The following is a 60,921-nucleotide window of genomic DNA, read 5'->3' as shown; positions in this document are numbered from 1 at the left end:
ATTGTTTTTGTTTAAGTGCAGATTTTACACTATCAGTATTTGGATTTGATGGGCTTAGTAATGATGCAGTAGTTGGCAACCTTGTCCTGCAACGATGACCTAACATTCGCTGAGCTGGACTGTATTCATGCCCTTCTTGAGGTGTGTTTCTATGGGCTAGTAGCGCTAAATAGGCATCAGTACCATTTTCGTTAGCTTTAGTTATTAGTCTTTTTGCTATCTTGACTGCTGATTCCGCCTTGCCATCCTGTTGATGATGTGGACTTGAGGTTTGATGACTAATGCCATACTTTTGAGTGAACTTTTCAAACATTTCTGATGTAAATTGAGGACCATTGTCAGTTATAAGATTTTCAGTAAGACCATATCGAGCCATGTGTCCTTTCAATTTCTTTACTATAGTTCTAGCGTCTTTTGACTCAACTCTATCTACTTCAATAAAGTTGCTATAGTGGTCGACGGTGACCATATACTCTTTTTCACCACATGTAAAGAGATCACTAGATACAATCTGCCATGGACGATCTGGTAGGTCTGTCCTCATCATTGGTTCGTTCTGCTGTCTTGCACTATATCTTTGACAAATGTCACATTGGGCTATAAAGTCTTCAATTTCAGCCGTCATTCCAGACTAGTAGAGGCACTTTCTAGCCCTTCTCAGCGTGGCCTTGACCCCTTGATGGGATGAGTGTAGTTCTTGTTTTACTTCAGCTCTCAGTGAGCTGGGAATCACAATTCTCTCCCCTCTGTAGGCAAGTCCATCATGCACAGCCATCTCATCTCTCATGCTATGAAATGGTTTTGCTAGCATGTTTATTCTCTCTTTCTCTTCTGGCCACCCCGTCGCTATAACTTTAATAACAGCTTGTAGAGTCGGACAGTTTGCAGTTTCCATTTTTAGATCTTTTTCCGTGGACCAGCTATTGTTTCAGTTAAGCTTGAACAGTTTCTGTGAGACAGTTTATTGTTTGATTCTCCCTTGTACTGTCTGCTGGATCATTCAGGTGACATCCGTGTCTACTAAGCATGTCTGCAATATGTTGCTGCGCTCCTGAATGGTATGTTACAGTAACATCATACTGCTGAAGCCGCATACGTAGATCTTGCAGTCTTTTAGGGACATCTCTGAGAGGTTTGAGCATGATTCTTTGTAGACATCTGTTGTCTGAAAGTACAGTTGTGTGCCTGCCATATGTGTATTGATGATACCTTTCAATGGCCCACACAATGGCTAGAAGTTCTTTCTCGATGATAGCGTACCGGGTCTCTGCATCTCGAAGAGCTCAACTGCTAAACTCAAGAGGTTGATCATCCTCTTGTAAGGTTGCTCCTATAGCCTTGTCACTAGCATCACACTGCACAGTCAACTCTTTCTTTGGATCATAGTATTTTAGCATCACTGGCTCAGCCGCTACTAGTGCTTTGGCTTCCAAAGAGGCCTCACTTTGAGCTTTGGTCTAGTTCCAAATTCCCTTATTGTTTGCCTCTTGCAGACGAACTGCAATCTCTGCTAGGTTGGTGAGGAACTTTGATAGATATTGAAGGAAACCAAGGAAACTCTTCAGTTCCTTTTCATTTTGAGGTTCTTTCATTTCCGCCACACTCTTGATTTTCATGGGATCAGGCTGTAACCCTTTGTCTGTTACTATGTGGCCTAGAAACTTAATCGATTTCTGACATAACTGTACCTTGTCTGGGTTTAGCTTAATTCCTAGACCCCCACAGCGCTCAAGAAGCAATCGCATTCTTGCATCATGATTTATGCGTGCTTCTACATCGTCTGAGCCGCAGCCTATCACTACAATGTCATCAGCTATACAGACTACACCATCTACACCTTGCAGTGCACGATGAAGTTGTTTCTGAAATATCTCAGAAGAAACTTTCAGGCCAAACGGCAGCCGTAGCCATTTATAATGACCAAAAGGTGTGTTCATGCATGTCAGTAGAGATGATTCTTCGTCAAGATTCACATGCCAGTATCCAGCCTTCAAGTCTACTACAGAGAACAGTCGAGCATTTTTGAACTGTGGAAGTACATCCTCCAATGTGGGCATTAGGTAAGATTCTCGCTGCAACGCTTCATTTAATCTCTGTGGGTCTATGCATATCCTCAGCTTGCCATTAGGTTTTTTGCCACTATCATGCTGCCTTCCCAAGGAGTGGGTGTATCTACAGCCTCAATTACTCTTTTCTTCACCATAGCATCTAGCTCAGCTTTAACCTCTGTGTGTATAGCATGTGGCACGCGGCGCACTGGTGAGGCATGTGGTCTGACTTCTGCCACTTTTAAGTGCTGAACACCAGGTAGAGAACCTAACTTGTCGTCGAAAGCACCTGGAAATTCTTTCAAGATGTCAATCTGACCACCCGTATTCAAAGCATTGATATTTCCTTGGTTAATGGTTATCATGCCCATTGCCACAGAAGCTCTTAAGCCTGAAATGAGTGATCGTTCTTCGTCTACAATATGAAACGTCACTTTGTACATTTTGCTGTTTTTGGGATTACGAACCATTATCTTAGCGGTACCCAAGACTGTCTGCACATTGTTACTCCATGAAATTAGTATTGTTTTGTCTGCTGTGATTGGTACCCCCTGTCATAACACCCCGTCTCAAGATATTGACAGTCGAGCCACCGTCTACCTGAAACTTGGCCTCTGCGCCTGAGTCCATCAAAACCAAGCGTGTAAAAACCTTTTGAGAGCTGCTTTTTGTTGTGATCTGGTCTATTGATTCATGATCACTAGTCTCCCCTGCTATTGCATGTGTCGATGCATGCGCACCAGCTTTCTTTTTAAGACAGACAGCTTCAAAATGATTTTCTGCCTTGCAAAATTTGCAAATCTTGCCAAAAGCTTTGCAAGATTCCTTCCTGGCAGCATGCCGTATGCCACAGTATTTGCAATCCACCGACTTAGTTGCCGATTTTGTGTCCTTAAAGGAACGATGACTTCTTGAGATTTCATTCACGTTAACTGCTTCCTCTGCTTGTATCTTTCGAAGAGTAGTATTAGCACGTTCCTCACTCTTACATAGCTTAATTACAGACTCAAGTGTTTGCTCAGTATAAGCCAGCAGTTTTCTTCTTGTGTCATTGTTTTGAATGCCTAACACAAGCCTGTTGCGCAGCATTCTATCCTTCAACTCTTCAAAGTTGCACACTTTTTCCAGACTGCGCTGTCTTGCTAAGAAAGTGTTGAAATCCTCTCCCTCCTTCTGGTCAGCAGTACCAAACACTAAGTCATGGTACAGTTCATTCTTTGTTCCAACACAATGGGACTCAAGAATATCTACATGTAGTTTTTGTGTAACGGTTGTGTGTTCTTCTCCACTAGATTCTACTAGCTTTACTGCGGGCTCACCAACTGTGTATAGTAACAGTGCAGAACGGTATTCCTCGTCTTCTTTGCTTAATTTACTTACTATAGCATATCTCTCCCATTGTTTCTTGAACACCCGAAACTCTTCTTCACGATGTTCATCTAACAACAGTGCATTAGGAGGGTCAAACCTGCGAGCCATAGCTTAGTATAGTCTTGTAGATCTTCTGTGACTAGATTTTTTATTTATTTATTTTCATTAGCTTAAATTAGCATTGTACTCGTTTGCATCAGGATGGTGGTAGTATATTCAGTGGGCTATTACCAGTTCACTTCAGACACCATGTTGCGTTTTACCTGTTTGTGTTAGGTAGAATGTGTATGCAGTATTAATGATAAACCTGGCCAGGCTAAATCCCTAAATAAATACTCTAATTGTCAAGTTGCCATTTTATCGAGCATGGACTTTTTTACGCATGTGCAAAGCATAGTCTATATTGGCGTCGGTAATAGTTTGGCACAACACAATTAGATATCAGATCAGCTAAATTTTTCCGCAAAAAAACTCTAGTGAAGGTATAAAAAAATAGCGGAACTCCGGGTTTAGTAAAACCCGTGACGCGTGACGAGGCGTGATGATTAAAACCACTTCTAAATAGCGTAGAATCACTCCAAAACTTTCATAGATGATATTTCGATGGGTTTCAGTTGGGTCCAAAAATTTGCGTGACAGCTCGTGATGGCTATAACATCGTCGTAATTATATAAGTGTCAGATGTATTCACACAATAATCAGATTATAAATACACAACTGTACAGCTCAGCACCGGCAATTCAAAACAAAGCTCAAATAATAAGACAGCCTAATGTGCTGACTTTCAATTCAAAACGAGGCTTGTATCCTGTCACATCTATGATGATTAATTTGTTTACAAAACCCGGCACTAGAGAAGACAGTTCCAATGTCTAGAATATTACACCTCATGTTTACGTATAAGATTTAGCTACAATCAGTAATAAGAAATATTATCAAACCCACAAATACATATATATATATATAGTTATTATGACATTATTACATTTTAGCCCTTTACATTAGTCTAAACGCCTGTTGCGGTCACCGTAAATTGAACCCTGGCAGCATAATAAACCCAGCCGCAGCTGGGAAATCTCTGTTCCAGGCATGCCCCATAATTGTGCGGGTGTGCTTTCTCTTACAAGCACTCGGGATGTCTGTACCGTTATCTCGAGTGACTCAGGCTAGGGTTTGCTCCCTTTATAGCTAATGCATGCGTTGACGGCTTAGTTCTTGTTATGTATTCGTTTAGATATGCCGGTGGTCTTCTGTCTCTTATCGGCCTTGTTGAGGATTCACTCTCAAGCGCACTGTCTCGTCCACTCATCGGGGTGATTAGACTAGCGGGTAGTTCTCTTGCGGGCGTATCTGGTCGAACTGGTGTGTCTGGCTCCTCTCGTACTGACTCCAAACAAGCAGTGTCGGTCTGTGGTTTTGTTGGTCGGCGGTCATAGTCGTAATTTCGGGCTGGTGGTAGGGTGGTTCCTCCACTATTTCCAGCTTCATCTACAACAGATAGATTAGTTTCCGGGGAGTGAAAACGTCTAACATGCATTACATTTGGTTTCACTATTCTGCGATCTACCGACTCTAACGTCAACATAGACCGCATACTTCTCGCACTTTTTATGGATCATGATGGAATGCTGTCTGGCATTTTGACTGAGTATCCCTTTTCAACAGCACTAAATCTATAGCGGATTGTAGTCCACTAGCAGACATGCAGCACAAGCTTGGAATTGTTTCCACTGATGTAGTTTAGTTTATTGATAACACCGTGAAGACTGAAAAGTATATAATATAAGCAATGTTTTAGAAGCCATTAGGAAGTTGAGTGCAATAATTGTAACAGTGTAGAGTGTTATAAAATATTATATAGTGCACATGAACAGTTCAATAAAATACACATGAATACACCAGTAAATATGACTAGGAATAAAATATAAGAAAAGAATTTACCTTTAGTTCCTCCAAAGGCTTGCAATGCATGTATAAATGTATGTATGTAAGTAAGTATAATGTATAAATTTTGATAAGTATATGCTGTGTGCAATATGTATGGCAGCCCTACTACTATCAAGTATGGCTGCCAGTTAGAAAATGAACCTGGTCAGAAGGGTAGGGTTGGCTGTAACAGGTGTCAACTAAAGATAAGAAAATAAACATGCAGAATAGCCTGCTGCCATTGGTCAGCCGAGTCATGCCGCCAGCGCCAGACCACCGCAACGCACTCAATCAACCACCACAGGTGTCTCAATGCTGCTGTCAAAACAGACCACAACGTCCTGTTGACAAGAAACATTACATCATAACTTTATTGAATAGCAGCGCCTTACATGAAAAACATTACATAATTGGCAGCCCTTTACAAAATCGCCCACCTCAAAGTCGTGCCCTGACTTGTTCTGATTATGCTGACAACCATCTGATTTTTTACTTCCGCATCACGATCTCGTTCTTTCGACTCCCCAAAGATATCTTGCACCTGAGGGACCTTTACCCGTAATTTTTGCCCAAAAAGCATTTCTGACGGAGATTTACCTGTGATCGAATGTAGAGTGTTTCTGTAAACCAACAGGTATTTCCTTAACTCCCCTGCTACACTCCTACCTTCAGCTATGGCAATCCTAACTCTTTTCATCAAAGAACGATTCTGACGCTCTACCTCCCCATTAGACTCGGGCCATCGCGGTGTCACTAAATCATGCCTAATGCCCATACTTTCCATGTATCCAGCAAACTCCCGAAAAATAAACTGAGGTCCATTATCTGATTTTAAGCTCAAAGGCAGTCCATGCTTGTCAAAAATCTCAACCAAAGCTTCTATGATTTTGCCGCTAACAATGGACTGCATGAATACACACTCATAAAACCTGCTATAGTAGTCTACCACGACAAATATATATCTACCATTCTCTAGTGGACCCAATAAGTCGCATGCCAACTCTTCCCAGGGCCCATTTGGCAACACAGTGACTCTAACTGGGTTTCTTTCCTGCGCCCATAGACCTATTAACTATACTAAACTGGGCAATGCCAAGCTACGGTGTCCTACATAAATAGCCACATTCTTCGCGACGTAACGTCAACGCTTTGTTTACTTGCAGCTGGTCAGGCAAGTGAGTCGTCATTGTTTACATTGAAAGAATGGCAGAGACAGCTTTGTTGCTACATGTAATTTGACATAACTACTAAAGTACACAAGATATTGGTTTAAAATTTTAGATGCAAAGCTTATACACTATGCATTTCCTACCCTGCAAATTTGTAAACATAAAATTGAATATTTCATATGTAAAGTGCCAGTAAAAATGTATATTGATCTATTCAAAAAATATTGCAAAATTATCAATGTTGCCCTATGCTATGAGCTAACATGTCCGATAGCTAGGTGTACAAATTGATTTCAAAGGCATACACACTGGTACATCGTACACTGATCGCAGTTGCCATGAACATAAATGTTGGGTCTTAGGTGTTATGCAAACAGCATCAAAAAAATCATAGAAAACAAACGACAAATGGTACACTTTCCTAGACATATTGTGACAGGCTACACATGACTAAAGACGACCAGTCGGCTGAGCTTTGATCTAAGATTACTCTTGTTAGCTGCTACCTTTGTAGCCTCATAGTGAATTCTAATTCAGACATATCTGGATGTGATAGTTTTAATTAACACTGCCTGCGCTGTGACTTGAGCATGGAAATTCCTGATGCAAATTGCTTTGTAAAACCAATGAAAGAGTCTTCGTGACTACCAGCTTGTGTATGTCTGCAGTGATTCCTTGTAAGTTGACACACTGCCATATGATCTGTTCTGAGCCTAGACATATCTTTGTGATGACAGGATGAGGTGTAAACAGACCACCTCCATATTTTACACTGATTAGTATCGCATCATCCCTGGTGCGTAAATCTGAACAGAAGGCTATAAAGCTGGTGCAATCATTGCAGTTGAGTTTTAAGCTCCGTACCACATAACCTGCTAAATAAATATCATATGTTAATATTATTATAAAAAGTGTATGTATCAACCGTAAAATAAATTTACCTACATCTCACTGATTTGCTGCAGTATTATTTCAAGCCACTCTGCTACCTGTATATCTGTTCTATACACTAACAATAAGTGAAAGTAGCTAATACCAAAATACATGTACATACCTAAATCATGTACCACAATATGGGCAGTCATGCAGTTTAGCACATGCAGCAAGGCAGCAATGTGTGCCAGATCTCTTGTTTTGTAAAAAATTTGGAGGAATTGGTTGTATTTACCTACCGATGTACTCCACTATGTCCGAGACAGATTTTGACAGATCAATTTCCAGCCGTTCGCTTGATTCCAAATAATCATGGAAGTTATCGTCACTTTCTACATGAATTTTTCTTTGTTTAGATGAGAGAAGTAGGGAGCAGGAGCCATCTGAGCTATCACAATCAAGACAGTTAGCACTCTGCTAGGTGTGATGTCTGTTTTCACTAGTCGAGCTTTCAGTGCAGATTTGAAGCTACAGACATCTGGATTATTGTTGAAACCTCCCTTGGCCCGAATCTTTGGGGGCAGTGTTTCTATATGCTCCTGTCCAAGCTTGTGCAAAAGTAGATACTTGGCCTTGCTAAATGTTTGAAAAATTTAATTCCTTATTCCAAGGTACGAGGTACGCTTATGTAGAGGGTCGGGAATGATCTCTTCAGATTGCTTGGCGGCTGTTGGCTCTTCATAGCAAAGTGAAGGTTCCAGGACTGGCTCATCTCGGTCTGGTGGAGATGATTTAGATAGTGTTGGTCGGCATAACAGTCAGCTATGCTTTAGTTGAGTCGGTTGTAAATATTTTGGCAAAGAATCAAATACCCTTGGTACAGCAGTAGGCTTTAGTATGGCAGCCATCGTCAGACCAAGAGGTCTACAGGAGATCACTGCCGAGCGCAGAGTATTTGGAAGGCATCCAGTCCTTACATTTCACGGCGTCTATCCACTTGTTACATATGTCGCGGTGTTTTTCTTCCGATGAAAAGGTGTGGAAACTGAGTTAACTGTCTTTTGCTGGAGTATTAGAACAACCAAATGCACAGCAAAAATTTTTACTGTTGTCCTGCAAAATAATCAGTAAATAATTGCATTCTTATACTCATAATCATATTATGAGTATATTATCATATACTCATAACTCATATATTCATAATCATATTATGAGTATATTATCATATACTCATAACTCATATATTCATAATCATATTATGAGACCATCATAAAGTAAAAATCTTTTCGTTGGGTTTAACTACACTTCTAAATATAGCACAGCCATCACCATACTCATTTACTAGCCTATGTCCACCTGCCATGGTGATGAAAAACTTCATGAAATGGGCAACACTTCGTCTACTTCGCGGTTGGCACCTCTTTGTGCGAAGCAACTTTTCAAATATTAGTGCCAGCAATGAACTATAGGAAAACATTTTGGAAAAAACTATTATTTGTATGCATATCTCGGAACAATCCGCAAGATTTCTTGCTCTTCATATCTAGGTACCTCTCACAACCACACTTGATAACAATTGGAGTAAAATTTACCTTCGAATCATTTCCAGTGCTGGTAGTTGCTCCACTCTCCATGACTTCCTGCTTGAAACTATAGCCTGGACTAGGCAAAGTGAACAAAGCAACAAAGTGAACATAAACCTATTTTCTGATGCTGTTTGCATAACACCTAAGACCCAACATTTATATTCATGGCAGACTGCAATCAGTGTACGATGTACCAGTGTGTATGCCTTTGAAATCAATTTGTACACCTAGCTATCTGACATGTTAGCCCATAGCATAGGGCAACATTGATAATTTTGCAATATTTTTTGAATAGGTCAATATATATTTTTACTGGCACTTTACAAATGAAATATTCCACTTTATGTTTACAAATTTGCAGGGTAGGAAATGCATAGTGTATAAGCTTTGCATCTAAAATTTTAAACCAATATCTTGTGTACTTTAGTAGTTATGTCAAATTACATGTAGCAACAAAGCTGTCTCTGTCATTTTTTCAATGTAAACAACGATGACTCGCTTGCCTGACCAGCTGCAAGAGAACAAAGCGTTGACGTTACGTCGTGAAGAATGTGGCTATTTTAAGTAGGACACAATGCTGAGCCGTGATGCATTGGATTGCCCAGTCTAGTATAGTTAATAGGTCTATGCCTGCGCCTGACCTACTAATTGACAACCCTTGCACTGCTTCACATAGCATTCTATTTCTGCATCCATACCCGGCCACCAGACCCTCGTTCTCAAGTTACGCTTAGTACCTACAATACCAAGATGTCCTTCGTGTCCCAGCTCAATCATTTTATGTCTCAACTCCACCGGTACAACTATCCTGTTTCCCCTCAACACTATCTGGCCAATAACACACAGCTCATCAATAATGGGTCTAAATTGTTTTGCTATGTCTTTTGGTGCATTGTCAAATGAACCTTCAGCTATTCTCTGTCAGATATTCTCTCAACCTGTTGAGCCATTATTGCCTCAAAACCTAACAAATCGTCCACAACTACCTGCCTAACAAAAAGCTCAGTGTTTTCTACAGACTCCACTGGAGATCCATATTGACCCATTACCATTCTAGATAAGTAGTCTGCAATGTTCAATGACCCTTTTATGTATTTTGCGCGAAAATCATAACTCTGGAGACGCAAGACCCACCTCTCAATTCGAGCAGAGGGAGATTTCTTTTTGTGATTGGCATTGATCACCTCCAATGGCTGGTGATCTGTCATGAGAGTGAATTTAACCCCAAACAAAAATGGTGGAGCCTTTTGCATGCCCAGACTATGGCCAAAGCTTCTTTTTCTGTCTGACAGTATCGTTTCTCAACTTGAGTCAACGCCCTCGAAGCTTAGCATATGACCCTATCAACCCCTCCCTGTACTTGAACAAGCGCACACCCTAAGCCCACGGGACTTGCATCTGTGTATAGCAAAGTACCAGAATCCAAGTAAAAAAATGCCAGTGTCCTTGTATGAGCTAACGCACATTTCAAATCCTGAAAAGCCTTTAATTTCTGCCCCTCAAACTCCAGTTGCATTGCAGACTGCTTGCCGATGGTCATGCTTTGCAAGAACTCCGTTCTAGATGAGAAATCAAGAATAAACCTTGAACAGTAGCTCACTAACCCTAGCAAACTTTTCAATTCCCCTACAGCTTTTGGTACTGATTCTCCTGATATTGCCTCAACCTTGTCTGAGCCTGGATCAACCCCCGGCTGGAGATTCTATGTCCTACAAAAGTGATCTGCTCGGCCCCAAAAACACACTTGCCTTCATTTACAGTTAGCCCTAGTCGCTCAAGTGTCAGTTCTAAGCCTTCATTATGCTCTGCCATGTTACCTGCATGTACTACTATATCGTCAGCTAAGTTCACTACCCCTGGAATCCCTGCAATTATGTCGGCAACTTTTCTTTGGTATATTTCGGGGGCAGCGCAAATACCAAAGCTAAGCCGTTTGTAACGGTATTGACCAGCATGGGTGGTAAATGTTGTAATATTCCTAGACTTTTTGTTTAAAACGAATTGATAAAACCCCATTTTCATATCAATTTTCGAGAAAACCTTGGACCCGTTCATGTCTAGCAATAGCTCATCCACCGTGGGCACAGGGTAGTGATGTCTGATTATGGCTCTGTTGGCTTGTCTCATATCTACACACAACCTAATGCTGCCATCAGCCTTTGGCACAGTGACCACCCCGCTACTCCATGTTGTAGGCCCCTCTACTGGTTCAATGATGCCTAAAGAGCATAACTCATCCAAGTGCTTTTTTAATTTTTCGCGAACAGAAAACGGCACCCTATGATATGGTTAAGCCACAGGCACAACTGTATGATCAAATGAAAGTGTTATCTCACCACCGACTTTTCCTATACCTCCTGAGAACAATTTTGGAAACTTACTTTTCCAGGCCGCCCCCTCCTCAACGACAAGATTTGTAGAAATACTGATCAGCCCCAACTCCGTACATGTTTCTATCTCCAATAGAGCCTCAGCCTCGCTGTCAATCACTAAAAACTTGGTCTTTTTGGCCATCTTACCATTACCAGAACAATGTACCTCTGCCCAAAACTGCCCTATCACTGACAGTGGTTTCTGTGATGTATATGAATAAATTTTCGGACTAGAGCGCTCTGACTTTTTAACTACAATACCACCCTTTTTAAGCATTTCCCACGTAGGTTTATCTATGACATTGCAATCCGCCCCTGAATCCAAAATAAATTTCACATCTACACCTCCCACTTGCACCACAGCTAGGTGAAGTCCTACTTCGTTGACAGAATTTAATGTGAAAGCAAATCTATCAGGGTTCTCACTAACATTACCAGCGTCAGGCCTATCGCTAGAATCCTCATCGTTCTGTTCTAATTAATTTACATGCTTACCCCTACACACAGATTTAAAATGATTGTATTCTTTGCACTTGAAACATTGTCTGCCCTTGGCCAGGCACACAGCATGTGAATTTTCCCTACCACATCCATTGCATCGGGCTTTACCTCGAAATTCGTTAGCAACCCTACTATCCCTATTTAGGCCTGTCCTACTGCCATGAAAACCATTACTACTCCTATTGGTGCCTGGCCTATTATCACTAACCCTGTTCAACAGCGATCTGCTACTCACCTCCTGGAATCTACTTTCTACTGACTCGTGTGTACTAGCCAAAACCAGTGTGCGTTCGAGAGTTAAAGCGTTTCCTTCTTCCATCAAGCGCTTAGCACATCCGATATACAATATTCCACGATTTGATCCCTAATTTGATCATTCCCTTTGTGGTAATTGCATCCATTACCACCCGCCTTCCTTAATCGCGCACAGTATTGGCCAACTGTCTCATTTTCCATTTGCACCATCTTACGAAACACATGACGCTGAAAAGTCTCGTTAGGAGCCACCGTAAAATATTCGTCTAAATGCCACCTAAACCTGTTGTAATCGTCTCTATCAGTAGCTGCCAACGTGCCATGAATTTCCCTAACCCTGGCCCTAGCATGATACAACAAGAGCGCCTTTCTCTGAGCCCTCATGTTGACGTTCCCTTCCCCTTCCAAATTAAAAATTCCCTTCGAGTCAGAAAAGGCCTCAAATTCTTCAACCCACGATCTCCAATTCGTGGAAACTATTGAAGCATCGCCGTCTGGAGAGAAATTGCTTGGCCCCTTGCTATCCATTCTGAACCCAAATTTAATCAGCTATGGAGGAAGAAAAGAAAATACCCTAAAGATAAAGACCAATCTACTTAGCTTTCAGAGTGAGATGGTTGCCACAAACAGTCTGGATCCCATCCTCGTCGCCATTATAACATCGTCGTAATTATATAAGTGTCAGATGTATCAGATTATAAATACACAACTGTACAGCTCAGCAGCGGCAATTCAAAAGAAAGCTCAAATAATAAGACAGCCTAATGTGCTGACTTTCAATTCAAAATGAGGCTTGTATCCTGCCATATCTATGACGATTAATTTGTTTACAAAACCCAGCAATAGGGAAGGCAATTCCAATGTCTAGGATATTACAATGGCCAAAATCTTGCCAAATCATCATAAAATTGCTCCCAATGGCTTACTGGATGCATTTTACGTAATATCTCGACGAACCCAAAATATGTTTGAGGATAAAAACTGATCAAAATGTATTAAAACTACTTAACAACATTTACAAATCTATTATAGGTCATCAGGAGTCATATTTACAATGCTTGAAAAAAAACTACGACCTGTATTAGCTTGAAAATTATTTATTTTTTCATTAGTATTGCACGTGATTCATCTGTTTCAGTTTCTGCTACCATCACAATTAACACTATGACACAATGACACTAATATCATATTGTGGTCAGCCGTACAGCTCAGAGGAGTTCAGAAAGTTCATGCGAGCGTGGATTATCAAACACGTAAGATCTAGCCCCTACCACGCATCCAGCAATGGACTTGCAGAGAAATCTGTTCAGACAGCCAAACGTCTGCTTGAAAAGACGTTCAAGGAGGGTGGAGACGTTTACATAACCAACGCGATACGCCGAGAAAGGATATGGGCTTGCCAGCTCAGAGAAACATATCCCGTCAAACTCGCACACCAATACCGACCGCCGAGACGCTCCTATGACCCACAGTCATAGACTTTGAAGCAGTGCAATATAAGCTGTCACAAGAGCGTGCTCGTCAGAAATCTTAAGCGGATCACCCTGCTGTTACACTCCCGACACTCACACCAGGTGATACCGTGCGTATGCATACCGACAAAGCCTTCTCAGGACACCACCGCCACTGTTGTCGAACAGCCAACCTCCGATCATATGTCGTGCAGCAGAACAACAAAACCTATAGACCTAACCGTCGCCACCTGCTACACGTACCGACTCTTGCTGATAACCATATCGCTGACACTGGAGTTCCGCCGCCATCTGCTATGTCTACCACCTCAGATGACAAGCCAGGTTACCCGCCAGCTCGCTCAACACCCGCCGATTCCGCTGCCATAACTGACACCCCTGTAACAGTAACTAGATCAGGGCGTGCAGTTGTTAAACCAATTCGATATCGCGACTAGGGGAAGGATGTAACATTCGATGTATATTATGCGCATCCGCGCCGTCTAACTCTATTAATCACGTCTCTTATTAATATACTGTGTGTTATCTTCTTTGGATTGTTCGAAACTACATGTCTTGTAACTGTAACCTCCTTCTGGTCTTTACCTTGTGAACAATAAACTGTGTTTCAATTCTCCAAATACTCTTACAGCAATATATAAGCAACATATTACAGTTAAGTAAAAAAATTGTGTGACACTGCGCGAAGGCTAAAATCATGCCAGATCGTCATAAAATTGCTCCCAATGGCTTACCGGATGCATTTTAGGTAACATCTCAACAAACCAAAACTAATTTGCCAGATTGTTTTTTCAATACAGTGCCTAAATGATATAATTGTAAATCCAGAACCGTATAGCTTCACAGAGTCCCACGGCCAACAGAAGCATATATGGGAGCTCGCTCGGTTGCAAACAAACAGGCCACGCCCATTATTTTCATATAATTTACATGTATAATGGTGGGGTAAAGGAGAGACAGCAACATCAACCAACAAAAACTACTCCCATTGGCAGTCGCTCTGAAATTGATTATTATACTATACACCATTTCCTACAAGAAGCTACTAATAATTTTTTCTATTAAAATAATATAACCCTTATAAGGCACATCTATATATATATAATTTCTCAAAGTATGTCGTCTGTTTTCTGTCGTCATTCCGGCTATAGATCTTAAAATCTTGGATTAAAGAATCCGTACCAAAGAAGATTTCATCTCGGACCCCACCGTTCGCCCGTCCAATTGCTGTGCCCATTAGGCCAACGAGATTGAGCTTGCCGATATAAGTTATTATATGAGAGCAAATACCCAATGGTTTTGCGTACTAACCAGGGTCAATAGCATAACGTCACGAGAAGCTGTTGGCTCACATTATTAAGCATATTCAAATTTTTCATTGGCAATGTGCTAGGCTAATAGCAAGCAACTCTCATTATTTCTGATTGTTTATAAGTCAAAACAATTTTCTCATGATATGTAGCTTGAAGGTTAGAATAGCAAATGTTGTCATATGTTAAATACAAATCAATTTTCTTTCCAAAAACTTTTCTATTACCCGGGCAACATCAGGTAGCACAGCTAGTCATACCTAAATTGGCATATAGCTCAAGTTCTGATAGGTTTTGTATTTGCGACCAGTTTCTGGTTTGGGTTTCTAGAATAATTATATGTTGTGATGTCTGTGTAAAAGCCTTAGGTGCTATTGCTAAACTGGTATAACAACATAGTGGCTGGTGGCCATATTCGTTTAATTACTGTATGTAGATACCTTTCCCTTAACTCTTCATCTCACAAGGCGCCAAGGTAATATTAGCTGAAGGTGTATTAAGCAAAACATATAGGCAAAATATATTGTATACAGTATCGCAATACATATGCAAAACCAGGCTCAGGTAAGCAGTTACAGATATTAAGACCATCTGCATGTGATTAGATAAAATATAATTTATGTAGCAGTAACAAACAACCAAAAAAAACATAGTGCAGTAAAATTTGGGATTCTGTTAAAAAGGTTAACGCTGCTTTCCCAACATTGGATTCAGGTGAGCAGTTGGATGCTACTAATATTTGATAACATATTACGATGAAAAATATTAAGCAAAAGAAAATATAAACATAGGGAGTAATAAAAAGAAAATTCTGCTTGGAAGGCGTTCTTCGGCTCTGCTCCTCAGCATACGTTTTAAGCTAAGAGTTAACTGATGACTCCAACTCTTTGCACAACATCTTGCATCGTCATTGAAGCACTCCTACAGCTAACAGACGAATCATTCTTCAGTACTCCAGTGGCTTTTCTACGCATAAAGTGCAGGTGTACCGTGACAAGTTTTTTGCCAGACGATGCCCAAGCTGATGTTGACAGCTTGACGATGTCAGTGCAAGGCGCACTGCGCTCATGGCAAAATGTGCACAATTATCTCGTGCTGTCTAAGTTTGGCTTCGTCCATCCTTTTCTCTTTTTTGTGTGCCTAAAACCAAAAAATTATGAGCACAATCCAAGCAAACAGAACTATTTTAAAATACATATTACAGAAATTCATGCATGATTTAATGTGCAAAAACACCACCCACTGTAACAATTGGACCAAAATGGGTAAACATGTTATTCTTTACAGGAAAATGGCAGTAGGTATATCTTTATATATCCCTACACACTTCAACTCTACTCTAGATTTTCCCTACAATGTCTACTCAAACTGATCAACTGATTCACCTGCTGACTCAACAGATGGCTCTTCAACGAGAACAAATGGAGCAGCAGAAAGAGCAGTTGGAGTAGCAAAGAGAGCAGCTGGAGCAGTAGAAAGAAGAAAATAGACGGCTGATCGAACTTTCAAAGCAGAAAACCGAAATAAAAGCAGGAGGAACTACTCATAATTTTACTGCTTTTGACTCAAATACAGAGCTGTGGACAGACTATTTGCTGCGCTTCAGGACATTCATAGGAGCCAATTCTATTACTGAAGACAAAGTACCACAGATATTTCTAACCAATCAATCAAAAGTTATTCACAAACAATTAACTGATTGGTCAGATCAACAAACTCCCAAGAAAGAAGTCAACAAACTGACAATGGAAGATATAGAGAACTATATGATGACTCAATATAACCCTAGAACTTTCATCGTTAGCAAAAGATATCGTTACTGGAGCAATATGAAAAGAAATCCAGGAGAGACAATTCAAGAGTTAGCAGCAAGAATAAGACATGATGCTACAACTTGTGACTTTGCAAGTATTACCGATTTACAAGATGAAGCTTTACATACAACATTCATCTGCTCAGTCAGGAATGAAGCAATACTTAAAGCACTATTCAAATTGAAAGATGAAGACCTTACTTTTGCCAGAGCTATCGAAATTGCTGTGGAGATGGAGGAAGCAGCAAAAGTGGCAAAGGAAAAGGTCTATGGTGCAGCAAATCCTGTCAAGGCGGTAAACAAGAAGACGACAAATTCAAAACCGTCAACATCTGCAGATCAACAGAAATGCTACCGGTGTGGAAAATCTAACCACAAATCTACCGAATGCAGGTATAAGAAATCTACCTGCAATTACTGTAAGCTTACAGGACATCTAGAAGTCATCTGCCGTAAAAAGTAGAAAGGTGCCAAGCCTCTGAGCTTAGTGAAGGCCGTCAAAACCGTCAACACTAATCCACAGCTACATGTCAACGTTGATTTACAAGGTCAAGCAATAACCTTGGAAGTAGAAACTAGAGCGGGAGACAACTTCATATCTCTGAACAACTGGAGGAAAATGGGGAGCCCTACACTCAGAACTTCAGAAGTTCATTATGAGTCCGCAACTAAAGACAAGATCGACATACTAGGAGTCTGCCTCGTCAAAATAAAGCTAGATTCACATCAACATGAGAAGCAATTACATTTTGTCGTAAGCAAAATACCAAGTCTCAACCTTCTAGGAAGAAATGGTATTTGACAACTTGGAATCTCAGTTGATGGATTAATCAACCAATGTCAATTGCAGGAGATTAAGCACTTAGCTCAAAACAAACAGATGCAGGATAACCGATCAACTAAAACAGTTCATCATTACGCAGTTGGAACACCATGCTATGCTTTATACTGTGGACTCACAAGAGATAAACAGCCTAAATGGGTGGAAACTGTTGTTATCAAAGTATTTAGCAGCAGAACAGTCAATGTTAGAGTACTACCCAGAGGACCAACCTGGAAGAGACATCTGGAACAGCTTTTTTCTAGACATGCTTCACCAGAAGATGCCAAACCACCTGCCGAAATACCAACCACTCCAAGCAGTCTTCCACAATCACAACCATTGCCTGCAGCTACAGTACCAAAACTGAAATTCAAGATTACCTGATGGCAATGAATACAACAGGGACAATCCTAAACGCTCAAAGAGACAATCTAATCGTGCAAGTCACCCATACAATTTTAAGCTAGCAGGGAGGTGTTGGGACATTACAATGGACCACTAGTGCATTACATTGCAAATGAAATTGTCTTATAGTCATTATAGTATTATACATAGCTGGTTATTTATGGAATAATTACAGTTTACTTTTACATGTTTAATGTATAATTCCAGGATAATACTTTTGCTATAACAGCTCTCTATACATATATATATATATATACTTGGGATGTCTCTTACCAATTCATTGTAAACTCAGTACTGGAATAAAGAACATTACAGTGAGAACACAACAATATATTTCTCAAAGTATATCTGTTTTCGGTATGTCCAGCTATAGCTATTATTAGAATAGCTGTAGCTGGACAACACTGACTCAACGTCAGTGCGTACTGTCATTAGAAACCTAGCGCTTATTAGCAAGCGTACTGAAATTTTCCATTGGCAATGGCCTGCCACTTGCTGGAGAGTTGCCGGCCAGCAAATGGCAGACAACTCTTATTACTTCTCATTGTTTATAAGTTGATTTTTAATACCATTTTCTATTGGCAATGTGCCAGGCTAATAAAAATAGTAGGCAACTCTCATCACTTCTCATTGTTTATAAGCTTATTTTTAATACCCGGGCAACGTCGGAAGGCACAGCTAGTATAGTATATATAATTACCTGATTGAGTCTTTTTTGAAGGTAAATAACCTTTCGTCAACCTCCGAATCACTGGTATCATGGACTAGAAATAAAGAGGAGAATGAACATTAAGAAATCAACATTAAGCTTCTTTAGAACAACCTAAAATATTCAATTACTCAGTTTTCACATTGTCCTGTGCTTCTTTTCCTTGTGTTTAAACAAATGATCTCAGACAGAGAAACTATTGAGAGACCCACATACTTGACCATGTGTTCAGCTGCAAGAAGAAAAGGTAATTGATGGTTAAAGTGGATGAAAGGTTAAATGACATAAATGTCACAGCTGTTAGTAATTTGTTAACATCATTCTGTTAGTATTTCTTCAACCAGACATGCAGAAGAGAAAATGTTAGCTGTTTGGTGATATGTTAGCCATACTATGCATTTCAGAGTGCAGTAAGGTACAACACATACTGGTGTTAATTGTGATGGTAGCAGAAATCTCTTACTAAAACAGATTAATCACGTGCAATACTAGTAAATACAGTCAAACATGGATAACTCGCCCACGGATAGCTCGAACACATGGTTAATTCGAACGGTTTCTTTGGTCCGTTCCCACGTAATGATAAATTGCTATAGATAACTCGAACTCAACACTGTTAACTCGAACTTTTTTTGGCCCAACGGCTACCGAAACGGTTGTTATCGCTTTAGAAAATCACTTTATTCCAAGCCATAGAGGTAAACCTCAACTTTTCGTAATTCATAAGCGTCGTTATTACCACCATCGGCAAAATATTTTTGTCAACGACTTTTCTAAAGGTTTGGTGAAATTTTATTTATACCAAACATCCGCTTAGCAAATGCCCTTCGGAAGCAAGGTAAAGTGAGGTAATCTTTGCATAAACTTCAAGAAAAATCGGCAAAATTGATCGTGGGTAAAACGCTCAAAAGAAAAAGATGTCTTTTCTTTTGAGCATTTCAACAACGATCAAGTTTTGCCAATGTCAATCTAAAAAGCGTCCTGGCAATAACATCATCTCAAACAACAAACCAATCACAAGTGATAGAAAAATCTCTATACTTTTTGATAAAAACGTTTTAAACTTTACATTAGAAGCATTTAATTTGAAACAAGCCATTTGTGCTTTTGGTTTATATTATAGATTGTATATGTACATGTATCTACTAATAAATAAGTAAATACATAGACTTGTGACAGTGCTCTGATAACTTGAACGCTCTGATAACTTGAACGCTCTGATAATTCGAACACTTTCGCTCGGTCCCGTGAAGTTCGAGTTATCCATGTTTGACTGTATATAATTTTCAAGCTAATACAGGTCGAAGTTTTTGTCAAGCATGTGGGAATATGATTCCTGACACTTTTTAATAGATTTTTAAGTGTTTCTAAGTAGTTTTAATACATTTTTGACCGAAATATCATCTATGAGTGTTTTAGAATGATTTTATGTTGTTTAGAAGATTTTAAATCATCACGCCTCATCACGCGTTTTACTAAAACGGCAACCCGTTTAGTAAAACATGTGAAAACGGTTGCCGTTTTATTAAAACGGCAACCGTTTAGTAAAACGCATGACGATTTTCAAACTAATACAGGTCGAAGTTTTTGTCAAGCATGTGTGAATATGACTCCTGACACTTTTTAATAGATTATTAAGGGTTTCTAAGTAAATACATTTTGACCATCACGCGTTTTTCTAAGTTTGTCGAGATAATACGTAAAATGCATCCAGTAAGCCATTGGGAGCAATTTTATGACGATTTGGCAAGATTTCGGCCATCACGCGCTGTCACGCAAATTTTTGGACCCAACTGAAACCCATCGAAATATCATCTATGAGTGTTTTAGAATGATTCTACGCTATTTAGAAGTGGTTTTAGTCATCACGCCCCATCACGCGTTTTACTAAACCTGGCGGAACTCTACTTATAAGAACATAGGCTATGGGCCGAGCAAGCAAAAGAGCTCTAGAAATCATGTTCCGTTGGCACCCTCTTTCAGTGGCAATTTCTGCAGGGATTTAGACAAATTTGGGTATGGAGAATTCAAAACTAAAGAGTTGCTGCAGCTACCATTCCCACTTCTGTAATAAATTTGATAAAAGTCATTTTTTTAAGATTTATCTCCCCTGTCACTAAGAGTCCTTCCGTAGAAGCATCAGATTTGCAACTTTTTCTTATATTTTGCAGTGAATTAGAATGTTAGTCTTGAAGTCAGAATTCATATTCTATTTATTTTTTAACATTCCATATCAAACGATTGTTACACGTACATGTAAACTATATATATATATATGTACATGTATATACTTGTGTATATACATGGTTTACTAGCTTTATTTTACAAAAAAATACAAAACAATTATATTTTATAACTTTACACTGATGAATCGTAGAAAATAACAAGAAAACTGCAAGCACAGTGAACATGGTGATTAATAGTAGTAATGCTAATATCAAATCTTACAAAACGAGCTAGGTTACTTCGAAATATCTCATATTCCAACTATTTATTCAATATGTTGAGTTATTAGTCATTGTTCTCACCATCGGCACACTCTGCTACTGCTGCTTCAGTTTTGTTTCAGTGCACACATGTGCAAAGCTCTATGTAAGGCAGCTTTGCTATGATACCGGCACATCTGTTCCCTCGGCAGCTGGATTTTTGACACTCACATAGAACTGCTTGTAGAATATCAGGTGGCCGATAATTCAGATATGACACTTCACTGCATACTTATCGTTTTCCTTACCCAGTATCCAACCATGTAAAGAAGGAAATGGTGCATTGGCAAGTTGTTGTGTTGTTGTCTTTTTCCATATACATGTAGGTACTGTAGCTGCTACATAATTGGCACAATGCGGATGTTATTTCAGCCATTGAAGGCAGGGACAGACTTGCCCCAGACCTGGACACAAATAGCCTGCTCCTTAGTCAGTTGATGAAGTCTTTGCCATTTTCTTGGATGCTATTTTCTTAGTCATAGAGTCTGCATGTGTAAGTCTCACAGGGAGAATAAAGTTGCCCCGAAACTTGAATGATTCTCTCAGTCCTTTCATTGCCTACTGACAGTTGACATCTGTTTGGATGAGTTTCCTATGACTCTTTTCTCCTTTGCCTGCAAAGGATGAAACTGCATCACAGCCAGAAAACCCGTGCTAGCCTGTGAGACCTTCAAATTGGTAGATTATCTCCGAGCTTAATAGCCATCGCACTGACATCTAATAACCACTTCTCGTCGTCTGTCCAACAAGAAAAACCGAGTCGGCAATTAATATTCTTACCATGGACAAGTGCCTTGATAGCAACGTCTACGTCGAAAGATTGGATCATCGCCTGCAATAGTCATCAGCAGCATGACATGCGTGCTGCATGAGACGCGTGTCTGCCTCTTTGTAATTGCAAGCCAAAGTAGGCGCCTCTATTAGTGGTGGGTTGAGCATAAGAGCTAATACCAAACCAGTAGTATGATCTTATTGTAGTGTTAAGTATCAGGGTATCACGCTTGACTGCAGTCTTCCAGTGTGAAACAATGAATGCCAACATCACTTGTTGCTTCTAGACTTTAGAGAGACTTTTCAGTTTGATATCTTCACAGCTTTATTTCTAACATGAAGATTGCTTTGTAGTTTCTTATTATCTTTTGCTTCACTCACTCCCCTTGATTCTCTTCTTGTAATAGTTGTCGATCACAAAATCTACACAAGCAGCCTTGTACTTCTTAGCATGAGCAATAAGCACATCAAAAAGGGTATCAACAAGTTGATGGAATGTTGAAAGAATAGCACTGGCAGGCAGAACTTGAATAAGCGCCATGGCATCCACAATGATGGCCCCACATCCTCAATAGCTTGGAGTCATTGCATTTATGGTAGTTTGATCATGTCTACCATAGATATGAACTGGTCCTCTGAAAAGGTTTGTCACTCAGCTGTCCTCAGGAGACCTAGGCTAAAATATCTAAAAACTAGAGTCAGAGGCACAGCTGTCTGCTTGTCTCTTCACATAAAAAGTTCCAAGGTACTATAGGTACGTAAGTGTTGAACAATCTTCATAATTGCTTCTGTCAGAATCGATCAACATTTTCACCACTTACGCAGTCATGTATCGAGTGTGATGCAGATATACTCGTCATAACGCTTGTTATGATCGATCATCTCTAAAGCAACCGCACCTTGATCAGAGTTCTATAAAGTATGCGTTCTTCCCGTTTGATGGTAGCAGCATTTTTCAATTGACCTGCATATGTGGGCAGGTGCACCGCTTGCAAAATTGGCAAAACAGGAGTAGAAGTTCGAATCGGTTGTGGGGGCCATAGCCGCTTGAAGGGTGATGTGATGCTAATCATTAATACCGTACCGGTACAAGTTGGACTGCAAAACAATACAGGGTACTGCTTATAAATTACTTATCATGGTCAAAGCTACTGAAGAAATCGTGTCTCAAGTCAATTTACAGGATTGATGGACATACCAGCAGACACCGTTTTGGCTACACGAAGGACATCTTTGCGAGTAGTTGATTTGTGTGAGTAGTACCGTACTTTCTTTTTGCATACCATGCATATATGTTCAAGTATAGGTCTTGATGCGTAGCAGGAGGCAGCAGAATTGGATCTTGTGATTTTCTTTGGTAGCTCATCTTCATCTTGACAGTGTGTATCTTGAGTAGCAGGTTTCTGACTCTTCATGTGGCTAAATGAATGCAAGGACAACATTGACTCGGGAAATCACTATCACTTAGTCAGCTTAGACCAATAAACTAGAGTGAATACACACATGCTTTGTCCGTTTGATAAACAAGGGCAAGACTAATTGTTATGCCTGGCTGGATGAAAATTTAGTTATTTTGCAAACTGAATACAAGCATCTTGATCTGTAGCCACTACTACTGGTTTGTACAGATTACCATGTCAGCATTCCTTTCATATTTTAATAATTACTAATTCTGTAATTAAATTACATAATTATTTTATAGAATAATTATAAGTCCTATTATCTCACCTTAAATGTTTGAGTGGTAAACTATCACAAGTCTAAAAAAGTACTCACTCACCTCACTGTGTTTTTTCCTAGCAAGCTCAATCTTGCTGCTGCTAGTCAGCCTCTAATAGCATGCTCTGCTAATCTGAGAGCCCTTGCAGAAGTTGAAAGCATACACCATTGGAAAAAGACCTTTCAGGCTCTTTAAAAAGTATTTTTCAGCTTTCTTAACAGTGACTAAGTGTTTGACTTGTGAGCTCAGTATTATCAAATTAATTTCTTGAAAACTATTTATGTGGGCTACACAAGCCATGTCACAGCTCAAACCATGCATGCATAAGAACAAAAAAAGTTACAGTTATGATGCTTTGACTTTGACCTTTGTAATAAATGAACAAACTGTGACTCACTCCGTAAAGAGCCAATTACATTTCGGTGTAAAAGGAGACAACTCCTTGAAATTTATCAAATTCAAAGTGGGGAAATTCTCCCACTAGTGGGAGTGGTACGCATGACAACTCATTGGATATGAATTCTACAACACCAAATCTATCTTGTAAGTGCAAAAAACTGCCACTGAAAAGAGGTGCCAACGGAAATGCAAGATAAACTGCCTTGGCCCATGGCCTAACGAACTAGCTAGTCAATCTCGACACAGACTTTCCTCACCGTCCGAGGCAAAAAAGAATATCTTAGCTGGTCGATATTAATGTGGGGGCAGGTAATACTTTCCAAATTGATTAGAGAATGCAGGAGGCCTGTCTTCTTCATCTACACCACTTTCCCTAACATTCACTCTTACATTTATATTAATATCGCCTCCAACAATTGTACTAAAAATATTTCTACGCAATCTGGATCGTCTCTCCTCTAACAATTTGAAAGAATTACTCTCTCTTAAATTATTAAATTCCTTAGATTCAATTTTGTAAATGTGTTTATTCTACTTTAGGTCGCTCTGCAGCTCTACTCCGAGATACGGATTAGATAATACGCTTTCTAGTTTTTGCGCACATACAAAAAAGTCTCTTTATTCGACATGAGATGAGATTTCCCCACTGAAAGGTGGTAACATGTTTTAGGGTTAAAACTCATCTGCCAGAGAATCGCCCAAGACTCAAGTGAATGCAGATCTTGTTGCAAGGTATTGGCTTGATCTCTTGTGGCATACACCAGAGCATCATCTGCAAAAAGTCTACACTGAGATTTTATTTTATTTGGAAGGTCATTAATGAAAAGCAAAGATAATTATGGGCCGAGCATCAAACCTTGCGGCACACTAGAGGTTGCAGACACAATATTCGACAGTTCATTTCCTACCTCAACTACTTGGGTTCTATTCTCTAAAAATGATGTTATCCAGTTTAAGATTTGATCGTGTATTCCATAATTTCTGATTTTATAAACTAGTTTTTGATGATTCACACAATCAAATGCCTTTGAAAAGTCTAGAATTATTATATCTGTAACCAAGTTTCTATCGAAGTTCTTAGCTAGACCGTCTAGTGTGCAAATGAGTTCTGTTTCACAGGATCGTTTAGCACGAAATCCGTGCTGTAAAAATGTATAAGTGGCCGAGCAAGAGAGCGTGAAAAGGTCTCTAGTGTAATTCCTTTTGTTGTCAGAACCCCCAGCCTTGCCAACTTTTATACCATTTAAAAGTTTAAGTACACCAATCTCTGTTATTTCTATATAATTAGTGTCTTTAAAACGAGATGCAATTGTTGCAGGTAGGCAATCATTTTTATCCAAAGTAAAAACAGATTGAAATTGTTGGTTTAGCATATTTGCTTTTTCAATAGGTGTTTTAGCTACCATGTCACCTCCTCTCAGTTCAGGAATGATTCCACTATCATTTGAGCGATTTTCTCGCAAATATCTAAAAAAAGGTTGGTTTCACCCTCCTGCAAGGGAACAAATAACTTATCAAATAGATAACGGGCCTTTCTTTTATAATTTTTTCATTTTGTTTTGTAAGTTTTTCATATTCGCTGATGTATGTTTGTAACCTAGTTTGTTTCATTTTGTTGTATGTTTTACACTGTTTTTTTAATAATCGTTCAGTTTGCCTGTCCATCCATGGTGGTTGAGAAGATTGTTTTTGTATCTTAGAAGGTACACATTAATTGTTATATTTTCCACAGCATGTTCAAAGAGTGACCATGCTGTGGAAAATATGGTAGATAGGTGGTCGTAACGTTCCGTGACAGTTTCAACACACCTGAAAGTAGTCTACATGTATTGACCACTACCGTTAGGCAATTAGGAGACAAAGATCGTGTAAGACTTCTCTTTTTTGTGACTGAACTAGTTTATTACATTCCATGAATGTTCTTTAGGCCTACATATTGTCAGTTTTATGTTTCGACAGTGGAAGTCAATGTTTTGGGCTGTAAATGTATTGAAACGAAAGGACGAAGCTACATGTAATTTGAAATTTGTTTAAAAGAATAGCGAATCAACCAAATCCGTTGCAGTGTTATGGGTAGATATGGAGAAATTATATTATGCATAAATATTCTGAATCCATACACAACATCAGTGTTGAATTTGCTTTGTCATCTTAATCTATTTTGACTATGTTTAGTTTGCGCATTTTTGCTTAGCTTGTGGGGAACTAATTTGATCATTACGGATTTGGGTACTAGGCCTGATGAAACAGTTAAGCTATTGTAAGCAATACTGATATTTACTATTAAAACTTACTTTTTATTCCATAAGTCCAACAATCAAATTACACAACTAACAAAATTCTAAACAATATTAATGACAAAAAGTTAAAATTGCTAATGAATGTCACACCCTTACTCGAATGGTCGTTCATACTTGTTTGCTCAGCCCCGTACAGCTTTGAGTCTTGACAGTCAAACGAGAGATATTGCAGACCATAGGTAGAGAATTTCAGCAGGTGGTGGGAGAAAAGAGACTCCACAGGCAGGTGAGGAATGCTCTTCAACAGGCAGAGGGGCGAGCGCCTAAGCAGGCCCTTGGAAAAGAGAGGCTGAGTCATTGGAGCTGTTTTTTTAGATGTCTAACATATGGGGAAGCTAGCCTGTGGGAGTAGGCTTAGTGTTAAAGTTCAATGTTTTGTACCAGGTGTGCAAAAATATCCTGTTTGCGTTAAGTCTCCAGCTTGTGTATGTGATGTGACCATGTAGGGTGGAGTTCGTGTCTTACTTCTGGTATCTAGGTCATGTCTGACAGAGGACCTTATACATGTAATCATCTGATTTGTTTCCATTGTCTATTTGTGGTTTTCTGGCTGGGCAATTGATTCATTTTCTGTGATGGATTCCTTCTACCCTGGAGTTTCTAATATGCTTGTGGTTGCTTTTCCAACTATTAGATGTGTATGGAGTGTGTATCTTGTAGTCTGGCTTCACTCCTTGTTTGTATCTCGTTTTGGTGATATTTCCATATAACAGCAGCTTTAGATTGTGTTTTTTGCACCAGTGAACCATGAATAGCTTGCTAACAAACATGTCATGAAGAAGTAACACAAAAATTCAAACGTAAGGTGTATGAAAGGCCTCAACAAGCAAAAAGGTAAGCTAGGGAGTGAGATTTGAACTAAATGTTACCAAGTTTACATTCTGAACTTAGCCATTCACACAAACCCCTAGTAATAACTGCGAGCCTTTATTTTTTGATGGATCCTCAGAGCCGAGAAGTTAATGCAACTTCAGTTAACGTTTTTTAATTGATTTGAAAAACATTAATAGTTTGTGGAGGAAGTGAGGAGATCACATCTCAACTTACTTATTAAGTAATGCAGAACGCATTCAGCTTTGAAGTGCATTTTTAGCTGATACTGAAAAATGCCTGGTCAAACCTGTGCGAACCAAATCACTTGTAAAAGTGTGAAATTCACAAATCACGATAAGCAAGCGTAACTTGTTATCTTTATAGAAAAGATGGCAATGCTGTGTTGAAGGTCCCGAAGTAAGAGAACATTCAAGAAGAAAAGTTGAATAAATGAATAAAACTTGAGTGGGATAAAATTTATGAAGTAAAAGAAGAGAGTATTATCAAGAATCATTTATCATAAACCTCCCACATATTCTTCTACTTCACTGTTTAAACTTAGTAACATTTTACCTATTCATCAACTTTATACTTTACGCATTTGTATTCTAGCACATAATAAATTCTACAACCGTCCTTCATCACATCTAGCTTACCCTACTAGACATTCATTACTATCTCTTCCACTCCCTTCTTCTACTACGTGTGGACATAGACAGGTCTCTTATCAGATGTCACGGGCTTGGAACCTATTGCCTGGCAGTCTACGCTTGATTGCCAATGCTCACAAATTTAAAGTGACTTTGAAACAACATCTGCTTGGATTACTGGGATAGCTTAGGTCTATTGACTTCTAGCTGCTTTGTCTGCTGACTTGGATTCGGCGCCATGATTAGCTCTGCTATTGCGCATATGGACCCTCATTTTCTACAAATTTCTTATCTTTTATATGTTGTATATTAAAATAATGAAAATAAATACATACATACAAGAAGATTTGTAAATAAATATGGTGAAACTCCCGATTGGAAGAGAAAATGAATGCGATGTTGAACTTGTGGAACTTCAAGTGCAAATCAATGACTTACACTTGTTAATGAACATTGCATAAAATATAGTCTATAGTGTAGTATTGGTAGTTGTTGCTTTATTTTATGTTGATGAGCGTATCAGCTCATTGCTTTGCTTTTTTACTCAGCCTCCAAGAAAGCCTATCATTCGTGTTAAATTACATATTCTTTAGACGCTTCGCACGTTTACGTATTAGATCATTCTGTATACCCAACTAGATTGTTTCAATGACAGAAAGGTGACTAGATGTAACTATAGATATATGATCACTTATAGGTCACGTTGATCCCGGAGAAGATGTTTTTACTACAGCTCGACGTGAAACAGAAGAAGAGGCGGGATTGAAGCCATATCATTACAAAGTCTATGACGGTTTTGAGGAGAAGCTACAGTACACGGTCAGAAGAGGACCAAAGATAGTACACTACTGGCTAGCTGAGTTGCTAGATGTCAACACTCCAATCATCCTCTCAGATGAACATGTCAGCTTCAACTGGGGAAACTTGGAGGAAACTAAACGCCTCTCTGGCCGCGCTGATATGGCTTCATGCTTAGATAAAGCTGAAAGTTTCCTTCAAAATACATTGTAAAGTTTTCATTGCAGAATGTCCATTTTATTTATATTTTGCTCATTAGCAATTTATATGATATTTTTGTAATCAATGTGCACAAACTAATTTTTTCACTATAATTATTGTACTATACTGTACCAATTTAGCTTTGTAATAGAATACTAAACTTGATGTTGCTTGTCTGAGTTGTTGTCATATGCCACAGCATACATATTGATGTTGAGACGAATTTCTTGCCATACTTCTTTCATACAGATACGTACCATTGTTGCAAGGCATAAAATCGTACTGCTCAGCCATATCCTTAGCACAATAGCTTTTATTCACATTGGTGTTGCTACAGAATTTACTGTTTTTAATTAATTACCATTCAGTCACAATTTGAAACTATAACAGTGAAATTTATAATGAATCGGTTATTATCAATTTCACTGTTCTAGCTTCAGATTCTGACTGAATTTTGATTAATTAGGTCTACATTTTGGAGCATTCCCAACCTAAACTTTCATTCTGGTTAAAGATTTAGTTGAGAAACTTCTGATGCTAATTGTTGAGATACCTTCTCATGACATTTGCATGTCAGTTTTTGATGATCTGCCAGCCCACGTGCAATAAGAGACTTCATCGTATAAATGGTGTGTATCGTAAGCTTTTTTACTGACATTACCAATTTATTATTCAATTTTAAACTGGACTTAAAAAGGCTGCACAATTATACAACAGATGCGCTGTTGAGCTACAGCTTCAATGCTAAATCCATGAAGAGATTCTATCATATCAATGCAAAGTTCTATCATTTGGTCTTCATAGAAATACATTTCGCAGTTCTAATTGCTAACTCACAACTACAAGCAGTACATTGCGCAGCCACTAATATGGTAATACAACACATTTACTCAGTGTGATGTTCATTACATTAATCCATATAAATCTCAGTGTTTGTCTATTATTGGTGTGTTCAGTTTCAGTAAAGTTTCATTTACAAAAAATGCCCTTCTCACTGGATTTGAACTGCAAACAGGCATGCTAAACCACTAGGCCAAGCAGCTACATCATCATGTGACTGGGATAATTGCGCGCATCATACTTATTACGCCTGTCAATCTTTAATGCCAATTGATTAAAACACTCACACTTCGGGAGTATGCTTTAAGATCATGATTGCGTGAGAGATCATGGTACAATCTTTTTAGCAACACTGGCTTAAGTTATTATAGTAAAGATTTAGACTAGTTTACATTAAGCTAATTCATTAGATAGAGAAAGTTAGCCATTTAAAAATAATTTTCTATACAAAAACTTTTTTATTACCTATGCAACCCAGACCCGTCAGCTAGTCTTTACTATAATAAGAGCAGTGCTTGTCTGTCTGAAGTCGCGTTAGGAAAAAATTTGCCTCACACAAGTGAATTTTTAATTTTTTTTTGCTGATTTTTAATACCCATGCAACGCCGGGCATTCCATAGGTATGTGATATGATAAGTGATGTGATATGATATATGATACGCTACATGTATATAAATGGCTAATCGCCCATAGTGGACAATAACTTACAGTAACCAAGGATACAATGCAACTTGGTTAGGCACCGCGGTGCAATTTGAAGACAGAATAAGCCGAATACCAAATATGAAAATTGTAATCAGATATGCCTACCGTGGTGATGCCATATTAAAACATTAATGACTTGCTGGATTTGCTTATTTCAAACACCAAGCTGGAGGAGATCTCAAAGAACAGGCAACACTAGTAAAAGTTTAAGCGTTCATTCTCCTAAACCATGTGCATTAGAAATATCTAAAGTTGGCTTTTAGCGGACCCTTTCCATGAAGAACTAGCATTGATAGTTTTACTACTTCCTTCACATACATAATTTTAGTCACACTTGCTTATGAATTATAGAGAAATTTTTCACCTGCTTTCAAATAAAATGCTTGATAAAACTGTTGCGTGGTGAATTGTGACCCCATTGTGACAAATGCATCACAAACAACGATGTACTACTGGTCAAAAATTGTGAAACTAGCAGTTGTCTTCTCTTTCATTTTAACCAATTAGTTATGACGATTCATCAAAAGTATGTTACTGCATATCTGTGTAAGCAATGATATACAGACCCCCCCCCCCCCCCCGTATATCATTGGTGTAAGCACTTTAATATTTTGTAATTGTTAAATATAGAAGTTGTGGACCCTTGTAATGATTCTATATCATCGATTCTTCAGTCATCACTTCAGCCTCACTCATCCATACACACTAGTCTTCAATTTATTGATCAAACTTTCACCTGTCATATGTGTCAACTAACCTGTGATAAGTGTCAACTAACCATGCTGGTATTGCGAACATCACAGTAGTTAGTTTAACCATTAATGGCCTTTTAGAGGCTACCATTTCCGTTCTAGTATATGTTCAAATTAATCTATCTCACATATGTATATGTATGATACAACCTTAGAGAACCAAGCCACACTAATTCATACACAAACATGATGGAACTATGAATAAGTAGAGGTGTGTATAACAGAATGAACTTCAAATAAAGCTGAGAATATGCTTCAATATGTACACTCGTGTACACTGTTTATTTGATGAACAAATGATGCTATCAATGTCTTTCTCAGGTCTGGTAAAGGCTTCTGCAAATAGGCGATTAAACATGACTATTGCATTTTCGAAAAGTAATGGATAGTATATGAGCATATCGTATGGCTATTATATTGTCTAGGAGTTACGTGTGGACTATGAACATATCATATGACTAGAAATTCCCCTGTCATACAGCCCACGACCAAATTAATAATGGAAAAAGAAAGGGTACTGCCGGTTGAGAAATGCAATATTAGCAGTCAAATGGCACTGCAGTGCAATAGGAGTACTGCAATGGTAGCTGCAATGGTAGCTGTAATGTACTGGATGTTATTATGTACAACAAACAGCAATAATGAAATAAAATGATTATATGTTTATATCTCTCCCCTGCAATAGGAGATATGCAATATTAGAAGTAAAATGGCAAGCTGCTGTGTAATATACACAGGCTGGGGGGCTGTATATCATTGGTCATAGCAACCAATATCAAGAAGTTGTGATATTTATCTAGATTTCTGTATTTATATCTAAAAATTATGCCGAATTTAAAAATCTAAACAGATCTCAGCTGGTTGTCATAGAAATAGATGTATATCTATAAGAAAATGTAGGCCTATTACTTAATTTTGCAGATATTAAAAACGGCCTGGCAGTACCGCGATATTGGGCACAGCCGCAGTATCATCAGCAAAATCTTTAAAAAAATAATAACAGTAACATATTGCATGTTGACATACAATCATTACCATGTAGCATGCACAATCTGATATATATATATATAACAATACTCATATCAATCCTCCCGTTATACTTGCTAGTCTATGCGTTTTACTGAATATTGTGTACACCGAACTGAGAGTTGTGTGCACCATGGGATGACAACTCATATTTAGTTATACTACATACATCGCTGTTATATTACATTACATCATATCCTTTTTTTATTTTCTGTTCCACGCAGCGTCAAGCATTCTATATAATAAAAATTGCTGCTGTAAAAGCAAATGTTTATATTGTCCTATTGCGGCATCCAGTCATAAATGCCTGCCAGTGCGCATCATAAACAACTCTCAACAGGTTATGGGCCCAAAAACAGACTGCACTTCGACGGTAATGTAGAAACATACAGCATATGGGAAACGTGTTTTATTAACTATCTATATGCTTTGGACATTTCGATACACAAAGCTATACTCCTACTACCAACTGGCGTAGAAGATGATGAGGACTTTAATGTCAAAAACAGAAGAGCCTTCGCTGAACTTGTCCAAGTTTTGGACGACAGATCACTGCAATTAATCGTAATTGATGCTTCTAACAATGGACGTGAGGCTTTAGCAGCATTACGGAAACCTTACGTCAGTACAGAGAAGCTCAGAGTAATAACTCTATATGAAGAACTAACGACATTATTAATGAAAAAAACCGAAGATGTCACCGACTACCTAATAAGAGCAGAGAAAGCCGCAGCTGGTCTTCGCTCTGCAGGTGAGACAATATCAGAAAATTTAATTATAGCTATGCTCTTAAAGGGTTTACCTGCTTCGTTTAATTCGTTCGTAGTAGCACATACTCAAACCAACTCCGTCAAAACACGCACTGAGTTTAAGGCCGCTTTAACAAACCATGCAAATACAGAAGCTATCTGCACTCCTACACACGACCACCATGAGCTCTAAGACGTATAAGCTGCCTGCTAACCGCAGTAATACTAACAATTACAACAGTCACTACAACAAAAAAGCAAAACCTAGCAGCAGCAAAGAATGCCTCTCATGTGGAAAACCTGGGCACAACACAAAAACGTGCCATCAATGTTCGAAATTGCGCTGTAGCTTCTGCCAAAAATCTGGACATGTTGAGAGTATATGCTTTTCTAAGAGAAAAAGCAGTAGCAGTGAAACGCCAACATCCGCCAACAATGTTGCTTCCGATTTTTGAAGTGACATACTCATTCGCAATAGACACCACAATTGCTCAAAGTAACGCCAATCAAAAACAATCCGACGACAGCCGTTCTCTTCTAGTGAACTGTGGTGCCACTACGCACATTGTAAACAAGGCTGAACGCTTTATTTCATCTGACCCGGACTTTAAAGCCGACAACCATTATATTCAACTTGCCGACGGTACTCGAAGTAATCAAATGGCAACCACACGAGGAACAGCTGAATTCCATGTATACAACACCAATGGTAATCCTAAACGAATACTGCTCACTAAAGCACTAGTTGCCCCGTCATTTCCAATGAGCCTATTCTCCGTGCGCGCTGCTACCGACACAGGTGCCAGCCTGACATTCTGTAAAGAAAAGACACAGCTTATATCAAGAAATACAACATTCACTGTTACACGGAAAGGACAATTGTACTTTTTACCGACATGCAATGTACACACATCACTCAATGTTTGTACACTGGAGCAATGGCACCGAGCACTTGGACACATGAATCACAATGATCTCATAAAACTACCGACAGTGACTAAAAACATGACTGTCCGCAACACAAAGGCAGGAAAGATGTGCAACACATGCAAGGAAAACAAACTGAGTCGAAGCCCAAAATCATGTGACGACACACTGCCTCGTGCGACAAAATTGCTAGAACTCGTGAACTCTGATGTATGTTGGCCGATAGAACCCAGTTCGTGTGATAGACACAGGTACATAGTAAACTTTTGTGATGACTACTCGGGCATGATTTTTGTATACCCAATTCGATCTAAAGATGAAGTGCCAATCACACTCAAGAGATTCATTGCTGACACAGCTCCTATAGGAAAGATTCTAGAAATACACACAGAAAATGGTGGCGAATAGACTAGTAATGAATTTGCTAATATCCTACAAAACAATGGTATAAAACACTCGACAACCACTCCACATTCGCCGTTCCAAAATAACAATCCAAAAGAGCTTGACGTAGCCTGTTAGATATGGCTAGATGTCTCATAAACGAATCTAAGCTCCCCAAACCATACTGGACATTTGCTATATGTTATGCCCAACACCTACGTAACTGATCGTTCCAGCAAAAGTCAAAATGGACCGCCTACGAACTATTCACAGGTAGAAAACCAGATACATTGTATGAGGAACCTACACGAATTTGGTTCAAACTGCACGTTCTACACCGATACCCACAAACAGAAACTGGATGCTCAAGGACAGCGTAGAAAGTACCTAGGTATCAACCCGATTAATAATGGCTATTTAGTTCTCAACAACACCACTAACAATGTGATCACTACCCGTAACATGTACATACACAACGAACCAGAAGTTGACTCCTTTTCAGATGATGAGAGCACAACTTCCATACCACCACCAGTACAAGGTGCAGTTGATACCATCACTAATGCTGAGCCAACATCAACATCATCACGATCACAGAGAGCTCGACGCCCTCCGTCGTATCTTGACGACTATCAATTACTGACTAACGTCGACTACACATGTGCTGCATTGCCCACACTACCTACAACATATGATGAAGCAATAAAGGCCAACGACGCCGCCAAATGGAAGGCAGCAATGGATTCTGAAATTCGTTCGTTACGTGACAATCATACCTGAGAAGTAACAGAACTACCACCTCACAAGCACGAGATTAAAGGGAAGTGGGTGTATACTTACAAACAAGGAAGTGCTGATGGACAAATTCAGTACAAGGCTAGGTATGTAGCCAAAGGATATTCACAAATACCTGGCCAAGACTTCGACAAAACATACTCGCCGACCACTCGATTCACATCTATTCGTACGATTCTCTAGCTGGCCGCAAACTCCAACTTACATCTACACCAACTTGATGTTAAGGGGGCATATTTGAACGCGCCGATAGATAGGGAAATATATGTCGAACAACCACCAGGGTACGTAACGCACCAAAACAACGGACGTCTGACATGCAAACTAAACAAGTCATTGTATGGATTTGAACAAAGTGGTAAGAATTGGCACCAACTATTGACAGAATTTCTAAAATCAAACGAATTCACATCAAATGATAGTGACCTCTGTGTATACAAGAAACCCACTGACACAAATGACATATACCTGCTATTTTGGGTTGGCAGCATCATAGTTGCTAGCACTGACATGAAACAAGTCAACACTGTAAAAGAAATGCTAAGCACTGCATTCAAGATGGATGACAGAGGCCAACTAAAATGGTTTCTGGGTATTGACTTCCAACGTCAACCTGATGGCAGCTACTGTATAAGCCAAAAACGTTATGTCAATGCCATACTATCAAAATTCAATATGACCGATTGTAACCCAGCTGCAACGCCTGCCGACACGAACACACGCCTTCTGACATCTAGCGCTGACAAACAAGAGAACAATCAGGACACTCAATTTCCGTATCGTCAAGCTGTTGGATGTTTCATCTGTCTTATGACTGGTACACGACCCGATATTAGCTGGACTGTGTCAAAACTCTCTCAGTTTCTCGAAAAACCCAACGCCACTCACGTACAAGCCGCCAAACGCCTTTTTTGCTACTTGAAGGGAACCAAACACTATACCTTGAAATTGTCAGCTAAACCAAAAGACGAGCTGACCATGTTTACTGACTCTGATTGGGTCGGTGATACTGAAGATCGCAGCTCGACAAGTGGTTACCTTGCAACGTTAGGCACAGCACCAATTAGCTGGAATACACATAAGCAAACGACAGTAGCTCTCTCGTCATGTGAGGCCGAGTATCTCGCACTGACAGACATTGTCAAGGAAACACTTTACTTAAGAAACTTTCTTGGAGCACTTGGTCGAACGCTCAATGATAAAACTCCTATCTACTGTGGCAATCAAGGGGCTATCACACTGGCCAGCAAGACAGGCAGCCAGCATAACCGCACGAAACATATTGACATACGACATCATTTTATCAAAGATCAGCCGGCAGTCGAATACAAATATGTAGCAACAGCTAACAATGTAGCCGACGTACTTACAAAACCACTTGACAAGATACGCCACCGCCAGGCTGTACACATGCTAATGCTTGAGGGGGCATGTTGACATACAATCATCACCATGTAGCACAATCTGATATACATGTATATATATACTAGCTGTGCAACCCGGCATTGCCTGTGTAATAGAAGAGTATTTGGACAGAAAATTGATTTGTATTTAACATATAACAACATTTGCCATTATAACTTTCAAAGTACATATCATGAGAGAAGTGTGTCGTGTAGTTGAAATAAATTAAGAAAAAATAAAAACAACTGTAAAGGTTTTAAAACTTTGTCAAACAACTGTACCTTTCAAGCTAGTAGCCTGGCATATTGCCAATGGAAAACTCCACTAAGCTAGTTAATAAGGTTAGGCTTCCAATGACGGTAAGCCATGACTTTGAGTCTGTATTGTTGTCCAGCTCAGCTGTTCTATAATAGCTATAGCCAGATTTCCAACAGAAGGATATAACAATTTAACAGATATAACAGATTTCCAACAGATATAATGTGTATATATATATATATATATATATATGTATCAATACTCATATCAATACTCCTGTTATACTTGGAGTCTATGCGTTTTACTGAATATTGTGTACACCGAACTGAGAGTTATGTGCACCACGGGATGACAACTCATATTTAGTTATACTACATACATTGCTGTTATATTACATCATATCCTTTTTTTCTCTTCTGTTCCACGCAGCGTCAAGCGTTCTATATAATAAAAATTGCTGCTGTAAAAGCAAATGTTTATATTGTCCTATTGCGGCATAAATGGCTGCCGGTGCGCATCATAAACAACTCTCAACATTGCACACCATCGGTCATTATATACTTTGATCTTGTAAATTCGAATGAATATTCTTATAATTAAATCTTATAATAATCCTATAAAACCGAATAATTATTCTTATAATTAAATATTGTTAGAATCGTTAAAAAAATATCATGGTCATTTCCTTTACTTTCACTGCTTTAGACATCAGTTGGAATATCAAAGTAGGCTACTCATTTTAAGTGTCCAAAATGTCAGAGTCCGGTAGAACCGGAAAAAGAAACTATTACTTTTCAGTACTTCTACGTTAATTACAGAAACCTTCGGCAATTGGACAATGCCATAGACTGGTGAAATGTGCACGTTTTTCTCGTGAATAATCGCACGACTTAATGGTTCTACCTTTTTTTGCACAGACTAATCGGCGTTTTGTTGGCATGTCTTAATTTTGATTAAAAGAAGCTTGTCAAGTTTTTATCGCGATTTTAGGCCAAGTTAATCTGTGTATTTATGTATAATCCGATCAGATGGGTTAGTTTTAGGATATTGCAGAAACTGTTCAAATACTTGGTAACATGTTTAAATATGTTTATATGTGTTTTGCATCATTATTATACCTAAACGACTCTACACAAAAATGGTTAAATTGTTGATGGGATTATTGTACAAGGGTTTGGTAACGGCCGTTGACGGATAATTTTTCGGGAGTTGTGGGCGCATATGCATTTATCATAAAGCTCCCAAACACTCGCTTCGCTCGTGTTTGGTCGTGGGACTATTGCATTGTCTAGGAGTTGCATGTGGTCTATGAGCGCCATAAGTTGCTAGAATCAGTGCAGTTCTAAAAGTTTTGTTAATTTTAAGCCAACAAAGAAACAGCAGCTGCCGGTGCTCTACAGACTAAGCAACATTTGTTTGGCAGCACATGTTTGGCAGCACTGTTTATAGGCGTTACTGAGATTGGAGCAGCTGCCCCATTACTAATAATAGTAGCTGTAAACTTTATGCAGCTATCAGGAATGTGCAGCCACTACATTCATGCATGCAGTAGGGAAAGGAAGAAGGCCACGGGACTTGTTTCACGAGGCGAAGTGGTGTATCTTTGCAGAGGTGTAAGTAAAATCAAGTATTTGTATCTTAGTATGTGGTGAAAAGGTAGAGTTAGCATAGCTTGTTTGAGGTCAGTTATATCGTGTAAGATCTATGGATAATAAAGATTTGATAAGGACGGACCTGTAAACAACCAGCAGTTGCCTCTAACTAGAACACAGTTTTTATATGAAACAATTACAAACTATCAATTGATAGTAGTTCTTTTGGCAATTAACTTAGCAAACCTGTTTGCAAGTTTGCTCTTTCTCGAAAGTTAGTTTCATTTCTAATATGGCAGCCCTTGGTAATATGGAAAGTCTGTAGGGCTTCCCTGACTTCTGGCCACCAGGCTAGGCAATTGGATTGAGTGATTCATGAACAGGTCTTTTGAACTCAGTCAGCTTCCGAGACTACCCATAATTATGCTGCCAGATCTAACATATCTTCACAATGTACAGTACTATACAGTGAACATTTTATGAACTTTGGATTTATATGAAGCGAGTTTTATATGCAAAATGTTAGGTTGAATTTATAACAATTGAACAAAATTGATGACACATGAATACAAACTCTATTTAAGTATTTGTAAAAAATGCTTGAAAAAACAAACTTTTGGTTACAAACTATTTTAGATTAGCTGTGAATGTTATAGTAATACTCGCTTCGTCAAATTTTTGTTCAGTCACTTTTTATGCGGGTACATCAATTTTTTCCGTAGCCAAACTACACATGCAAACCTGAAAAACTAAAAATTTTTAAATGATAATAGTTGTACACAAAGTTCTATACAATAATATTTTTATGACAATACTTTTTGTGAGGTTTATTTGTAGGGTGGTACTGAAGGTAAGAATTAAGTGGACAATCTTCTTCCATGGGCTGCTCATCTGTGTGGGTGTGTTTCGAGTAGTTCTATTAGACATCCTACCAAACAATCTAGACACCTCTTTCAGTCTCCTCATTGGCTACAAAACTGAAACACAGACCTGGGAGTACGTATGGCTTTTATCCACTGCCACAGCTATTTTATCTGGCTGGGCTATTGGCTGCAATCATAGAAAGATGTTATATTTCGCAATATTTGGTAAGAAAAATAAATCTTCTATAGGCTGTGTTAATGAGGGCTTGCTGAGGCCTTTGCTACACATCACTTTTAAAGCACCATGGACTTCTTTATTCGCATTTTGAAATATACATCCTACATTTTTATACTCATCTGTCTATGAACGCTACCATGTTCTGGATTATATTTATATACTCGTAGCAGACATGTATTTACATGTACTTGCATCCATCAGGTAGATTAAACTAGCACTACTCTTGGCAGTTCCAGCTAGTCAGCCCCAATGGTAAGTTGTGTGTAGTGTCTGTTGACGCAATGCTTGCTGCTCTTTGCAGGGAGCTTTCTACTTGGAGTTATGCCTCTTTGCTATGGAGTATGGAATGATAGTCATAGACTTGTGCCACGTGCTTTGCAAAAAGATAAAAAGTGCATGCAGTTTATGGAAGTTCACTTGCCTACGATTGACCCTGCAGTAATGTCAGAAGAAAGGTTTAGATTCATCGTTCTGCAGTATTATTGGATGAGTTTGGCGATACAAGTCCACCTGTTTCACATCCTGTTTGCGTACCGGTTGCAACAGACTCTCGCAACCATCGGCACAAGCAAAATTATGTGACTCATCCATACTTGGAATATTCTTACACACAATTAATTGGAGTTCACGACATGCAATACGCAATACGTTGAAATCTTTTGCTGACATAATAAATGAATGATATGTGGCCATTGTTCACAATTTAACAAATGTGGTCTTTGAAGCTCCTGGTAGTTTGTACAGAGACAGCATTCACTAAATAGTCTTTGCTCTGTCCCATAAAGGGTTAGGTAAAGCCCACAGTGAGTATAAAATGAGGGTGTAAAGTACACAAAGAGTTGTGGGATAATGTAAACACACAAGTATGTATGATATCATTTGCTGCCTTAGTACTACAATCCAATGTGATGTGCGGCCAATACAAAGTATATATTTGTCAGTAATGGGCGACTGAATTGATATTCAGGAGTTCGGCGAGTGGCAATTAGGAACTCAAAACTTTATGTCTTCCAAACACCAAACCTGATCTAATGAATAAAACGAGATGAAATGTTGACTATTGTATCACTTGTTTTTTCTACATGGGCTTGAAGAAGCGTACCAAAGCAACGAGAAAAAACAACTTCACCGAGTCTGATGCAAAATATCAACAATTTGCGTCTCCTGCTTGTCTCTTAGCAGTTTAATTGATTCAAAACAATGAAACAGCAGTTGTTGGTAATCAAAAAGCCTTCAGTTGTCTTCTCATCACCTCCTGGACTTGAAGGATGGCCTAGCAGTTGGTACAGGGAAAGTGAGAGGCGCAGCCAGCGTAACAACTATCTCTGGAGTCCGTCCCATCTTGTTCACTCTCACCTTACAACCCATTGCTTTTGAGATGCTTGTCAGCCTACCAAATAAGCTTTATTAAAAATTTTCCATTTGGAAAAACGTAAGATATAATCGTTCAAAGATGTAGTTAGAGCAGGAAACAGGCATTTCATGCATTAGATTATGATCATAAGAAAAAAAATATCACACCTGCATGAGAAAATAGCATTGTGGTGGTGAATAACCAGTGTTGTAGAACTGAAGCTGGTTTTTTGTTTTAGATCAGCCGCAAAAAAATTAAAGGTTATGTTAAGAGGCAAGGCATTATTTGACAGCCACACTACACCTTACTAATAGCACTAATTTTCCTTTGTCTATGTTTAGAGATGTCTATGTTTAGAGATGTCTATGTTTGTCTATGTTTAGAGATGTCTATGTTTGTCTATGTTTAGAGATGTAAACGAAAACAAGAACAAAGAATATTATATAATAAATTAGATAGATAAAACAACATACTAGGAATGTTTGAAGAGGATAGAGATTGTGAGCTAATAGCACCTTTAGGCTAACTAGTAATACCTGCACTGCCAACAGGTATTCATTAAAATATAGCAAACTACCAGACGAGAAGGGTCTACGTTTTTGTAATCGGCTGAGTAACTCTTATATTTCTGTTAGCATTTAAAACTGAAAGCAGAGAATTTTGCATTATTTTACAACATCCTATTAGTTAAGTTATACAAACTGATGATTCACTGTTATTCTTCAGTTTGATTAACTCTCTGCATATAAGTACGTAAGTACGTACGTATGTGGATGTCTTGTACTATTCATTACAAACACGGCACTCAATAAATACAAACGGTGAGAATAAAACAGAGCAGTGATAGAACTGCAGTGGGAGGAGATGGTACATGACCGCGGTCTGGGTCAGACTTTGTCCTAGGATAGATTTAGAGCTATGTCCAAAAACATCTTTCCACTTTTTCGTCTTTCGTTGGAGCCATTTTTACACACTGAGCTGTGAGCAATCCAACGCTGAACCTAAGCCTATCTGTTAACCTACTGGAGTCGATAGAGGGGTTATAGCGTGAACATATACGAGTTTTTTTGTGGAGCTCCCATATAAAATTGCTTTTAGGTGAGTTTTGTCTGGTAAAAACTCTACTAACTAGAGGAATATACATGTACTCTTGTCAATAACTAGTCCTTTAGTCGCTGATACCCGCTGCCAATTTTCATATCAAGATCACTGATTTACTAATCTAAATTTGTCAGCTACTCACAACATTGCTGGCTCCAACTTGCAGCTGGCTAGTACACACCTTATAATTCAATCTTATCAAGTTTTACAAAGTCACATAAGCCTCGTGCATCTCTTAGACTGATTGGTGGACAAATCAATGAAGACAATTACTATGATCAATAAAATAGCTAGCATCCCAGTCCATTGTTTATTAGACCAATATTATTGGTGCAGTAGTAAATCCATCTTTTCCAGTTTCAGTTTTTTTTTCAGTTTCGAGCATGCTATTCATTTTTATCGGCGCAATAACATTCCACGCGTTAACGTTTTTGGCTAATCGCAAACATCTTTTTAATGTAAAGTTACAATGAGGGTTTTTAGCACACAACAGGCCATTTACAGGTTAATTTTTGACAGACCACTTACTTCTTGGTGCCAACCTTAACAGTTGACAAGAGCTGGTTAGTGGCGAGTGTGTAGTTCTCAAGGTGCAGACCAAGAAGGATAATGATGACAAATATTTTATCTTTGATTCGGGGAGGCACTGAACTGCAAGTCAAAACCAAATAGCTCAGCGATAGACTAGGAGTGAACTAGACGCCAGAAAGGGCAGCTGCTGAACTGATCAGAGATTCGCATTCTAGGTTTGCCATGCGGAAACTCCAATGAATGAAACCAGTTCGAGTGAGTGACATGTATAGTGACATAATAACTATACATGAGCCAAATCTTACCTGCTGCAATCTTTAAAGCACACCATTAGTTTTTTGTGTGCACAAGAGGCTTGAACAGGTAACCAAGGTAACCATTCCATGTGGTAAACAGAAATTGAGAGTTAGAAATATCCAAGGCCCAACTATTCGGCAAAGTTCTCAAAATCATTACTGTTAGAAGTGCATGAAAGGAAAGAAAGGTCCGCTCATAACTACACACCCGGTCTCTTTAGTATAACTCATCTTACTGTTCACATCTTAATGCTCATAACAACATGATAAACTGTTTGCGTAGACAAGACCTTTTAGGAACAGGTTGTCTGAACACAAGATGTCGGAGTAGTGTTTTGGGTACTCGGAGAGTTACGCGGTGTTCATTACAACCTGACAATGATGACTCTACCACAGAGCTATTCGTATGTCGAGTAGGTGAGAATACAAAATCATGAATTACCAGGAGATTAATAACAAAGGAGATTACAATAATTCTGGAAAGAGCCTTTTATCAACTGAGTTTGCAAATCCTGTCTCCTACTAGTATAATAACATGTGCAACATCTGAAGCAACCAAAATCTGAATTGAAAGCTGTGAAGGGTAACAGCGATATTGAACTGTATATATCTTACAGAGAGTTGTGAAACTTACCGAGACCGACCAGATTTAATTGTGTAGTGTTCTAAGATGTAGTTGAGGCAGGAGGCAGGCATTTCATAGATTTGATTAGGATCTGATGCCGAAAATGGATCTATGATAATAAAAATACAAATATCATATCTCTATAAAATAGAATGTAGCTTTGTGTTAGTGAATAGCCAGTGTTGAGGAACTGAAGTTACCTTTTTGTTTTAAATCGTTCGCACGGAGATTGAAGAGTTTTATGAGAAAGAGAAGGTATTTGATAATAACAAGCCTTTTCCTCCTCTGATGCTCCGCTAAAGGCAGCTTCTCAAGTTGGTCCTGAATGAATGCTGGATATCTAATAAGACAACAAGATAAACTCTTAGACTCTTCAGAACCGGATATATGAGCCTAAAAGGCACACTCAGTATAGTACTAGTCTGAGAGTCTGAGTACTAGTCTGAATTAGCTGCAGCACACATCTCACCGCTCCTCTTTTCTCCAGTCTGCCAGGACACTAGAATCAACCTCCATCAGCTCACTGATAAACTCCTCCAAGTCAGCCCTGATATTCGGAGGGAAGTCTAAGGTTGCTGGCTAAGGAAGTTGAAGCCGGCCCATTTTGCAGGTATGAAATACAGCACGCATTACCTGCCTCACTAATATTATACACTTCATGTATGATCAAATAAAATAGCCAGTGAGCAAAGGATACATTCGTCCATAGGATAGCAGCTTGCAAGGTCTTTAGTGGTTGTGTCATGGGGAGGCAACACTTGCTCATCTGCAACAACCAATCACTGAATACAATATTGTAAGTAGTCTAAGCTAGTACCTCATACATGTAACTTGTGTGAAAAGGAAAACTAGTGTTATCTATATATATATATATATAAATCTGTGTTTGTCGATCTGTCATCCGTGTGTTCAATTATAGCGAAAAAGTTTTAGAAACGAAAAGTTGCCTTCGCACTGGACTTGAACTCTGAACCTCCACTTTTGCAGAAAGGTGTGCTATCCATTGGACGATGTGTCCAACTGGCATTACTATGGAATAATTGTGCACATGCTTATGCACCAGCCAATCTTTGACGCAACCTTTTTCCTAACGCTGGTTTCAGAGAGATGGACACAAGTCTTATTATAGTAAAGATTTAGACTAGTTTAAGTTACTCAAATTCATTAGTTTAAGAAACTTAGCCAATTAAAAATAAACTTTTTATGCAAAAATGTTTTATTACCCGTACGACACTGGGCATTTATCTAGTCTAGAATAAATGAGAAGGCTGTGTGGAAGAGCAAGAGGTCAAGCAAAGCCTGCTAAAATAGCAGCATTTCATGATCAATCTTCCAATTGAACAGTACTGAATTTTATTTTAGTCTGAGCCTTCACTTATGCGTGTTAACAGAAGAGGTGATTGCTCATAAATTCTTCTTTTGGATCCATTTCCAAGCCTAATTATCTGGTTAAAATCTGATAGCGCTGCGTGAATGGTAAAGCTTTGCGTATCTCAGCGAATGATCTACATGTACATGCTCAGACACATGGTTTTAGCAAGGTGAGGGGATTGTGTAGCTGCATAGGTTAAAGTTCAAATAAACAACCTTTGTCTTGGTCGGCAGAACGACTAGGGGTAGTGGGTGCAGATACGTTGTCTATGCCTGACAGGTCAAGGGCCTCATGTATCATATCTTTGTGAATAGCGTGCTTGCGCTTGAGCTGCATGTTCCTCTTCTGCTTGGCTCCTCCAAATGCCTCTATCATACTCTCAAACTGAAGGCAGTGAAAAGCGATTGACAAACTAAAGACAGTATGAGACTTTTCTCATTCCTACCAAACTAAATATAGAGTGAGACAACTCTCATTCCCAACAAACTACATACAGAGTGAGACAACTCTCATTTATAACAAACTACATACAGAGTGAGACAAATATCATTTCTAACAAACTACATACAGTGTGAGACAACTCTCATTTCTAATGAACTACATACAGAGTGAGACAACTCTCATTTCTAACAAACTATATACAGAGTGACCTTTAGAAACTTTCATTTCTAATAAACTACATAGGCCTACAGAGTGAGATATCCCTCATGTAATGCAAATCAACCAGATTCAAATGACGAGAAATGGAATGATCATCTACGAGTAGTCGCAGAGTGCTAAATATAATCGCTGATGACAACTATACAAGCATGTTCGGTGAAAGTTGAAATAGATGAAACTTGAGTAAATTACGAGCTAATCACAGACACTGATACAAACAAACTGCACTCCACAATGATTATCATGTGATAAACACAACGAATTATGAATCATACAAGGAATGTGTTTCATGATAGGCTGTCTATGGATGCTAGAGAGAACCTATAAAATAAAGTCATAATTGTGGAGTTGACAGAATACAAAGTGAAAGACAATCGTACAAAGAAGAAGGCAAACCTGCTCTTGTCGTGTCATAGGCTTGACATCAGGAACAAGGTCGTGCTCCGAGCCTTCTTCAGCTATACTCACTGCTGGTCGCACACGCACACGTTTCAAGGGTATGAGAGTCATTTCGTTCGTCTCTGGATCCTCCACGCCGATGAACTTGCCCTCATCCCTATGATAGTCACTTAACCAGATTTAATTCCCCCAAAACATATTTATATTCTCATATTCACCAGCTAAGCTGCCAGCAATTAACAAACTCATGCTAATTTCAGTAATGAATTGTCACAAATGGCCCTGATGATACCACCTACTAACTTACCACAAGAAACAATTTGTGAATGTTTACTAACTATGATTCATGGGAAACTCCTAAAGCTCAATGTTAATTGGCTATCATTGCTGTATAATCACAGTTGGCACTGATTGCAACATACAAATAAGAGATTTCGCTGATTTTGAAATTTGTTACAGCTCCCTAGCACTTTACAAATATGCAATAACTATCAATATTGGCAGAATGCATAAAGCTTTACCGTTTTATGCAGTCGTAATTTCCAGCATAGTCCATTTGATCAGTCTGTACGACCTAAAAATAGCACGTGATCTTAGCATGTTATGACAAAGATAATGAAAACTTGTCCATTGAATTACTAGAAAAGAGCCTACATGGTGACCATCACGAACATTAAAGTGAACAATGAGTAGTCACTGTTTTCATTTAATATTATACGTCAGTTTTGTTGACTCCCCTGCAAGCTTGCGAGCATATTGCTATCAACACCATAAATTAAATTAATCTACCTTAACCAAAGATACAAAAATTTTATGCACTCTTTTGTAGAGGATCTTTATTCAAACATACCAGCTTACAGAGTCTGTCTGAGTTTTGGTGCTGGTATATATCTGCTTGCACATTCTTATATCCAGATGGCTCCAAAACACCATGTGTGAAACCAACTAAAACAGGAAGTAGCAGGGCGAATATAAACAATTAAAATTATCCTACAAATTGGTTGATGCATTTCAATAAAAAATAGTTTTTTAAATTTGCATACTGTAGCTTGTACAGAAAACAACTTAAACAAGGATGAACATCAGATTTTCAAGTAGACGTTTTATAACTTAGCTTAATCATGGCTAACACAAAACATGTGCGGCTACTATAAGAAGATTCCAGAAATCTGAAGAGAACTAACCAATAATACAGATTTTTGTGATGCGTTGCATTATGCCGACTAATTTGCAATAGATGTAAGACAAGGCCAACTCAGCCTAACCCTCTGCCACTGGTTTAGTTGCTAGCCTAGCCCATGCACTCCAAGCTTTTAGCTAATGAAACATAGAGTAATTACCAGTGACTTATTGGTAACTTTTGAAAATTTCAAGGTCTTAGCCTACTAACTGATTACTTACACAAGTTTGTTGTACCTAAAGTAACTTTCTCTGGTTAGCAATAATTTAGTAACAAGTCAGAGTTGATCCATTTAGAGAACTCTCTATTGTAGTATCTGCTGATAATGTTCGATATCAGTGCTAAGGTTATCAATTTCCTTAGTCTCTCAAAGTGTGAAACAGAAAGTGTGGCCTGATTAATAAACACACAGGCAAATAGAACAAAAGTGTAAAAAGTATCGAATGTCATGCTTCTTTATCTAAATTGTAACTCTATCCACACACTTATTAGTAATTTTAAAAAATTACATGAATAAAAAAATTTTAATTTTTTTGTAACAGTAACTACATCTAGAAATGTAAATCTCAGTGTTTGTTTGTCTGTCATTCGTGTGTCCAGTTATAGCAATAAAGTTTTAAGAATGAAAAATCCGCTTCACAATGGAATTTAACTAAGAACCTCCAGTATTCCAAATAGATGTACTATCCATTACACTACATGTAATGGATTATGTGCACAACTATTCCATAGTATAGCCAGATGGAAATACTATGGAATAATTGTTGCACATCATACTTATTACACCTGCCAATCTTTAATGCCGATTAGTTAAAATAGCATGATTCAGTAGCACGCTTGCAGATCATGATGTGATTTTGTTCCTAACGCTGGATTCAGAGGGACGGACATGGCTCAAGTGATGGACACTAGCCTAAGTTACTCAAATTCATTGGGTGAAGTAACTTAGTCAATTAAAAATAAATTTTCTATGCAAAATTTTTTTTTATTACTTGTGCAACGCTGAGCATTCAGCTAGTATCTATATAAGTTTAATGTAATAAGACTACCTTTGCGACAGCAAAATACTGCAAAGCTTTTATTTGAATGCCACCTCTATTTGACCGTCACTAGAGAAGATGGGTGGAAAAATAGAGCGCCACTCTTTAATCGGACGCCACCTCTATTTAATTGCTACTTGGACATTCTTTGATTTTTACCAACCCATAATAGCAAGTGATCAAGTAGAAAAGTGTCCAAAAATAATGCTAATAATGACTCGATTACATCACCAACAATTAATCTTTTGTGGTTGCTGTTCATAACTAAGCCCATGTTCTAACTCCATAGATTACGGTTTTGTCTTTATAATTTCGACAGCAACGCCAGAGAAATAATTAAAAATAGTATCAGGCTAATAGCAGTTCTTGTTTAACACGGTCTTGATACTTCGATGTTTGTGAAAAATGGTTTACAATTACGATAAAATCTGCACTACTATTTACATACTAAAAGCAGTGCTTAGCGCGCACGCAGTTAGAAGGTTATCGTAATTTTTGCGAAAAGTTTTTCAGATAGCAACAAAAAAGTTTTGCTAAGCTAAAAAATTGTTGGACGCTAATATCGATTAGTTCAAGAGTGCAGAAAAAGAGTTGAGGTCAGCAGACACTGTGGAAGGTATTGAACAGATAGAAGATGAAATGGTTCCAAACGAACGCAATTGGTCGAGCATATGATGCGAATATTTTTGTTTCAGAAAGGTTAATTTTTGTTTCGCATGTATTATAAATATGGTTTGTTTATGTCACTTATTTTTTAATATATATTTGTGTATCATTTGATAGATTATTATTGTATAACTTAAAAGCTTGCAGATTTATAGCATATTATTTTGTAACATCACCGCGGTTATCTAAAATCGGCTTACAATAGATTGACGCCCATAACTCCTGTTCTATCGCACGTAAAAAGCCAGTTTTGGCTACAAACTGTAGCAAATACATCAATGAACTTTTATCCAAATTATCAAATATAGTTATAAACTAAAAATATGCATTCAGAATTAGAATGGAATAAAATATTGAAAGCCCCATTGAATTGCAACACAGACTATATCATTGCAGGTTAATTGCAAGCAATAGATATCAACTGATAGAGATAATTCTCAGCTACCCAATGCATAGTCATTTAGAGAGTTATGACAAATTAGAGGTAAGCCATCAAATTTCTTGCATCTAAAAAGGTTAATATCGCTCCAGCCGAAGAGTGCAAAATATAGGACACATTCGCTTCACCCGTAAAAGGGTCAAATTCAGCCTCCCAAAAATCTGATGAGCTATTTGAAAAATACAACAACTCCCTCTATTTAACCGTCACCTCTAATAAAATACGACTACAGGAAAAGGAATGGAAAATAAAGCGCCATGGCGTTCAAATAAAGGTTTTACGGTAGCCACATTATACTTCTCTCAGAACTCTGTCAGATGCTTACTATTTTATTGTATTTTATTTCAGTTTGATTTCATTTAGTTATTTATAGCTATTTTGAGATGCAACAATCATGTATGCCATTTCGATTTTAGGCTATCAAGAGCTGCAGTTACCAACTGCAGTTAATAACCCCTACTACCGCATATATATATATATATATATATATATATATACAGTAGGAGCGAGCGCCTTCTGTATATACAGTCAAACATGGATAACTCGAACTTCAAGGGACCGAGCAAAAGTGTTCGAATTATCAGAGCATTCAAGTTATCAGAGCACTGTCACAAGTCCATATATTTACTTATTTATTAGTAGATACATGTACATATACAAACTATAATATAAATCAAAAGCACAAATGGCTTGTTTCAAATTAAATGCTTCTAATGTAAAGTTTAAAACGTTTTCATGAAATAGTATAGAGATTTTTCTATCACTTGAGATTGGTTTGTTGTTTGAGGTGATGTTATTGCCAGGACGCTTTTCAGATTGACATTGGCAAAACTTGATCGTTGTTGAAATGCTCAAAAGAAAAGACATTTTTTTCTTTTGGGGTTTTACCTACGATCAATTTTGCCGTTTTTTCTTGAAGTTTATGCAGATTACCTTACTTTACCTGGGATTCGTTAAGAGCAACACTCCGAGGCAGTTCAATTAGAAGTTTTACGAGGTTTTACGGTACATTCTATATCACTCACGCTTTTTTAATAGATACTTATTGAATGTACACACGTATTCTGTGTTTAGGTCAAACGATGAATAGTTTTTTGTAGCTCAGACAACGTATACGTTTAATTACAACATTTTTTTAAGACGTTTTAAACATCCAACATTCCAACGTTAATTCAACACGGAATCAACGTCGGAAAACTATTCATCACGGGCTAGCCGAGTCACGCACTCAAGGATTTTCGCCACGCACATACAAAACAACATGCGATTTTTGTTTTGTATGTGCGTGGCGAAAATTCTTGCGCGCGTGACCCGGCTAGCCCGTGCTATTCATCGTATCGCAGTATAAATCAAATTTCACCAAACTTTTAGAAAAGTCGTTGACAAAACTATTTTGCCGATGGTGGTAATAATGACGCTTATGAATTACGAAAAGATGAAGTTTACCTCTATGGCTTTGAATAAAGTGATTTTCTAAAGCGAAAACAACCGTTTCGGTAGCTCTTGGGCAAAAAAACAGTTCGAATTAACAGTGTTGAGTTCGAGTTATCTATAGCAATTTATCATTACGTGGGAACGGACCAAAGGAAATGTTCGAATTAACCATGTGTTCGAGCTATCCGTGGACGAGTTATCCATGTTTGACTGTATATATACACTATAATATAAAGAGCACTTAGCTGTTGGTCAATAACTACAAATTTGTTTCAAGCAGATATAGATTTATCAGGTGATAACTTAATAATAGTATATGTATACATAAACTTTGAGAAATATATATATATATATATGTATATAAATATGTGACAGCGCGTATCATTTTCAATACAAACGCGGCATTTCATATAACACACAATAGGCTCTCAAAGTGAAACTTGTCCATGCGGCTTAGACTTTTGTAATTTGAGGTCATGACTTTTCTAGGACGAATCATATGTCAGGAATCAATTTCTGAGGTGTTTGATTAGCTAGGATGCTTTATTAGACTGTTTTGCAGACTTTAAAGTAGTTGCTAAGGACAACAAAAATGGCGACTTTTATTTCCGGTTATTCAGTCTACGTATCTTTTTAAAATGTCTCACTGCGATATCGGTGGTGGTGACTTTTGGAAAGAATTTGAGGAGGTCGATGTGGATTATTTAGATTTACTGTGTAGAGAAGCAAGTAATAGTGATTCTCGAAGCAGTAAGATCGATTTAGATCTTGAGAATGATGGATTAGATGGAAAGTTTCAGCTAAGTTTTACTGATAACAGTCATAGTTTAGGGATCCTGTCGTCCCGACAATATTTAACAGAAGGTTCGAAGCTTGGTACCAACACTCCTCTGACTGGATCTTCTGTTGCTCACTACGGATTTGATTATGCACAGCAGGTAGGTCAAAAACATTTTTTTAAATATTTTTTGTTGCTTGTTACAAAACGCAAATCTTATTTTATATTTTCGTCAAAAACGCACACACAGCCCAAAATATAACAATAATTACTCGACTATTACAAGGTATAAGGCTATGAATGTAGTGTTTTAAGTTGAAACATTGCTGAGTTTTAACAATTTGCAATTATCAATTGCAAATGCTAATTAAGAATTATAAAAACAATCAAATTTATAAATCAAAATGTATATTTAAAAATTAAAATATAAATAGTAAATGTACAATGTACTTGCATGTCTATAGCAAACAACAAATGTTTGTTTTGTTTAATTCTTAGGTCCACTACCCTGCCAACCCACAGCAACTTGAGCCACTCTATTTCAAAACCCTTCGGATGTGTGCGCTATTTGGAGTGGCCTGTGACACCTTCCCTGCACAAGTGAACTATCTGATTGATGAGACTGCCTGTGCGACAAAAGGAGCCAACAGCGTCGTATCCTATTTTTATCACTATCTTGAGACCTATGGCCTTGGTGAAGAGAAAGCTTTGTTCCACGCTGACAACTGTTGGTATGCAAGCAACAACCAATGTTATGAAGTTTCATGTTTGTATTGAAAATGTATTGATAAAATTATGTATACATAATCAAACCCTTTTAGTGGCCAGAATAAAAACAACGCAGTAATACAGTACATGGCTCGGCGCGTTGCAAACGGGCTGCACAAGGAGATTGAACTGAATTTTCTCGTCGCAGATCACACGAAGTTCAGCTGTGATTACTGCTTTGGCCTGCTAAAAAGGAAATACAGAACTAACAGAGTTCCTCTCTTTCTGATATAGCTGAGGTATGTTTCTCATTTTGTCAATTAGTGAAAAAAGAATTTGCAATTCTTGAATGCGCTATTTATAAACAAACTATCTAAAGGTTCTTGGTTACTTAATCTGAGTTGAAAGTACAACATAGAGAAATTCGATAATGTTGTACAATAAATGTAATACTAATTGACAGTGTGTGCAGTAATCGTTGTTTTGCTGCAGGCAGTGTCCAAGTAAAAAGCATGCCAATAGCGTGGAGAGTGAAGATATACAGCTTATGTCTGCAGAGTCAGCCAGGTCAGGGCGGCCTGAAATCATTCCGCCACCTTGTCTGAGTGTTGAACATCAGCAATATCTTTTCAAAGAAATCAAAGTTATGTGATGATAGCAAAAGAAATCTTGTGTGCCCAGCGCCCATTCAACAGCCATCACAGCTCAATACGTCTGCTGCAACGACTGCAGAATCCAAAAAGACTACTAAAAAGTCTACTAAGGCTAGCTGTATCGCCCTGATACAGAAATGTAAACGTCAATCATAGACAGTAGCAGCAGTGCTATTAATTTATTTTTTATTTATATTATATTATATTCATGTTATTTTAATAATGTTTTAATCAATTTTAACTTGCTTTAATTTAAACCTAATTTATCTACTAAACAGGTAACATTAATCTCAAATTGTCTCCCCGGGCTCAGAAGCCTTGGGTCGTCTACCCTAAAGACGCTAACTTATTCATCTCAGTAAAAGTTCTGTGAGTGCATTGAGTATATATTCTAACACTGATACATTTGCATCAATTTTATGCTCAAAATAATCAATTCAATGTGCAACACAATTTGGTAGTAACTCCTTTACTGTGTAATAATGTGTTCCTTTCCAACGACACAACATGTGACCTTGACCTCACTGTTTTTATGTATTTGAGTTCAAGTGACATCATCGGGACCCATTTCATATCGTTCGCCATGTTCTCTTCCCTATAGATCTCAACATTCATGAAAATATAATGTCTGTAGCGTGCGGTTGCTATGACATTCCAAAACGTCAACAAATAATACTGTTTAAAATTCAATCCACCAACTTTAAAGACGAATTTCTCAGTTTGTGGTGACGACCATATTGACCAACACCTTCTTCGATAAAAACCTGTATCTCAGGTTGAGTTGCTTCGATTTCAATTCTGAAAACAGTTTTGAAAAGCTGAGAAATTTCTCTATTACATTGGGCTAAAAAACAATTATGTGATCTGACCTCGTTTGTATTGAAAATGACACGACCTGTCACATATATATAAATAGATATGCATATATGTAAGTGTGTGTTTTTTAATTACTCTTTTTGAGTGGTCTCAGCCAGAGCGATTAAAAAAACTGGGCAAGTATTAGTAATTCTAGATTATAAATGCAGTTATGTTAAACAAAGACTGAAAAAACTCTAAGTTCTACAATTCTGCTAGCCTCCTATATCTTACTTTACTCAAGTCTATTGTCAGGGCATTTTATAGTTCTACTACAAATGTATGTTTTTGTCGATTGCTTTTGTTGATACTGAGTTAAACTTGAGATTGAGTATATAGAACATTTAAAAAAAACTTGGGTGTAAGACAGTAATGATTTATAGCAGGAGTAAGATAATTTCTCTAAAAAAACAGAAGGATTAGTAAGTCTGAAAAGGTTTACATGTTGAGAATAAGTCCAAGGAAACTAGTTGTGTATACATATCTGTGAGAAAGTTAAGAGAACAAATGTTCCATGACAAAAAACTAGTAAAAGTACTAGTGAAAGTAGTCCCACAATAGCTGTATAATTTTTGGTATGTTTTTATTCACGTATGTCAAACTTTTTTAGCTGTTAAAGGTTCCTTTGATATACTGGCATGTATGCCCAGATTAATATCTAATCGAGCAATTGTGATCTAATCCTCATTGTAAAAGTTCATTGCCATCTCCTTAGCAGTAAATCTCAACGATATAGGATGAGAGTTCAAAACAAACATAGAGGCACTGCAAGGTGATTGCCTATTACTCATACGGTTTATCCTATGTTTGGCAAGAGCAAAGGAAGACTGGATTAAACTAAAATGCAAAAAAATCAATAAATACCATCACAAATCGGAGATCCCTGCTACTCAAAGGTAAATAAGACAAGTTGCCTAGTATGGCACTTTGAAGACCATAATTACTCCGAATTAGAGAGGACTGGCCGACTTATTCCATTGCAATATGCAAACGACATATGTTGCATTGGTATTAACTGTAGCCACGAAATAGAGAAAATAAAGAATGACATACCGGCCATATTAGGAAAAAGGCATCTGACAATAAATGAAAAGTCTAAGACAATGGAATAAAAGATCAACAAAGATGGAGATACGAGCTGGGAGAGATGCAAGTACTTGGGAACATTACTTGATACAACAGCAGATATAAAGAGAAAGAAAAGATTAACAAATGAAACCAGACTAAAAATAAAACACATCACTGTACACAAAATTATCAGTCTGGAAACAAAGTTACAGGCATTTAATGCCTATGTAGCAAGCATATTTTTCTACAACAGTGAAACATGGACAATTAGCAAGGGTACGGCAAAAAGCAATAGACAGTTTCCATCGAAAACAACTTAAGAAGGTGTTAAATATTTAGGGGAAAGTGGGGTAATATGGGTTACCTCACCTAAAAAAGACTTTAGAAAAGTAAATATTGGTGGGATCCAAACAAAATTATGTCTCATCATATGGTATAGACTTGAGTTTATAAAACACCAAAAATACAACCTCCTAGCTGTTCATCCTTGAGACTTATCAGCAAAACTTTCAAATCCAAAATGTGGCTCATATTACCTCAACTACAGGGTAATATGAACCGTTTATAGAAATGAAGAAGCAATGACTTAATTGATAATAAGAATTGTGTTGAGTGGATAGGGAATACATTTATATATAATATAAAATATTACTACACTGTTCAAGCAGATTTGTAGCTTAGAAACATACAATACAGTTAATTAAAAAAATGACCATAGCCAAAGATGTTCAACTGAAAAACATTGTTTATATTGAAATAACTTTTGTTACACTATTTATATAAAAAGATATTTGCCACAGAAACTCTGTGATGAAAATATCAAATAACATGTTTACAATGAAAACAATGAAAGATCTACACCAAAAGAGAGTCTGCCATCAATTCTTGACCCTCTGCCGATAAATGCTGGTTCTGGTAACTTCATGACAATATCACACATCTCAACGAAGCTGGTGTCCGACTGGTCAGGAGACAGAAAATGCTGACCACTGCATTCGAAGAATGTAACCTGAGCCTCCTGCTCATCTTTTGACAAGACAGCCCTACAAAATGTTTGACACATTTCTTTGTAGCAAAGTTGACTACAACATAATCATCGGCGTTGATATCTTCGGTATCGTCACACACCTTATCATCCAGTATGTCATCCGATGTATCATCTAAAGGAATGGGTTCATCATTAGACTCGCTGTCACTCTCTGGTGTAGGATCAGCTCTCTCACATTTCACTGTTTCAAGTATTACATAATTATTAGAGCTCATTTGTTTCTGAGGAGTCACAGTAAGAATCTCAGTTTTTCTGGTTACACCTCTAGTAGATCTTTTCCTTTGACCAGCTTTAGGATGAGGCCTAATCTGCTCTGGTGTGATTGTATGGCTAGCTGCAGGTAGATGAAAAGTGGTTGCTGCAGATGAGATAGATATTTTGGTAACTTTGGCAGTGGTGGTGCTTTGTGAGGCATCCAGCATGACTTTTGATGAGCTAGGTGCGGTAGCTGCTTGAAAAGGACGATAGGTTACGAAGCGTGATGCTAGGTCATCATCGGTGAAGATGTTGCGATTAAATGGATAGATGCCTGAAGCTCGAAACCCTAGCTGGATGTTTCTCGGAGTAAATGATGCTGGGAAAGCAATGTTAGTCAGCTCTGCCATGTTGTAAATTGTCAGAGTTCGGCCTGGGTGAGTTAATTGCCAACCATTGCATGCATCAAAAAATGCTCTTTTGAATGGAGAGTAGATGGCAACATCAAGGGGTTGCAGACGATGCAACCGGTTGCAGTGAGGTGGAAAGCTAACCATGACAACTCCATGCTCTCTAGCAACCTCTATAGCCTCAATGCTGACATGGTTGTCTAACAGCAAAAGGACTCGATTTTCTTTAGTGGCTCGTGTGTAACTAATGAATTGTCGAAGCCATTTAATGAAGATCTCCCGAGAAGTCCATCCTGATGGGCTTGCTGCACCAGTGCTGCCAGAAGGGGCACCTGAAAGCATGTAATCTTTAAAATGCACACGTGAGAAAATTATCATAGGCGGCATAAAGTTTCCTTTCAAGAGCGTTTACTGAACCAATCATTGTACAAATCTGGCCTCTTTCTGCGGAAGTAATTTGCCCCACTTGCTTCATTGATCTGTCGGCGATGACTTTTGGTGGACGGTGAGATGTGGTTATGGCAGTTTCATCCATGTTCCAGATAGCATTAGGATTAAAGTTGTATTTGCCATATATAACTTCTAGGTTATCGTAAAACATGTTCAAATTATGACGATTAAAACTGGTAGCTCTACCAAGGCTGGTTCCCTGAGGCTTACGTATAGTAAGCTTTTGATGTCTTTCCGTAAAACCTTCAACCCAGTCTATACCAGCTTTTTTACACTTATTCCATGACTCAGGGTATTTACAGTTATTTTGCTTAGCATACTCATAAGCCAAGTCTCTGAGATTGGACTTGGTGAGACCATGTAACTGTTGTGAAGCTTTTAGTAAATACAGCTGAAGATCGTCTTCCATATTTTCAGTAAATACTTTATTTTTGGTGGAGCCAGCATTATAATTTATTATAACACCATTCTGAATGTTACATTTTGTAGCTGCTAGGTAGCACTGTAATGTAGTTATAGGTATTTTCAAGTCGCGGCTGACCTGTCTCAGCGGAATGCCTTTTTCTATGATGCATTTCACTGCTTCTTCTACCATGGCAAGAGAGTTGGGCTCAGTTTTTCTTTAGTAACTTCTAAGCATTGTAGCTGTAATAACCTACAAAAAGTTATATATGATTGCTCACACTGTTTTGAACCCAACAAACTTTGATTTACTTAAGATTTAATTTGTATGGGGTAATATGGACCAGACCCATTTTACCCCGAATCTGGTGGCCCATATTACCCTTTTCTTAATGTCTCAAACCTTTTTTAATTTATTAAAGACTATACATAATTTCACTATTTTTCTTTTCATACTAATGTGTACACATACATTGATTAACAGATGCAGAATTGTATCAACAGCATAAGCTAAGGCACTCCCTTACCCTAATTTGTAGATAGTAAAATGTAGAGAAGATAAATACATGTATATACAATATCACTCACCTCTTTTGCAGCATGAAGCACATGTGACTGAAATCAATATGGTTGTCTCATGACCTCATATCCTGTCATGTGAATTTAGCATTATTCTCTATGTGTTCTAAAAATCACAGGTGTCCTTTAGCGGGATATTGCCGAAGCCGGGCCGTAGTCTACACACACAAAAAACGACGAAGGTCCACGTAGTTATGAGCAAAAACAAAAGTATCCACCCAAATATCTCACCAATCCGATGAGCAGCGAACAAAAACTAAACCAATCGACAGAGCCACCCATCATGTCAAAATATTCAAAGTTTCAAGTCATGTTTTGCACAACTCACCTTATGGTTTATCAGAACTTGTCCCAAAATCCCTATTAATTAGAGACTGTCCGATTGTTGTTTTGGAAATGGTCGCCGCTAGCCTAACCTAACATCCTGATTCAACATCTCAGTAACTATCGGGGCAATGCTGAGTGCTCTTAAACTTTTTGATTCCCTCTTTTAGCAATGCCCCGATAGTTACTGAGATATTGAATCAGGACATTAGGTTAGGCTAGCGGCGACCATTTCTAAAACAGCAATCGGGCAGTCTGAAATTAATAGGGACTTTGGGACAAGTTTTGAGAAACCATAAGGTGAGTTGTGCAAGACATGACTTGAAACTTGAAATATTTTGACATGATGGGTGGCTCTGTCGATTGGTTTAGTTTTTGTGTTCGCTGCTCATCGGATTGGTGAGATATTTGGGTGGATACTTTTGTTTTTGCCCATAACTACGTAGACCTTTGTTGTTTTTTTGTGTGTGTAGACTACGGCCCGGCATCGGCAATATCCCGCTAAACGACACCTGTGCTAAAAATAGTACATTTTGAAGTGGCCCATATTACCCAGTGGCCCATATTACCCCACTTATTATTATTATATTTTCCCACTTAGACCGCACAGCAGATGCGTAAGGGGCGTGGGAACACGGTGTGTTTACACTAATAAGTGGTTTCAAAATAAGATTTTTTTTAAAAATTATATTGTGTTTTTTTATTTATTTATATATACATATATATATTTTTACATACATTTATTTTATTCTGTCCTAAGGATTCATCTTATCAGGATCTTAACTCTCTTGGTGTACGGGGCCAAAAGGACTGATAGAATACATTAGTTCTTATATATGGAGTATAGGTGTTTGATTTTTGGCTGGTATTGTATCCTATGTTTTCGCATTTGAATGGTGGTTCTATGCCCTCGGCAGCACATCTTACAAACAGTTTATGCCTACCCTCTCTTCTTCTCTCCTGTAAGGACTCAACACTTGTATCTTCTCGTAATTTTGTAAAACTTATCTGGCCCTTAATGTTAAAAATAAATCGTAGTGCTTTATTTTGCAACTTTTCAAGCTGTTTGACATGTTTATTTTGATAGGGATCCCAGATTTGTGAGGCATATTCTAGTGTTGGCCTTACTAAAGAAAAATAGGCAATCTTTTTTGTAGGGGTATCTGCAGATTTTAGCACCCTTCTGATCATTGCCAACTTCTGTGTAGACTTAGTTGTTATTTTGTCTATGTGTTCATTCCATTTTAGATCTGCTTGTAGTTGTAATCCGAGATAAGGAAAAGAAGACACTTTATTTAGATTTTGTCTACAGAAAGTATATCCAGGGTGGCTATTAATGTTTTTACCAATTTGTGAGAATGTGCACTTGTCAACATTAAATTTCATTTGCCACTTAGAAGCCCATGCCTCTAATGCAGAAAGGGCTTACCACTTACCTACTCGCAAAACACAACGAGTGAATTTAAAAGCGGAGGTTAAAATTCTATGGGCATGTCAGTAGAATAAAAGATGATACGCATGTCACTATTACCATGGCATAATGTTATAGACCATTCAAGATTTATAAGCAAAGGATCGCCTAATTTTACATAAAGGAGGAATCTGCTGTCAGACTTGGATAAGGTAGGCATTGGCAAATCGAAGATGATCTCTCCAGATTGAAGGGATAGCGTGTTTTAGTAAATTATCTGGGCAAAACTTGAGGAACTGTAATAAGGACACAGCGGGACAGTCGCAGATGGTAATGAAGCACAACGTTCTACCTACAAATATTGCTAAAATAATAATCACCTGAAAACAACGGCGGTAAAGACTCCGCATTTGAATCTACGAGAACTGTAGTTGCCAAACTCATACTCCGTTTTTATGTTATACTTTTCATGTGTCTATAAAATAGCATATAACATTTGACCAAATTATATTATACACCATGCTAAACATGCAAATATCTTCAGAACATGCTTACATTTATAGCTAATTTCTTACCGTTGGTTGGCGTAAATCGTATACATGTATGTTTTTAAAACGTTATCTCTGAACAGGTTATAGTTTCAGATTTATGCTAGGTCAAGGAGATTTGAGAAATTAGCTAACGTATAAGTGCCAAGAACGATGAGAATTTGAGAGATCAATGTCAATAGTTTTAGCAACAAGCTCGTGGTGTCGCAACAAAAAAGAAGAAATTTTAGGTCAGCTGTCATACATATTATATGTCAAGGCAATATCATAGTCAATGCACATTTAAACAGTTTCACTCAGGTGCTTACCAGTAATATTTTTTTGTACATTTTATAGTTTTATTAATAAATGGACACCAGATATTGTGCGTTGTTGCGCCCTTTTCGATATTGTCTGGTTCATCGTGAAGTATGTGCTCTCTTACGTTACAATGCATCAAGCAATCTGAAGCATTAATTTAAAAGGAAAAGGTGGCTCATCGTAATAACTATGTGTATACGTAGCAGCAGGGGCTACAGTCTACTGTTTTCTATCTGTAACATGCCCCAAGCGAGCTTTCTGTTGTCGTGTTCTCGCTTAATGTCTCGTGACTATAGGGCTCGTGAACACAGTAAATGTAGGCCTATATGTCTTCTTTTGTTTGTGAATGTAAATTCATGTTTATATATGTTCTTTATTTGATATTTTTTGTTAATATATTAATATTCAGCTAGCAATTCTCTCTTTATCTCTTGTTTTATTTTATATTTTTATTATCTATTTAAATATTACATTAGCTCTCCAGAGAGTATTTTTTTCTGATAGCACTTCTGGTTTTCGTTGTGACATTGCCACAATTATGTGCGCATTTTCATTATGAGTTTTAGCCTGATTACTGTGGCAGTTGACACAATGGTGTATCGTCAAAACTAGTTCTTACCTATAGTGATGCACTGCGAATGTTAGGATTCTCCCCAAAATAAGAGATCAGATCATTAGCCTACTTTTAGTTTTGTTGTAAATTGCATAACATTTTGCAGAGTGAAACTCATATCTTACCGTTGAAAAAAAATTTTTTAAACAACTTATTTTAGTGGTTTTATTGTTCAAAA

General features: G+C 38.1%; 2 protein-coding genes across 2 annotated transcripts; one reads left to right on the top strand and one right to left on the bottom strand.

Moving 5' to 3' along the window:
• The first annotated feature begins 38,150 nt into the window (after positions 1 to 38,150).
• Positions 38,151 to 40,077, top strand: LOC137390977 (protein jagunal homolog). The gene is made up of 3 exons (XM_068077291.1): positions 38,151 to 38,224; positions 39,041 to 39,291; positions 39,606 to 40,077. Exons 1-3 carry the CDS (start codon positions 38,151 to 38,153, stop codon positions 39,884 to 39,886), a joined length of 606 nt encoding a protein of 201 aa, XP_067933392.1. The 3' UTR covers positions 39,887 to 40,077.
• A 138-nt stretch (positions 40,078 to 40,215) lies between these two features.
• On the bottom strand, positions 40,216 to 59,814 carry LOC137391228 (DNA-directed RNA polymerase I subunit RPA49-like). Its single transcript, XM_068077636.1, has 11 exons — positions 59,663 to 59,814; positions 46,493 to 46,587; positions 46,164 to 46,216; positions 45,640 to 45,799; positions 44,799 to 44,967; positions 43,909 to 43,977; positions 43,681 to 43,777; positions 43,412 to 43,551; positions 43,221 to 43,320; positions 42,288 to 42,410; positions 40,216 to 40,694 (listed from the first exon to the last, which is right to left on the bottom strand). The coding sequence occupies exons 1-11, from the start codon at positions 59,724 to 59,726 to the stop codon at positions 40,553 to 40,555; spliced, it is 1,212 nt and encodes a 403-aa protein (XP_067933737.1). The 5' UTR covers positions 59,727 to 59,814; the 3' UTR covers positions 40,216 to 40,552.
• Positions 59,815 to 60,921: the final 1,107 nt, after the last annotated feature.

Source organism: Watersipora subatra, chromosome 3 (genome assembly GCF_963576615.1).
Source record: "Watersipora subatra chromosome 3, tzWatSuba1.1, whole genome shotgun sequence".
Lineage (NCBI taxonomy): Eukaryota > Metazoa > Bryozoa > Gymnolaemata > Cheilostomatida > Watersiporidae > Watersipora > Watersipora subatra.
This window is presented reverse-complemented; position numbering and strand designations above follow the sequence as displayed.

Coding starts and splice junctions, on each gene's coding strand:
- LOC137391228 (XM_068077636.1), bottom strand. CDS start 59,726: ATGAGTTTGGCAACTACAGTTCTCGTAGATTCAAATGCGGAGTCTTTA. Junction 45,800..46,163: donor AATTACGACTGCATAAAACG/GTAAAGCTTTAT, acceptor TGACTATCATAG/GGATGAGGGCAAGTTCATCG. Junction 42,411..43,220: donor ATTAAATCTGGTCGGTCTCG/GTAAGTTTCACA, acceptor TTTGACTTGCAG/TTCAGTGCCTCCCCGAATCA.
- LOC137390977 (XM_068077291.1), top strand. CDS start 38,151: ATGCATGCAGTAGGGAAAGGAAGAAGGCCACGGGACTTGTTTCACGAG. Junction 38,225..39,040: donor TGGTGTATCTTTGCAGAGGT/GTAAGTAAAATC, acceptor GTTTATTTGTAG/GGTGGTACTGAAGGTAAGAA. Junction 39,292..39,605: donor GTTATATTTCGCAATATTTG/GTAAGAAAAATA, acceptor TGCTCTTTGCAG/GGAGCTTTCTACTTGGAGTT.